The 57,293-nt window shown below is 32.1% G+C and overlaps 1 protein-coding gene across 1 annotated transcript; it reads right to left on the minus strand.

Annotated features, from left to right (window-relative positions):
* Positions 1–1,287: 1,287 nt before the first annotated feature.
* LOC129947835 (glutamate decarboxylase) lies at positions 1,288–50,937 on the minus strand. Its single transcript, XM_056058562.1, has 8 exons — positions 50,705–50,937; positions 48,891–48,959; positions 31,294–31,530; positions 18,780–19,348; positions 17,796–17,863; positions 7,296–7,374; positions 5,664–6,008; positions 1,288–3,228 (listed from the first exon to the last, which is right to left on the minus strand). The coding sequence occupies exons 2-8, from the start codon at positions 48,949–48,951 to the stop codon at positions 3,055–3,057; spliced, it is 1,533 nt and encodes a 510-aa protein (XP_055914537.1). The 5' UTR covers positions 48,952–48,959; positions 50,705–50,937; the 3' UTR covers positions 1,288–3,054.
* Between the last annotated feature and the right edge of the window lie 6,356 nt (positions 50,938–57,293).

Genomic DNA, 57,293 nt, shown 5'->3' on the forward strand with positions numbered 1-57,293 from the left:
AATATCAAAATTATGTTTGGCATTTAATGCAAAATATTTAACCAGAAAAGCATTAAATATAATTTCAAAAATGTATAAACCACTCCAATTGAGCAAAACTACTATACATACAAACATATTAACATTTGCGTAATTAAGGGCAATTGTTTTGATAGGACTTTGTAGCAGATGGATTAAATGTTCAGATTATATTTCTAAGGCTTTTAAAAACTGTTCAATGCTCCTGTGGAATGTGTCAAATATAAATAAATAAATTAAGTGGCGTCAACTATCAATCGTTAGTTGATAAATATCGAAATTTAATATTTAATCATTAAATTGACAAGAGTCTTGATAATTGAGAATATTCCACACTGTCAATTCAAGGTTAGTTAATTTATTTATAAAAGTTTTAAAAAGTCGGCTTTTAATATTTTTCAACTCAAAGCTTACATTTGACACTCATTATAAGGACATCAGTCCATCTTGGCAACGCAGGAGACTTAAAAATAAACCGAATTTTTCAATGTTAAAAGTCTTCTAATGTACATATGTGAATTATCGAATCATAAGAATTCTATTCTCTGATTTTTGAGGAATGTTTATTTTTTTTTATAATTTACAGGCACTCAAGGGGTTATTAGTACTCTTTATATGTTTATATTTAATCACAATGCGATCATTAGGAAAATAGGAGATGATTTAAAAGGAGATACCGGTGCACATTGGTCTTAAAGTTCTGAACAACGAAATGGGAGGGACAAACAGAGTTGGCTAAAGCATTCCACATTCTCGATGGGCGATTTAAGAAAGAATCTCTATACTAACTTGACAGTACGCCCGAAATTGAGCTCAAGGGTAAACTGATGAGTATTCCTGGAAGTGCGAGTATTACGGCTGAATCGTTTAAGGGGTGGAATGCAACTGGCTGGTTTGACAGAATATTGCTCTTAAAAATATCGATAAAACAACGAAAGGCATGAAACATTGCGGCGTTGATCTAGCGATGTAAATGTTTCGATTATAGTTCTATCGCCTATCATTTTTAAAGCCCTTTTTTGTAGTACATCCAAGAGATTGAAACTTGTTATAGAAAGTTAGAATAAAAAAAGTTCTGATCTTAGAATTATAAATTTGAGAAATGACGACAAATCCATTACAAAATACAAGCAATTTCAAATCATCCACCCATGGGACTCAAAGAAAAGCACTATCAATCTGGTTTTACACGGAAAACGAAGGCAAAAAAAACAACATGTTTTTTACATTAAAATTATTTTAATCAATATTTTTTTACAAGTTAATAATCATAGAATATAAGGATAATAATATAACCAACACATAACATTTATTGCAGCATTTAATTTATTGTATTTGATTATATTTTAAAATGCTCAAAACACTTATCCCACGAATTAAAACATCAAGACAATCATTGACGAAAAATTAAAAAAAAATACTTTAAAAGACATCAATTTTCTATACAGACATAAATAACTGTATATAGAATAAAATGTTTTCCAAACTTAAATCAAAAATAAAAATAAATTTATATTTTATTCTTAAATATTCTTTTTTTTTTAATTTTCGTGGCATTTATATGAGGCTCACATTTATTCTTCGTTTATAGGTTACCAAGTCTACTCTCATTGCTTAATATGGCATTTTTATTTTTATTTAATAATATATAATTATAATTGATACATAAGCATCCTGCATTGAGGAGCGCATTGTTTTATTTTGTTTATGTTTAATTTTTAATTGACCCTAGGTAATACATTTCTTATAATACATATGCATATATTTTTTTATTAATATTTGGAGCATATATATGTATAAAATATGGTGAATGTTTAAACTGAAAAAAGATTGTACTAAATCAGACATTTTCAAGCGTATAATATAGTAGGCAGCGTACATTGTGTGTTGTACAAAAAATAATAATAATAAAAACACAATTTTTTATTTTGGTATTTTATTTTTTGTTTAAATTAGCTTTTAAGCAGGTTTTATATTATGAATGATGGTTAAAGGTTCTTTAACTATTTATTATATTTGCGATCAGCTTTTTACTAAACAGTTTATTATTTTAACCTATTATAGGTAATGGATGCCTTACTGAACACCTGAAACTTGGTCAAGTGTTCTGTAATACATCTTGTTAAAATTAGTTAATTGCACGTTTCCCGACTTAATATGAAATAGTGTAGATACATAATTTCACAATTTAAAATATACATTTTTTTTAAAAGTTTTAATAGCACAACATAAAATAAATTAGATTTATAATTTTCAATTTATTTCAACATTTCCAGCGATATGTTCCGATGTAGATTTTTGCTTGATTTTAAGTTTAAATATATTGAGTTATTTTTTCCATTTATAATATAATAATAATAATTATAATCATTTATAACACTAACGATAGGTTTTGATTTTGTATGATACATTTCCAAACCCTTTTCTCTATCATTCCATCTTCAAATATTGTCAACAGTCACATAAGTATAGTTGATATTTTAAATATACAACAAATTCAAAATACATTTACATTTATAATAATAATAATAATAGTTTTTTTTTGGTATTTGTTTAAGATAAATATATATATATATGATTTGTATGAGTAAATAAATGCAATTTTTCATTTATACGGTTTTTTTCTTTAACTATATTTTCTTCCAACATATATTTATATATAATTTTTTGTTTGTGTATTTTATAATAATGATAATAATATATTATTTCATTGAACAACTTAACAAAAACATAAAAATATTTTATTTAGTTTTCATTTTAATGAATAAGCAACAATATGGTTGGATTATTATGATATGCCTTTACCTTAAAGATACTCCTTGGTTGTGGTTTTGAATTTCGATAATAATTTAATTATAATAATAATAATATTTTTTGTTTCTTCTATTTTTAAAACATTTAATTATTTTAACAGTTTGTTTTATTTTTTTTTGGTTGATTTTTCTATTAATTTACACTAAACATATTCAATGCTATATTTTTGTTTGTATTCTTATTTTTTGTATTTATTTTGATGAACTAAATTATTTAATTAATTTACAAGTCATCGCCAAGACGATGGATTTCATCTAACATGAAATCAACATCTTGTTCGGTAACAGCTGATGATGAAATAATTGACCGGAAGAAATTTGGTCGACGATCATCTGGCTGGTAGCCAACCATGAGACTGCCCTTTTGCATCATTCGTCCCTTGATAATTGGGCAAATCTGAAAAATACAAATAAGTTATGTTTTATTAATATCAATAAATGTGATTCTTTATTAAATGCAGGTAAGAAACATTGTTCTGATTTTAGAAAATCGAAAGCGTTCTTTTTATAACGTCAAAAAATCGTCAAACTTCAGATGTTAAAAAAAAGAACACACAATTAAATTCGGCACAATAAAATTGAAGGAATAGTAAAAAATACAATTTAAGAAAAGCTATTAAATTATTGGATTACTTTAATTTACTTTAGTGAATCACAAGGGGCCTGCTTATTAGGTTCGCAGGGAATTGTTTTCGACCTTTCAAATTCGATTCGCATCGTATTTCCTTATTTACGAATTCGCGGTGAAGCGAAAATAGTTCTCCCTATATTCCAGTGATTTGACACTTTTGGTTTGAATTGTTCTTCCTATATTATAGTGATTTGGCAGCTTTCCACAAATTTTGTTTTGTTTTGATTGAATTTGTGAAATTTGCAGTGATTTAATGAAAATTTTATATTTTTTTGTGGATTACAATCAAGAATAAATCCACGCAATCGAACAGTGAATAATAATGAACACTCTTTCGTCTGTGAATCCACCAAAAAAAGCTGTCGAATTTCAACTCGCCAACAAACATTATGACATTTCAAATTCGCCTTCGAATTCTATAATTGGTCGAAATTGGAAGCAATAATTCATTCCAATCATTCATTCTATCGTCTTGGCGATGAAAAATCGCTATCAAAACAATCCGCCGGGAATCTCATAATCTGGTCCCAGAGATTTACCTTTACCAGGACAAAAATAATGTAAAAGAATATAATCTTCTGGGAAAGCAATTATTATAAATCCTTTATTGGATTCAACTTAAGGATTGCATTCATGGATTCTTACTAAAGATTTTGGCTTAAAAGTTTTCATTTTGATTGCAATCATTTGGGACTTGAATGCATTATTTGCATTCATTTAAAGACTTAGCAGTCTTTTAAAGTCTTTTCATTCACTTGAAGTATATAAGCCTTTGTATTCACTTGACTACTTTCAATCTTTTCAAGTCTTTGCATTTATTTGAAGTCTTTGCATTCACTTGTAGTCTTTGCGTTTTAAAATGAAATTTCACAACACAAAATATTTTGAAACTTTAATTGTCGTCATAATAACATAAATTAAATAAATTACCAATCACGTTCATAAAAATGACAGATGAAAATTATATTGGTGTTAAAGCATTACTTTGTACAGTTTACAAATGCAAGTTTCCAACGAAACATTTTTACTGACAGATAACTGTCATTGGAATTGTCTGAAATTGGAACACAAATCAGTGAAACCAATCGTTTCACTTCTGAAAATAAAAGTATCACTTGTTTACGAAAATGAAAAGAACCGAAAAAAAGAAAAAATAATTTTCAAAGACAAATAATTGCGTAATTACACTTTTTTTTTTCTTAAAATATTATTTGTGTGATTTCCGATCGATTAGTATATATAATTTTTATTTCTAATCAAAGGGAAACAACGTCAAATATCGATTCAAAATTTTTTTTCCGGATCGATTTAAACGATGGATATAACTGGTCCCTGAAATCAAATCAATTTTAAAAATGTGTAGTGAAATTTCACTTAAGAATGGAAAGACTTTAAGTCAATGCAAAATCTTCAAAGAGGTATTTTCCATTGGAACAAATGTCAAGCTTTTAAAATTTGACCTAGAAATTGTATTGGTGTTAAAGCAGAAAGGGTACAGTTTGCATCTGCAAATTTGATCTTAGATCAAAAATTAATCAATCTTTTTGGCAAATTGATGGAATAAATTTAAAGTATGGGCAATTTGAATTAAAAAATAAATTGATTTATTTTATCAATGGAAAACTTGATACAATAATGTATGCTTCTAATATGTGTACTGTATTTTAGGTACGTGGGGAAAACTTTATCTAAGGCGCCAGTTATAGCTATCATTAGTTTTCATCAATGAAACCAAACATTGCAATTTTTTTGACAGGTCGTTTATAGTTATCATTACACATTTCTGTCATTAAAACAAATTCCTGATTGAAATCTGACAGATATCTGTCATTGGAATTGGAAAACACCTTCAAATATCGGTTCAAAAAATTTTTCGGATCGATTTAAATGATAGCTAAGACTGGCCCCTAACGAAATACCAATGAAACATCAATTTCGCTTAAATATTGGGTGTTTTTGCACCCTTTTTTCTTGGTTATGTCAAAACTGTATCCAATCAAATATTTTAATTTTAAACAAGTCTTATTGGATGCAAGACATTTGTTAAACCGTGTGTGACTTCACTGTTAAGTTTGAGATTTCCTATGAAAACTTTTGTGACAGTCTATGCTGACGAAAAAACTTGAACAACTTAAACATTTTTGTATGTCTCACTTAAGAAAACTGCTCTATTTGTAAACATTTTGAAATTAAAAATTTACCTTTGCAAGCTCCTGTTCCTTTTTGCTGTCATGTGGAACTCCCCTCAATCGTTTTGGGACATACCAAAACGAAACATTAACACACTCTGGCTCCATGATCAAATGGAAGCGATCTGATTGCTCATGAATGCGCTTCACTTGATACTTTGTCAAATCCATAAGACGATCCTGTTGTCTTTCGAAACCTTCGGTACCCTTTGAACGCCATTGCAGCCACAGCTTGAAGATGTCATTGTGACGTCCGCATTGTATCACTTTGTCACCTGTGTCATAGCTGATGTCATATTGTTTGTCAGTCATGAACAAGTATTCAGCAGACATTTGATTGCAGCTGATTAAAAGACCCTGTGGATATAAAAACAAACAAACAAAAATCAAAATAAAATTAGGGTGATGTTAAGGATTAATATTCGCGCACTTTAAAATACATCAAAATTTGTTTCCTACGTTTGTTGCTTCAGGGATAATCCCCTTGTAACACTTGATGGGACCTATAATAAGACGGTGAGCATCAGGCCGCGTTTTTGTGTCTCAACTTCTGTGGAGTTTCTCATGACCTTTTTAACATTGTTTTGTACTTACGGAAGTAAAACTTTGGCAATGCTTTGACGGCGACGATTGTATCGCAACAGAGCACTCAATACCACCATCATCGCTCACGAAAAACAATTCCGGTTCGATATTTTTAAATTTTATTTTAAAGCAAAGTGCTTCTAACGCTGGCTGTTGATGTTTAAGATTGCGTTGGGTTGAGTTTCCTCTCCACTCTGTCTTGATGGTATATGGATGGTGAGTAAGATTGATAGGTTTCAGATGGTTAGCTGTTTTTTAAATTTTTTTACAATGTTAATTCATTCTTGAACACATTCATCTCTCCGCAGTATTTTAAGCAAAAGACTTTAGCTAGAGTATAGTAAGTATAAGTATATGGCGTTCATTTCCCTACATTTTATGGGCTTTGGCATTTTCTCGGAAATCCACCCTTAAAAAACACAACAAACAACGTTCCACCACCATCGCCGCACCGCCATCCATGCCACTGACTTCACCCGCGCTGCCCTTTATTCTTGGAAGAGGAGCTTCTGCTTCACGCTGAACCACACCATCAACTTCATACTCTTGAAAGCAATAACTCAGGGGAATTTTAATTAAAAATTCCTTGAATAACATTCTCTCTTTTCAAAGGAAGGCAAAAATGTCGAACACAACTGTGGCCAATGGTAACATATTGCAAATATGTTGTCATGGAACTGAAACCGAAGCAGCAAGAAAACTGCTGAGAAATGCTTTTCGGTCGGCCATTAAAGCCCCCTTGGCATTGTAGATTTTATACGTAGTGGCAACTGATGTACAGCGAAAGTCAGTCATCTATTGCTTTGTCTCTGCCTGTGCCTGCTGCCTACTGCTTGCTACTTTCTGCCCGCTGCCTGCCCCGAGATGGGCAGAGATTGGCATTTTCAAAAAGGATATTTTGAATGCCAAGACTATAGAACCTTGCCTTGACTAGGCTGGCTGTGTAACTCTTTCTCATTCGCAACCTTGTCAAGGGGGTTTTATACACAAACAAAGTCCCAACCCAAGCTCCCAAGAAATAACAAGTTTTAGATTTTTCTTCCTTTTTATATTACTTACATCTTCCTTGAAGTGGATAGTTGAACACTGGAGAAGGGCACCCATCAGCTTGTGTGGATTCCATGTAACCGAATCGGCTCTAAAAGGACAAAAGACAGAAAAAAAATATGAACAACATGCAAAGCAGAATATAGGTATAATTTTTGCCCTTAAGCACCCGCAGGTGCTAATTGATTAAATAAAAACCAGATGAGGGTTGAATAAATTGATTTCTAAATATCTAAGGGGCGACTGATGTGCTATATCAATTGAGCAAAAAACCACCCACCCACCTTAACTCAAGTCAACTCACCCATATCCCACCTTTTAAATCAGAATCATCAGGGAAAAACCTATGTGATGATGCTGAAGAGGGTTTAAAATTGAAGAGATGGAACGCCCGCCCGGTGAAGATACATTCTTCCATAAATATGAACTGAACATCCCTCTGGGAGCTATTTATGGTTTAGTGATTGTTTGCCGAGAATCATGAACAGATATAATATTGAAAAGAGGGTAAGTTGTCTATTTTCTACCCTCCAGCTTGTGCGTTATCTATGTTTGTTCAGTGAGTGTCACTGTTTTTATATGCTTGATTTTAAGGAAAGCCTGTTCCTGTTTCCTAAACTCCTATAAACCTATGATTCCAAATGACAAACGAGACAGACGTTGTTCGTTGTTCGTTCAAAACGATGTCGGGTTGGTGTAGATGTCACTGACAGTTTAGATCGCATAACTAAATGAAATAAAAATATGTTTTGTCGGTTTGACAAGCCAGAAGAGAATAGAAAGCAGTAAGGTATTAATGTCTATTTATGTCCTTAATGAAATCTTAATTTCTTGTTTCGTGAGATAAGATGTGTTATCTCGCACAGAAGAGCTGTACATAGAGGGGGCGGAGGGAGTGATGTCTTAGGACATTTTGTCCTTTTAATGAATTTAAGTAGCTTATGGAAAAAACAATCATGAACCTAATCCGATATCAAACTGACAAAATACATAGCAATAAGGAGTTATTAAGCCTGTCCATGTTTCTGAGATTATCTCAAAAAGTTTCCTTAGCAAAAATAAAGTTCCTAAAGCCTTAAACCATACATGAATTGTGATTGCTTTCATTTCAACCAGCTTTAAGGACTGTCAAAATTTAAGTCATGTTTAAGTTGAAAAAGCAGATAAAATTAGGATAAATGTCCAATTCTTCTTTTTTTGGCGTTTGTATTTATTGTTTTCGTTTTCGTCTGACAGGATATCACTGAAATTCATAATGTCCATGCTTGCGAGTATGTTCAATGTTCATATTGTGCATCACAATGTATACACATAGTTCTGCAATATATGTCTGGGTACGCTTCTTTTTTTTATAATCCTCAACCATTCATAAACCAAAAAAAATAATATTCCATAAATCATTTTTATCATGTTTTTTTTTTTAATTTAGTGTTCGTTATGGTTTAACCATAAATCAAGGATGTGTTATCGTGTCACCACCATAGTTAAAAATATATAATATTGTGACAGTACAAATATAGGTCTTGAAAAGAGTCGACTTCAAAATCTTTTAATAATCTTTTTATTTTAATAATCATACAGAAAAACTATGGCTTGACTTAAATGCAAGGATATTTTTTTTGTTCTCAAGATATTAAAGTGGAAATTAATTTTTTTTAGCATTTTAAAGTATTTTTTCGTTTAGGGTTTTAATTTTACCGTCGATAGAATATTTCTAAAATTTTAATAGTAACATTTTTTATAAGATGCAAAAAGTTTGAAGGACAGAAACTTGAGTCGAAAATCAGTCTTTATCGGTTTTTGGTAGTTTGGCTCTAGTTTTTTTTATATAAAGGGTAATTTTGTTGGTTTTATTTTTTTGGCAACACTGTTTTAAACAGCTAACTCACGTTTCGTGTTTTGTTTCACTGTCAAACATCTTCAGTTTGGTCTATAATTTAACCATGAATCGTCTTACAAACAAACAACACTTGCAAATTATTGAATTTTAGTATCAAAATGTGTGCTCTGTTAAGAAAGTTCATCGCTCGTTTCTTCAATTTTATGGTCAGTTTGATCGACCCACTGAAGCGTCTTTTCCGGCTATTGTGACTAAATTTCGCACCAAATTTACATTTCTGGATTTTGAGCTTACGTTGAGTGCGTGTGTTAAGTGCCAGTGTTAATGATGACTTTCAATTATCGATTCGTCGCCGTTTGCAGCAATTGGTCCTCTGTTAAGTTCCAGTTAACTTCACTTACAAGAACCTTTCGTTAGATAAAACTTTTGATATCTGTAACGCTTTCGCAACGAATTTTCGTGAGTCATTTGTTAATAGCCCTCAAGAAGTTGATGAAGTATATTTTCATAATCTTCATATTTTTTCGCAAACTAGCTGTAGTCACATACCTGTGCTACAGAGTACGGTCCTTGATCTTTTATCTGCGTTGAATAATGACTGCTCTGCCGGTCCTGATGGTATTCTCCCGATAGTACTAAAAAAGTGTAGTAATGCTTTAGTTGAACCCCTTACGTTTTTATTCAAACTTTCTCTGAAAACAGGCAAATTTTCCAGTATAGGGAAGAAGTCATTTCTAACACCAATTTTCAAGAAAGGTAACAAGTCGGATATAAGCAACTACAGGCCCATTGCAAAGCTTTCTTGCATTCCTAAAGTATTTAAACAAGTTGTTTGTGAAAGCGTGGCATATTTGAAAAAAAGATCAACCGTTACTAATTTCCTTACATTCTCAAACATATGTTCAAACGCTTTAGAACAAGGTTTTGAAGTTGACTGTGTATACACTGACTTTTCTAAAGCTTTTGACCAACTAAGCCACGGAATTATTTTATTTAAACTTAGGGCTCTTGGTTTTCCACCATTTTTCTTAGCTTGGATTAAGTCATACCTTGAAAACAGACCCTACGAGGTAAGATTTAGAAATTGTCATTCTGAACCTTTTGTTGCTCAATCTGGTGTTCCCCAGGGAAGCCATCTTGGCCCTTTTGTGTTCATCCTGTCTATTAACGATGTATCGTCATGTCTACGCTCAAGTGAACTTCTCATTTTTGCTGTCGATATGAAGATTTTCAAAATAATAAAGTCCAACCATGATCGTATTCTTTTTCAAGCCGACATTGATATTTTCACATTTTGGTGTGGGCAAAAAAGGCCTTTCACTCAACCCTTTAAAATGCCAGACTATATCTTTCACTAAAAAACTAATCAGTAACGTATTTGACTACTGTATATCACAGCAAAAACTCTGTCGTGTCTCCACATTTAAAGATTTAGGTGTACATTTCTGTTCCAACTTAGAGTTTACACATCACATTAATTCTATTGTTAATAAGGCAAGTTCTATGCTTGGTTTTATAAAACGCTGGGCAAAGGAGTTCAATGATCCCTATGTTACCCTTTCTTTGTATAGTTGCCATGTTCGTCCTCATCTTGATAATGCTTCGCAGGTATGAACTCCCTATTACGAAATTCGGACAATTTTATGGAAGGATTTAGGTGTGATGCCTGTCAGCTGTATGGTGCAAAAATTGAAGCCGAACGACCTACAGCAACATAAAATTTTTGGTGAATGGTGAATTGGTTCTTGGAAAGTTGGACGAAGATCCACTTTTTTACCGAAAAACTGTGTTCAGCGACGAAGCTCATTTTTGGCCCAATGGGTACGTAAATAAGCAGAATTTTCGATTTTGGAGTGAATATCAGCTTGAGCATTGCAAGAGCTACCAATACATCTAGAAAGAGTCAAAGTTTGGTGCGGTTTATGGGCTGGTGGCATCATTGGACCGTACTTCTTCAATGGTGAGCGCTTCCAATTTGATATATCCAATTTTTGTTTGTGCCCAAAATGCAAGAGCTTGACTTGCATGACTTGTATTTTCAACAAGACGGTGCCACACAGCACGCGCAACAATGGAATTATTGAGAGGCGAGTTCGGTGAACATTTTATTTCACGTTCGGGACCGGGCAATTGGCCACCTAGATCGTGCGATTTAACGACTTTAGACTATTTTCTGTGGGGCTATGTTAAAAATTATGTCTATACAGGTAAGCCCGCTTCAATTGCCGCATTGAAGCATTTATTCGTGAAATACCGGCCGAAATGTTGGAAAGAGTTTGCCAAAATTAGACTAACTAGGGATGGACCATTTGAACCAATAATTAAATTATATGGACCGAAATGAAAAGAAATAAATATTTCATGCATTTTTTTAAAATTTTCTTATATCTTTTAAAAAATCATTCTTTATTAAATTATTCGAGGACTTTTATTTTTATAAACAAGAAGTGTCGAATGGGCTTTTTGAACAAAAAAATCACCTTACGTTAACGGCAATATCTGGTATAGAATACAAAAATTTAAAAATCGATCACGTTTTTCATTCTTACGATATTTAAGACAAATATAATTTTGTACCAGTTATCAGCAGAATTGGTTTAATTGTTTAAAAAATGTTATTTCTAAGACAAAATGTGTTTGAAGGCAATATCGCTAATTTTTACCAATTAATAATTTTTACCAATCTATTTTTTTGAGCATTTTGTTCTTTGGTAAAAAGACGTCAATTCGATTTTACTAAGCATTCGTTTAATTTTTTAATTTAATTTAATTTTCGATCCGCCATAAACATATTTTTTAGTTTTGAATTTTGTTGATTCTTTATTCTAATGTATACTAATTTAATATAACTTAACAATGTATTATACACAATTTAACTAAAATCGGTCACGTTATTGGTTCGAGAGATATTTTTGGTGATTCAAATTTGTGCTTTTAAAATTGCTGTAGTGCAAAGAAACACCCTCTCAATTTTATTGAAAGTACTTTTTGCATGTTTTGATTTTACTATGTATACAAATAAATATTTGAAGTAGATATCTTTGCGGGATCTCGAGCTATGGGTGACCAAGAAGTGTAATATAAACCCTTCGATTTAGATTTTAGAGCTATTAAACGGTCGAGAAATGTCAAAATCTTTAAATTGACAAATGAAAACAGTTAAAATTTCTTTCATTGAGAACTTAATAAAAACTTTGAATTGTTTCGGTTTCTTATTTTAATAATTTAAAAAAAATGTCTAATAATTAATTTTTATTCTGTAAACAGTCTTTTATATTAATTGCATTTTTGTACTGATTTAATAAGTTGTCTCTTAACAGCTCGAAGTCATTAATGTTCTTAAGTTTGCAAGTAAATTCAAAAACATATTCTACCTATCTTTGCGGGTTCTCGAGATTTGGCTGACGAAGAAGTGTAATGTAAATTCTCCAATTTAGATTTTAGAGCCATTGAATGGCCGAGAAATTTCAAAATCTTCAATTTGATAAATGGAATCAATTAGAATAACTTTCAATGAGACTTTGAATTGTTTCGGTACTTTATTTTAATCATTTTAAAAATATAAAGAAATATAATATAATTAAAATTATAAAAAATATAATATACTAGAAACTATTCATTTGAATTTCTTAAACAGTCTTTTATAATAATTGATTTTTTGTAATTCTTTAACAAGCTAGAAGACTTGTCTCTTAACAGCTCAACAGTCTTTTATGTTCTTTAGTATTTTTTTAAGGTTTTTAATAAATCTAAAAACATATTTAATATTTTAATAACTTTCTGAAATACTGCCACTTTTTTGAAAAATTCTTTACACAAAATATATTTTACTTTCCTGAGAAAAAAGTTAGAACCTTATAAAGCAATGAAGAGCTTTTTATAAAATGTGTGGGACAAATATTAGTTTAATAAAATAAGTTTTGAATATAGACAAAAATATTTGCATACTAATTTGAGAACCAAAGCCTAATTTTTCTTTTGGTTGTTTTTCGATCCTTGTTTAGGATAATTTCCCACATTCAAATCTATTTAAATATTGCAACCAATCTTTTGTATGTTAAAGCACTGAAAAATTGTTTAGTTGTTTATTTAAACAATACTTATATGAAGTTATCCTTTTGGGTTTCAAAATTCTGAAAACTGAAAACGGTTGTGTTGGATATTTTATTAGATTTTCCTTCTACGTCATCTTAATTAAAAACATTTCCAGAAATCTTATAAATAACTAACAGGTTATTGTATTGGACAAAATATTACTCATACCTGCATATTAAGTCTCAAGCAAAATTGACCTATTGATTTTAGACGAACTTAATATTAACTTCTCATAGAAAGTTATTGTAATGGGTTCGATTTGTCAAATTGAACATTTTCACATTTCTCGCCGTTTGAAGGTCCCTAGAGTCGAAAGAAAAGATTTTTAGAAAGATGTCTGTGCGTGCGTATGTACGTGCGTTCGTACGTCCGTACGTGCTCTACGTTTTTTTTTTGTCTTCCATAGCTTAAGAACCAGAAAAGATATCGACTTCAAATACAGATAATAATGCAGAAATATGCAGAAAGGGCTCTCAAGAAAATTGGACTGGTGGACATTTTGGTTAACCCTAAATATCTCACGAACCAATGACGCTAGAGACTTGAATTTAATTTTATATGATATGCTGTGACGTGATACCAAGCAAGTATATTTTTTGAAAAAATATCCAATAAACGGTTTTTTTATAAATCAAAAAAACTGAAACCAAAATTTTCACCTCAAAAATTTTACGAATAAAATATGATTATATCTCCAAAATAATTTTGTGCAACGAAAATATTAAAGATCTAGTAAAATTTTGAGAAAAATCAAATTGATAGTTTTATTTTTTATAAAAAATAAAAACCTAAAAAAAAACATTACTCAAAGTTGGTAAAAATTGAATTTCGACTGAAATATCTTTTCAATACTTTGAGATTATCGCTTCCAACTAATTTTAACTTTGAGGAATAACTGTTTTCGTCATTCAGTTTAATGTTGAGAAAAATCGAATTGACAATTGTTTTTCAAAAAATAAAAACTTAATGGAAAATTAAATAAAAGTTGGTAAAAATTGATTTTCGAATCATATATCTTTTCAATACTTTAAAATTATGGCTTCCAAATAATCTTAACTTATAAGGAGTATTGTTTTCAACATTCGGATAAATTTTGAGAAAACTCGAATATACACTTTAAAAAAAAATAAAAACCTTACAAAAATACATACATTACAAAAACTTGGTAAAAATTTACTTTCTACTTAAATAGCTTTTCAAACATTAAAAATATTGTCTTTAAACTTTTTCATTTTACAGAAAATATTGTTTTCGATATTCAGAAGTTTTTTTTTATAAAAATCCAACTGTCCGTTTTTTCATACAAAAATAAAATCTACAAGAAATAGTACTCAAAATTTGGTAAAAATTAATGTTCGGTTCTTGATGTCTCTCAAATAATTTCTTTCATCCAATTTGTAAAAATTAAAGAAATGCTACTAAAATTGGTAAAAATTTGTTTTCGAATAAAAATCTATTTTAAAAAAACTAGATTTTCAAACTTAACTATTCCTTTATGCTTTTGAGTATTATATACGTGTCTTCCCTGAATTAGGATAAAAAGTCGTTAAAAATATTTTGCATTTTTCTTTTTAAATCCTTTTGTTTTAATTAATAATTCAAGATATGTCATTTAAACAAATATAAAGGGTGATTTTTTTGAGATTAGGATTTTCATGCATTAGTATTTGACAGATCACGCGGGATTTCAGACATGGTGTCAAAGAGAAAAATGCTCAGTATGCTTTGACATTTCATCATGAATAGACTTACTAACGAGCAACGCTTGCAAAACATTGAATTTTATTACCAAAATCAGTGTTCGGTTCGAAATGTGTTTCGCGCTTTACGTCCGATTTATGGTCTACATAATCGACCAAGTGAGCAAACAATTAATGCGATTGTGACCAAGTTTCGCACTCAGTTTACTTTATTGGACATTAAACCAACCACACGAATGCGTACAGTGCGTACAGAAGAGAATATTGCGTCTGTTTCTGAGAGTGTTGCTGAAGACCGTGAAATGTCGATTCGTCGCCGTTCGCAGCAATTGGGTTTGTGTTATTCGACCACATGGAAGATTTTACGCAAAGATCTTGGTGTAAAACCGTATAAAATACAGCTCGTGCAAGAACTGAAGCTAAACGATCTGCCACAACGTCGAATATTTTCAATGAATGGGCCCTAGAAAAGTTGGCAGAAAATCCGCTTTTTTATCGACAAATTTTGTTCAGCGATGAGGCTCATTTCTGGTTGAATGGCTTCGTAAATAAGCAAAATTGACGCATTTGGAGTGAAGAGCAACCAGAAGCCGTTCAAGAACTGCCCATGCATCCCAAAAAATGCACTGTTTGGTGTGGTTTGTACGCTGGTGGAATCATTGGACCGTATTTTTTCAAAGATGCTGTTGGACGCAACGTTACGGTGAATGGCGATCGCTATCGTTCAATGCTAACAAATTTTTTGTTGCCAAAAATGGAAGAACTGAACTTGATTGACATGTGGTTTCAACAAGATGGCGCTACATGCCACACAGCTCGCGATTCTATGGCCATATTGAGGGAAACTTCGGAGAACAATTCATCTCAAGGAATGGACCGGTAAGTTGGCCACCAAGATCATGCGATTTGACGCCTTTAGACTATTTTTTGTGGGGCTACGTCAAGTCTAAAGTCTACACAAATAAGCCAGCAACTATTCCAGCTTTGGAAGACAACATTTCCGAAGAAACTCGGGCTATTCCGGCCGAAATGCTCAAAAAAGTTACCCAAAATTGTACTTTCCGAATGGACCACCTAAGACGCAGCCGCGGTCAACATTTAAATGAAATTATCTTCAAAAAGTAAATGTCATGGACCAATCTAACGTTTCAAATAAAGAATCGATGAGATTTTGCAAATTTAATGCGTTTTTTTTTTTTAAAAAAAGTTCTCAAGCTCTGAAAAAATCACCGTTTACATATAAGCTTTAAAAAGTTTAAATCTATTTGTTCTGTTTTTCAAATCAAATGTCTTTAAAAAACCTTTTGCCAAAAAGATGTTCAATTATTTTTTTTTAAATCACTTAAAATAAAATTAAACGATTTTTCACACACTCAGGTGTTTAAAATACACAATGGATTAAATAAGTCAATATTATTTAATATACACAAAGAGAGCAGAAATGCAAGCATTTATTATGCCCAAATAAACGTCTGAAATAAGTGGGTAATTTATTTCATTACAAATTCCTTAATCCTTATTGCAAACACTAGAACTCACTAGAATGAGTGAAATAATGCCTCTCGTACTCTACATGTACAAGTATAAGGGTGCAAAATTAAAAGCACCCCTTGGCCTCATCATACTATCGTATCATCAATTTAATAAGGGTTGTTTTTTTGTGTTTCTTTGTCGTGTTGTGTACTCTGGTTGAGAACTTGCCGGGAGGAAGTAAAACTGAAAATACAATTAGCGGTGAAGCAGTGCGTATACAAAGTGTACATCATACTTTCAACCCTCATCTATAAGTTTTTCAGTTTAAAACTGCACTTTAATTTAATTTATGTTTAACCTTCATCTTCTTGTCTTTAGCCCGAAAATAAAAAGAAACAAACAAAAAAACTTTAGAAATCCTTTAATGGAATTGCTTTGCGGCCACAGCACAAAATAGGACCAATATGCCTATGCTAACTTAAGGGGGATTTCTAAACGCATTACGTAAATCCCTCTTAGTGAAAATGTATTGGCATATTGCGGTTAACGCACTTTAAACCATCATCAAATAAGTGCCTTTTTCAAGAAAGCTCAACATCATCGCGCCCTGCCACATCCACACCGATATTAGCATATCCATCAACTTAACGCAAAAGGGCGTCATAGCCGTTGCCCGCCTTCTCTACTTCTAATGTCTAATGCATCTAAACCACTAATCTATGAATTCCACACTATTTTGTAGCCTTCACAGAGAAAGGCATGTTATTCGTTTATACTCATTCCATCTAAGCTCTGGGCATCCGGGGACCATTGTTTCAAAATCGATTTTGAAAATCATTAGTCCCGCAAGGATGCACATTTCAAGTTCGTTCGAATAATATAATAGCAACGAGAAGTTCTGTGTTGAATGGGGCCAGAAAATTTGAGTTATACTCGCATATGAACAAAACAATGCAACGGAACTATAGGACTCGTATATATGACAAATCATCCGTCAGAAACAGCGACACTATGGATGCCGTTTTGTAGGTTTAATATTTAACAGCACCCCTTCGTCTATCATTTATATTTATATACATAGATTCAAAGACTATAGCCTAGTTGTTGGATACTGTGTTTTTGATTAGATGGCAATTACTTGCAGACTTTGCTATGATTTATGAGAATACTCATTCTTGTGGACAGACACATTGTTCCAGAGTTGTGCAAACCCAACCTCAGCTCAATTTGGCTTCGGGCTATTGACCATCTGTGGTCGCAATTTTCAATGATTTTTTTTTCTATATTCGGATTTATTTCATACAAATGGTTGCCCTTGATGTTTGGAATTTCTATTTTTTATACTTTTCCAAGGACTAAAGAAAATTTGTTTGTGTTTTCTTTTTCTTTTTATCAATCACTTACCTTTCAACTCCTGACAATCTTGGGTGACGATATTTGCGTGATAAAAGTAAGCCACCACCCCAAGCAGCCTGTGGTAAAATAAAAAGAGGAAAAAATCAAATTTTATTTTATTAAATTTCAAAAGGAAATTGTGCAGTTGGAAAAATGAAATTTTATTTTTTGTATCTAGGATTCATCAAAAATTTACTTATTTTGGATCTGACCATTAAACTCTTACGAATGCATTGTTACTCGTTATTTCTTTTGTAATGGCAAAATTTTAAAGTTTCTTTTCAATAGGTGGCGCTTTAAATCATGTCTAACGTCAATGTTTGTCTTCGAGTGACTTAAACTTTAAATTAAGAGGAATTTTTTGTTTCAGCTTTCGTTTATATTTAATCTAGTTTTTTGCCGACATTTAAAATCTGAATTTCGTAAGAAAATTTTCTGTTAAAATGAGCGTATTACCAAGCCCTATTTTCAGATTTGAGTGTTTTTTGATTATTTTTGGAAGTTTTTATTTTATTACAATAATTTTTTTTACAAATGTAAAAGTATTTTTTCAAATTTTCTTACTTGAAAGTTTTTAATCTTTAAACGCGATATTTTCAAACCCTGAAGAAGGTAGAAATTCATATACTTCTACATAAGAATTTTAAAGAATTGCTAGTCCTAGGTATTTTACTCACTGTACACTCTTAACAAAAGAAAAAAAGTATCATGCCTCAAGCCTTAAATCCTTCAAAGTAAATTTAAAGAAATGTTAAGTATGTTCTGAAGAAGATGGGTGTATAAAAGGACTCCAAAAAGGTTCAAGGAGTAGAAAAGAACTTAAATTGTCTTTAGGTCAGGTTTTTCTTTTACCATAGTTTTATTCAATTAAGCTGAAGCCTTCACTTGGGCGTATGCGCACTTTTTTTAGTTTTTCACACTTTAATACTAACACGTTAACTAGCTTATTCAAGAGCTACTGCAAACTTAGATTTTCAAAACATTTATACTTACATCAACATGCATCCAGCAATTGTGACGCTGGCAAATGTCAGCAACTTCATTCAAAGGATCAAAAGCTCCCAATACTGTTGTTCCAGCTGTGGCATTAACAAAGAATGGAACATGTCCCTTTTGTTTTCGCTCAACAATAAGTCGCTCCAGTTCTTTGGTAATCATGCGTCCATTTTCATCTGATGGCACCATAACGCAGTTATCTGTACCAAGACCGCAAACTGACGAACACGATTTAATAGAATAATGGCATTGGTCTGATGTGAACATGACAAGTTGTCCAGGCAAAGCACTAGCTCCACGCTCTTTGTAGCCTGGGAACATCTTGTGTCGAGCAGCCAAGAAAGCATACAAATTTGAAATTGATCCGCCTGGAGCCAAAATCGAATCACCACCAGTCCAGCCGATGATCTCACGCATCTTGGTCAAGACAACATTCTCCATCAAAATGAACACTGGAGCAATTTCATAAGTAAACATATTCGTATTAGCTGTCGCAGTCAGCCATTCTCCAGCCATTGAAACCAAATCCAATCCGCACGACAGTTGATTGAAGAAATGTGGATGTCCTGTCAAAGACAAAAGCACATATATATAGATTAATGCATGCAAGAAAGAACAATGAACAATAAAAAAGGAAACAATTTCTCGCCATATTAGCTACGATACGATGAATGGAATGAAAATATCGTTTATAGAAGGAACAAAAATCAAGGAGGGTTGAGATTGGGATTGGGATTGGGATTGGCATCTAGCAATTCAGCATCAAGAATCAAGCATCACACAATTCACATTCAGTTTTTGTAGCAAATGTCCCGGAATAATCCTTCGAAATTTCGTTCATCATTTGTTCTGAAGAAAAACGAACTAATCTCAAATTGAAGGATATCCTAAGTCGTTCGTCCTTAGACTCCAACTCATCTCATCTCTTTTTTCCCTATACATCTATACTTTATTATATTATATACAACACATTATCCTATAGAAGGGGGATAATTATTGTAGCAAAAAGACAAGAGATTGGCAGTAATCCTTGGCGTTGGATAAAACTAAGCTTGACAGACGGGTCCTCTGTTAGAAATTATTTTTAATGGAGCTATGTGGTGTAATTTAATAGTTTGGCTCTTAAGCTCCTTAATAGATGGGATTATGTGTTACGCGAAAGTTCTTTCAACTATAGTTTTTATCTCTGAAGATGCACTACCCTATAACTCTCTCTCTCTCTTTCTCTCTTACTTCTCTCTATATTTATCTATTTCTTTAGGTAATCGTACATCTTTTGATTTTCTATTATACACAGATGGTGATTTATTCTGGAAATGAGTTTCTATAAATGTAAACCATAAAGTTTTAAATTTATTATGATTTGTTAAACCTCTTTAATGAAATTCTGTGGGAGCTTGATGGATTTCAAAACAGAGAAGTGTAAGAATTCATCATAAAAATGTAGTGAAATTGAAAAAAATAAAATAGAAAAATGCGAGTTTAACAATTAATATTGCTAAAGAAAACGCTATAAATAAATTACTTAAATTACTTAAAATTGTCACAGAAAAAAACCGTTCTAATACGATTTATGGGAAAAAAGAGATCAGGTAAATCCTGAGAAATTATACGCTACGTCAACCTGTTATTCACTTTTTAACAGATTAAGGTTTGAAATTGGTAATTTTAACCTCTTAATAATTATTGATCTCAATCTTGGAGCAATCAAGGATATTTTTTGCCTTTTCAAATCCTTTAGTGAGAACTATCGTCTAATTTAACCTTTTCAAAAAACTGTTTGTTGGTTTTTAGAGGAAAATAAAAAATCATTAATAAGTCCTATGGGTGCTGTAAAGTAATATTAAAACGGCTTATAGCAAACAGAGCTTAACAAATCTACAGCTAGAAGCCCTGGTAGCTATTCATTTTTAAATATTTACCATTTTTAGATGTAAATTGATAACACAGTTACATTTCCTTCTTGTTTTATTAGGGTTTTATGGAAACATCTATCTTAAGAATCTATCTTATGAGAAACTATAGTTCTTATAGTTCCTTTAAAAGAACAGGTTTCGAAAGGTTTTATTCACAATAGTCAAAAAGTTTTAATCAAAATATTTTTAGGGAAAATTGAAATTTTCTGATTTCTGCTATGAAAAAACAAGTTTCTGAAAACTCTTAATCTCAATTCGTAAAACGTATAAAAACGTCTTATGATATCAAACGTCTTTCGATAATCTTAGAGTCATTTTCTGCACTAAAATTTTTACAACTTGAGGTGTTTTTATTCTCAACTTTTAATTTTGCTTGTCTTCCTCAAAGTTGACAGTTTCAACTCAAAAGTTGTTAAAGTTGAAAGAGCAAACTAGAGAGTTCTCTGTCAAATTAAAATTTGTATAGCATTTTGCTGCCTCTTTTGACAAAAATTGTTCTTAGTATTTTAAAATAATTGTTATTATTAGGGAAATTATCCGTAGTCTGATTCTGGAAGCTAAGGTGAAAAAGAAGAAAAGTGAAGAAAATGACTCTTATAGTCTTAAGCAAACTAAATAGCAAAACTGGTAATTTGTTGTTCTTCAGCATTTATTAATAAACAAGAATAGTTATTTTGATTGATAATAACGATTTGAGATTTCAAGTTTATTTATTTATTGAATTCATTAAACACACTAAGAACTTAAGACTAATATTACATTTATTCTAAGATTTATAGATTTACAATGCTTTAAGCAATTGGCAAAAAAAAGCTGAAATGAAGTTTTGAAAAAATGTACTTTAAATGTTTTACTTTTAAAATCATCGCTTACGGAATATACCAAAAAGCAATACTTGTTGTAAACTAAAATAAATTGGTTAAGGGGACTGTTTTTACCATAGATCGATCAGCTTGATATAAACGTAAAGGAACTTGTCTTTTAATACTTGAACAACATAAATAAATTTTAATTGTTCCAAAATTGATGGTTATATGACTGACTACTTGATTAATTTTATAATAAAGCACAGCTGAATGTACTCTCTGTGATTGGAAGATTTATGAGCGTGAGCCTATGATTGTACATTGGGAGTTCGAGCCTATTGGACTATGGAAAGAAACGGAGGCAGAAGTTCATATTATGCAGCCATATTCCAATATTGGTCTTACAAATGATATGTAAAGAAGTTTAACCGTTTTATAAATCCGAGTGTCTTATTTGCTTTTTTATTAATATTGTCATAATGATTTGTAAAAGTTAATTTTGAGTCAGGAATAATACTAAGGTCAGAGAAAGTAGATATTTTAGTCAAATAAACATGTAAAACACTTTGTCTATGTTTAGTAAAAGCTTATTTATAAAACACCATTCGCGAAAACTATTTAGATAATCTTGTAGGAGTAAATGTCATCAGCGTAAATTATATCAGACGAGTGTTTTAAAATAGAAGGTTAGTCGTTAACGTACAAAATAAACAGTAAAGGTCCTAAGTGGCTACCTTGTGGTACGCCAGAGTTGGTATAAAAATATGATGATAGCTCATTCCTTACAACTTCGCTGTATGATCTATTATATACATTAGTACGACGAAACCCAAATAACAAATGTATCGTTAAAGCCTTGGGATAAGTTTGAAAGTTAACGTTTCATGGCACAATTTTTCAAAGGCCTTACTAAAGTCTGTAAAGACACAGTCAACTTGTTTCCGTTTTTCAAACGAATCTAAACAAAAAGAACTGAAATAAAAGATGTTAGTAATTGTTGACTTATTTTGAACAAAACCATCTTGACTGTCACAAATTATAGACTTACAATTAAACGATATGACTTTACAAATAATGGACTCAAATAACTTATTGATGACGGACAGTTTTGAAATGGGACGATAATTTTGTATATATCGGTGTTATGAAGGAACTCTTCCAAATTTCAGGAAAAATTGAAGATTTGAGCGATTCATTAAAAAGAATATGAAGAGGATAGGATAAATTGGATGTGTAATTTTTTTAAATATATGAAGGTACACCATCTCGACCAGTGCTATAACTAACGTCAAGTTCAGAAGCTTTGCGAACGATTTCATCTTCAGAGATACAAAGACTAATTGAATTCAAATTAGGGAAATTTTGTGAGAGGACCAATGACTCAGGCGTTTGTCAGGAGTTCGCTACTTCGAAAGCATATTTGAAAAATAAAAATATAAGTTCGTTGTTGAAAAACATGCAGTTTGGATTCCCGTCAGTATTTCTCATACTATTAACATAGCTCCAACAGTTTTTTGGGTTGTTTTTTATGTCGGTTTCAGTATTTAAAATAAAGTCATTATAAAGAATAACTGAATAGTCAATAAACATATTTCTTAGCTCATTGTATTATTTTCAAGTCATTATCAGCTTTTGTTTTATTATATTTGATCCAGGCCTTGTTTCTTTTATGTCTTAAGTTTTTTAGCAAGAGTCAAACCATGGAGGAGTTTTAGAAATATTGCGCTGTTTTTGCAATGGTGTGGTCTCATAAAAAAAAGTCAGAGAGAACACAGTGGAATTTATAGCTCATAAGTTTAATGTCACAGTTCTCAAAGAAATTATTCCATTTAACATTACATAGCAGGTTGAAAAGTTCATTAAGTCTGCATTTTTTAAAATTAAATTCAAGATTTTAATTGGAGAATGTTTTCGCGAACGTTATTCATTTTAAATAGATAACTCATTTTTGTATTGCGGAAAGTTTCGAAAAACTTTATCTACTTACAATAATATAGTTTTTTTTTAATTTCAAATCAGGTTACCTTTTATTATAAAGCTTCATTTCATATTTGTTTTTATATTTAATCGTATGAACTGCCACACAATTTATTTTTAGCCATTGTAAGGTGGCTTTTAAAATTGTCAAACGTCGTCGGTGTAAGTTGTCAGAAGATTTGAAGTCCAAAGTGGAGATGGATAGGGCAGTATATAGTCAACAATTCTATTTTTATTGCTTATCATGTGCTGCAGGCAGCCTTTACAGGAAACGGAGAAACAAGAGGAACTCTGACAACATACGTAAAACATCTAACATATAGACTATGCAAATAATAGATTTGATCTTGATCAAATGACAACAAAGGCGGAGAGAGAACGGAAATCATAGGGCTGAAAATCAACACGGGAAAAACTAAGATGGTCAGCTTTAGAAACTTCTAATTATCCTCTCTGACAAATATCGGTTAACAACCAGTAGACAAATTAGAGAGTTTTCAACATCTTTTGGAAGTATTGTGTCTATTGAAGGGTTCCGCCAACAAGATATTGCTAGCAGTATCGGGAAATCTAAGGCTGCGTTCAGCTTGATGTCAGCTCTACATTTATTTGGCTCTAACATCGAATCAGTACTGCTATACGGGTGAAGCAAAGCACCTATAAAATAATGGCAACGATTACGAGAAATCTGCAAACCCTTACTAATAACCGTCTACGAAAAATCTTACGGGTTTCTCACCCTAATGGTATAAACCAAAGAGTCAGGAGATGGAGAAGCAAAATACGATTAAGAATCAAATTATCTCACAGAACTTCAGTGAATTTAAAAGAAACTACGTTTGGCAGAAAGACATGATGTTTTCAACGGTTTATATGTTCTTGAAAATTTTAATTTTGAACAAGCCAAAGAAGAGGAACAGTACTTGAATGTTGTTTTTTTTTTCATATTGGTAATAATATGTGTTCTATCTAAAAGATGTAAGTCCTTCTCAGTGAAGCAAATGTTTTTTTTTGTCTTTGAATGCTTGACTTTATTTTTGTTCCTCAATTTTAATTCACACTTGAATAATTTCTGAAAGCCCTTTAACAAATACCCAGCTATCTAAAAAGTGTTCTAAAGCTTTAAATAAAAACACAAAAAACACATTCTTGTGAAAATCAAAACATTCTTTCACAACAATCGCAGAATTTCAATGAAATATCTTTGAATATTAAGGGGACCCCAGAGCGACGCGCACGGCGGTGGACGATGATGTCGGCAGCGAGTGAACGCAAAAATCCTTGTATCTAAAAGAATGAAACCATTTATGATCCATAATCTCTCATAAAATTCAATCCTATACAGCCCCCCGAACACACATATTGCAGAAGCTGGTTTCGAACCCTCGCTCTCTAGTTGCTATTTTTTTTTCCTGTCATTCCTCATCTCCTGCGTTTTAGGAAGAACTCTATAAAGGGAGCTTTAATCAAAATCCGTTGTTATTTTCTGACTCGCTGCACTGATCCCCTTCAACATGGGAGAAGAACTTAGCAAACAAACAAAAAATACAACAACAACAAAAAACAAAAAAAGGATGTATAGGATAAGGCTATGCTGTATGTAGAGAAGGTTGGTCGACTCGACTCGACATTCTCCATCTGTGGCAACATTTCAATTTGGCAAAATGTTTCTCAACGGATGATACTGCGTTAACGTTAACGTTAGTCTAGCTATAGCTGTCTGGGAAAAGCAACACACAGGCATATAAACTCTCACCAGAGACCCCAAATGGCTTCCATCAGAAAGGATTCGAATTCGTTTTCGGAAGTGTGCATTGTACGTAGTAACCCCACCCCAGCACCTGCTAGAGCAGAAGCACCAAACACTAGAAGGGAGATTTTCCTCTTCAATGGGATTTTAATCACACGACTTATGGCACCCAAAATGCGAATTGACATTGCTGCTGCCTTACGGTTTGGGAGGGCAAATCTTTTATTTGTTTGTCCATTTATATCCCAAAAGAGGAAAACATGTCAGTAGTTGGTAAGAGAAGGGTAGGTGGAGTGGGATTTGTGTTTTTCTTTTCTATTAGCTTCAATAAATGAGCATTTGATTATCTGTTATACCTTTTTTTAGTTCTTGCGTTGTTGGTATTGTGTATTATTATTAAAAATTTGACTACTGATCAATAAAGTAAAAGTTTTTTTGAAAACGGATAGCCAGGAGCAGGAGTGATGACAGATTGACAGAGATGTCCCGGATGGAACATATGGGTATTGCGATTTACGCAGGGATGCGTTTTACGTAAAAAGGGGTTGTATTTCTATACATATGAATTCTAATTTCCATCGATGCGAGAAGCTATTGTATCTTTGTTTCTATTGTGTTGCAGGTGTCTTTTGTTTTAGCCGCTTGTTTGTAAGCAATTTTTTCCGCTAAAACAGTTAAGGGCTTTTTTTTAGAAGATTTTCGGACATATCAGTCAATAATGCATCACTGGATTTCTTTCGAGGAATTGGTTTGAAGACTTAAGGCCAGATTTAATACTTTTGAAAACGGTAAAGATATTCATCCAAGTAAAAACCTTAATGTGAAAAGTTTTGAAGCAACGGAGATTTCGTCACTGAAATACTAGAAATATCGGATTTTAGAAATTTTTATCAACGAAAAAATAGTTAAGTTTTGATAAATAATTAAAGGAGGTTGTTGTGGAGGCCTTAACTTCGATAAAACAAAATGATAATGATGTTGACTTGATTAACCTTGAATTTATCACACTTTAGCTTCCTTTCATTGTGCGATTTGTAACAATATTTGGAAAAATTCTGAGTTTCAGAATGAAAGAAAGCAAAAACCATTGTACATGTAAAGTAAAAGATTTTCGACCAGTTGTCATTTCGACGTTTATATCTTAAGTATTTTAATAAGCAAGCTCTAAAAATATACAAAACAATCTTATTTCTAACAACCTTCTCAGTATCAGTGTGGATTACCCTAACAACGTAAATGCAAGTCAGCATTGGTTGTGACCCACACTGTTAATTTTCCGTCTGTCGGTTTGTCTTGCTTAAAAGGTTTGTAGATTTCAGTGTTATGTTGAAAAAGTTGTCAGTTGAATTATAAAAAAAAAATAACAATATTTTGCATGTTTAAGTTAAGAAGATTTTTAGTCGAAAACCATTTTTTACCAATTTTAGTAGCATTTCTTTTAAAAGGTTTTATTTGTTTTATAAACTAATACAAATTGGATGAATGAAAATAATTTGAAGTCAATGTCTTCTGTTATTCACGAGATATCGAAAACCGAACATCAATTTTTACCACTTTGGCGTACTATTTTTTGTAATTTTTTATAAAAATAGTTACGGTTGGATTTTTATATAAAAACTACTGAATGTCAAAAACAATTTTAGTTTTTATAAAAAAAAACTGTCAATTCGAATTTTTTCAAAGTCTTACGGAATGTTAAACAACCGCATTTTTTTTTATAATTCACAAGCACTCAAGGGGGTTATTAGTACCCTTTATATGTTTATATTTAAACATAGTGCGAGCGTTGGGAAAAAAGGGATGGATTTAAAGAGAGATACCGATGCACATTGGTCTTAAAGTTCTGAACTTCAAAATGGGAGGGAAAAATAGAGTTGGCCAAAGCATTCCACATTCTCGATGTGCGATTTTAGAAAGAATCTCTATACTTTACAGTACGCCCGAAATTGAGCTCAAGGGTAAACTGATGAGCATTCCTGGAAGTGCGAGTATTACGGCTGAATCGTTTAAGGGGTGGAATGCAACTGGCTGGTTCGACAGAATATTGCTCGTTAAAATATCGATAAAACAACGAAAGGCATGAAACGTTGAGGCGGTTTTCTAGCGATGTAAATGTTTCGATTATAGTTCTGTCGCCTATCATTTTTAAAGCCCTGTTTTGAATTCTATCCAAGAGATTTAAACTTGTTTTAGGGGCACCTGCCCAGATATGCGAATTATATTCCAGCTTTGGACGGATGAAAGCTTTGTAGATTATAGCCAGATCAGAAGGGGTGAAAAAGTCTTGCATCGTCGGAGAAATCCTAAGCACCTGGCAGCATTTTTAGCGCTATTGAATATGTGATCATTACATAAGAGGTTATCTGTAATACACATACCGAGTACTGATAGTTGATAGTTTCCTGGATGCAAGTGCCACTCATAGATAGTGGCATCGGGGGTGCATTACACTTGAAAGACAGGAGACAGCATTGAGTTTTCGAAGCATCAAATTATACACGGTTTTTGATGCTGTCAAGATCAGAATTTAATGAGATTACAATAAGGCACTATCGTCGGCGAGACAGTTTAATGGATTAGTTTAATGGATTAGAAGTGACAGAGTTTAATGGATTAGAAGTGACAGAGAAGAGATAATTTGTGAATAAAAGGAAGAGAGTCGGAGACGAAACGGAGCCCTGGGGTACACCAACATTTATTTTATGAATTTCAGACTTGCTATGGTAAAAAAAAAACAACCACTCTATTTTTTTGAGAGTCCTTTTTTCGTCTTTCTGCATTATTATCTCTATAACATAATCTATTTGAAGTCGATGTCTCTACTGGTTCTTGAGCTTTGGACTACGAAAAAAACTTCGCAAACATACGGACGTACGAACACATCTCAGACATCTCTTTAAAAATCTTTTATTTATACTCTTAGGACCTTCAAACGTCGAGAAATTCCAAAATTTTCAATGTGACACTACTTGACTCCAAATCTTTTTAAACCCTAAATCACTGGATACTTTTTAGAAGAATGTGACAGAGTTTTGAATGTACGACCAAGTCGTGGAAAAAGATCCGCTTATATCTAAAAAGCAGATAGAAATGTGTTGTTAGCAAAAGGGTAGATTGTCTTATTTTGCCAATATACTTCCGACGTTCAACAAGCATCTATACTTTGGCCACTTTGTGCCTCTATTTTTATGAACTGTTATAATAAACAAATAGTTAAAGATTGTTTTTTAATAATCTTTACCTTAATCCTACCAATTTAAAGCCCTTTTGCAGATAGATAATCAAATGTGTTAACTCTACCCTTAATATAAGTATGATTTTTAATCGAAGTCCTATACATTAAATTACCATTTCAACAGCTCTATAAGAAAGGTTTATTTAATACTTAGAGCTTTTGGTATAATTCGGGTCTTTATTAGATAAATTGATAAATAAAAGTACATGCTATCGTCAAGAAAGCACTTACATACCGACGTCTCGAACAAAACGTCACCTTCAACAGTCCTTACTTTAAGGTAGTCAAGGACTTCGTCTACCTAGGCTTCGCTGTAAACGCAAAACAACACCAGCGTTTAGATCGAACGAAGAATAACTCTTGCTAACCGCTGTTTCTTTGGCTAAGAAAGCAGTTGAGTACCAAAGCCCTCTCACGAGGGACCAATGTTTCGCTATTTAAGACCCTTATCAACCCCGTCCTGCTATACGGTGCAGAAGCGTGGACTATGACAAAAGCGGCCGATGATAGCACCTTAGGTCGTTTCGAAAGAAAAGTTCTTCGTGCGACGTACGATCCCGTATGCATAAAAGGTGAGTGGAGGAGAAGATGGAAAGACGAGCGGTACGGGCTGTACAGCGAAGTAGACTTATCCGGAAAGGTGAAAGTCCAACGACTAAGATGGTTGGGTCACGTAGAGCGCATGGAAGCCAATGCTCCGGCCCGGAAAGTCTTCGAATCCACACCCACAGGACAGCGCAGTAGAAGAGGACCACGGATCAGGTGGCGCGCACAAGTGGAAAGTGACCTCTAGCTAGGAACCGAGCTGGGTGAAAAAGTTTGCTAGTTCACACAGGACTGCGCCCCCTTAAGTAAGTAAGGTAAAGAAAAGTATGGGACTCTTACCGCATTTTAAAAAATCAACATATTATTGGTATTTCTCAAATTATAAATTACTGTAGTTGATGTAAAGAAGTAAATAATTCTTTTCCATAGCTCTTAGACAAATAGCTCATAAGGTTTGGCTCTTCTCAATTTTCGAACATTTTGTAACACTTTAAATATGAAGAGGATATTATGGCTAAAGCCACGGTGTACAAACAAATTTTGAAATTTTTAATAGCTATACAAAAACCAGTACACAAGGAGGTGACCAGTTTATTTTAAAATGCAGCATGCAGTTTTAGATAAAGGAATTATTCAACCTGTCAATTATAAATCATAAAAATAAAAATAATCGCAATGAATGTTATTAGGGACTTATGAAGTTAATTTTTAGTTATTTATGCACCATCATGTCATATTCCCTATCATTTTGTTACCAATTGTGTTTTTCGAGCAAACAAATAATAATTTGCATGCCGCGTGGCTTCTACTTTTACATCGAACATTTTTCAATTCTGAAGCATTTTTATCACAACCACCTTGTTTATTCAGCCAAAGTATCATATATCTGGTTATAACTATGTACATTTCAAAAACAATACCATAAGCTCTATTCCCAAACGTCCTACCCAACCCATCTGCATCATAAAAAAAACCACACAATAAGGAAGTGTCCTTAAAATATATAGGCTTATCTTCTCTTTTGACGCCGAAGAATTAGGGTTAGGATTAAATTGAAAATCCTAACAAAATGTGCATCCAAGAAGATAACGACATTAACAACACCATTTTATGGCCCATTGAATACTGAATAACAATCACTGATCCTTTTCACCTTTCATTTGCAGCGATTCTGGGACGCCCGACGACCGCCGCCCGACTCCAACGACAACGACGACGGTAATCCTATTTATGATTTGCCTCTGGTGGTCTTCATAGTCATCGCACCACTGTTGTCCTTTGATTTTTAATATCACAGGGGATCTATAGTTACATGATATTTATGTTCAGGTCTCTTCAAAAATATATAGAAAAGGGTGAACATGAACGTATAGAAAAAAAAGACAACCGTATTGCTTTGAGAGTCTTCGAACTTACTACACTCAAAATTGAAAAGTCAAGCCATCAATCAAAACGTGCAGCGTATGTTTCACCACAATCTTTCCCTCAACCCAAGTTTTTTGAGATTTGATGCTATTCAATAATAATGTAACATCAACAACAACAAAAAATAACCACCAGAAGATAAAAAAAACTCAAGCATATTGTCAAAGTTTCCCGTCCCGTGCCGTGCCATTGCAAACTTTTGAATTATGGTTCGCCTCGAAAATTAAGGACCACTTCTCTTACTTTTAATCTAATAGCGCACGTGACCACAATATTGTTATCAACACTTCTTCTTCCTCGGGGGAGCGTTCTTCTTTCTTCCGTTCTGCCCCGAAATTCCCTTTTGCTTAGGTATACGTAGAATAGAACGGATGTTACTACCAGTGTCACTACCCAGGATATACTTTGACGTTATCGCTAGAAAATAAGGATATGTGTGCTATGAAACATTCACGAGCGGTGCGGTGGCGGAAATTAAGCTCACAAAAGGAGTGAGAATGAGTTTCAATTGATTATTTCAATAAACATCGTTTGTGGTGAAGCACATTTTGATTGATTGATTAGATTAAGTTGTTCCAAATGATGAAGGATATTATATAGAGCGGGAAGCTGAAAGAGAGAGAGAGACTTTCAACACAAAAGCGTGTGGTTGCTGTTGTTATTGTCATCATCATCATCGTCGTAGTCGTCGTCATCAGTTTGAATGGGAGCTAATCAAGAACTAATTAGTTTTAGATGTTTACACACATAACTTTGGGAATAATTTAACTCAATAAAATGGGCGAAAACATATCAGGACGATATATGAATCCTTAAAAAATAAGGAAGAATTGTATATAATTTAATTTAAACTTACCGGTCTTGACTTGATACTTCAACGTGGTAGCACAATCCTCGATGAGTTGTTGAAGAGTAACAGCCCGATCGGGAATTTCCAAATCCAGGAGACGTTTCATGTCTTCTGGATGATGGAAATCCAAAACTTTTTCATTTCGATCGTTGGTACTCTTCACGAAATCGAGAAGAACATCGATAACTTTGAGAAGAAATTCTCGGGTCTCTGAACCAGCAGTGACTGTTGTAGGCAGCAGGTCTGAAATTAAAATACAAAGTTGAACAACAAATTAGTATAGCACTACATATTTTAACTCTTGTTAAATCTAGAAAAATATAAGTTACACAGAAGGAAGAAAAACGTCAAAATAATATTTCGGGTAAGCCCTGAAAATCTACTTCGTTTCAATAGACACAAAAGCCTTTTTATGTAAGTTTAATCATTTTCATAACATTTTTTCTTTATAAATAATTTTCGCATACTTTGGGAAAGTTCTGTTATCAAAAAATAGAAAACACACGTTTAAGCCATAATTATAAAGAAATGACGACGTAGTTAATAAAGCTATTTGTTTGTCAAAAATTCCGGATTTCAGCTCCTAAAGCTGTTGAACCATAAATTAAAATAAAAACCGTTTCAACTACGTTGATGTTGAGGTGTAGCATACATTAACTTCAGGAACTTTTCCCCTTTCCGAAAACTTTTTAAATCGACAGCCGTTTTAATAGAGAAAAATATTGAAACAAATATTTTTCAAATATTGGGCCTAGATGGTCTTTTAACGGTATAGAACTTTAAGTAAAAAACACTTTATTAGCTGGTGGCCACTTTGTCAACTGTCAAGTGATTTATTTTTAGTTTGGTTTGACATTTCAAAATAATTACACTGTTACCTGAGCGTCTCTTCCAAATTGTACTAATTTATTTTGAAATTGTATTGATAATTTATACATATAAATAAATTTTACTTAGTCATTAAAGCTCACTTTTAGTTGAATGGATAGGTTAATTAACAAAACTTCTGCTGTGGTTTCAACAAAGTTGCACAACATGTCACAAAGTTTATGAAACATTTGATTTATTAAACGTAAAATTTGGTGACAACATAGTTTTAGGTTACGGACCAATGAATTGGTCGAAGATCGTGCGATTTAACACTGCTTGATTATTTTGTGTGGGGATATGTAAATCGTTACGCCGATAAATCCGAATCGATTAACCACTTGAAGGGCGGAAACTCTCGTTGCGTTATTGCAGATATACTGTGGAACAAATGTTGGAAAAAGTCATTCAAAATTGGACCTCCGTATTAGACAACGTCCCAGCCAGCCAATCATAAGATTATCCTTCAAATTAAATAAATTTTGTGTCTATTAAAAAAATCGTCTTTGCCTGATTCCATTTTAATTTTCTATACCTCTAAAGAAGACACTTTATAAAAAAAAGAAATAATTATTAGAACCGCTATAATTGTATTAAAAGTTTTTGATTTCTCAAATGAGAAAAATATGGGCCAATATTTTTAAATATTAGTGTCGGATGCATTCAAAGTCCTCGTATCACATGAAAAAGAAAGAGGTTCACCGCAATGTGCCCTGCAACAAGCGTAACTATGTACATCAACGCATTGGCGTCAGAAGATGCTGCAAACAGGTGCTACAGCAGGACCCTTTACAGAATAACCAAAGAGGTGACCGGTGCAAACAGCTCAAAACAACACATGGAGAAAGAAGTATACTGTACTGTGATAAGTTTGGTGGATGAGGAAGTCAGAAGGTGGAAAGAACACTTTTCCGCGGTTTAAACTGAGTGTCTGCAAACAACGTGCAGCCGATACCTCCTGAAACTCTTGAAGAAACTAATTCCTGAACCCGCACCGCACATCCCAGTAAAGATGAGATCGTTGCCGCAATTAAAGCACTTAAGAACAACAAAGCGGTAGGACTTGATGGAATTCGCGCAAAGCTTTTACAAGCAGCCCCAACATCATCAAGCGACTGCTTCATCCGCTTATAAAAAAAAGCCTGGACCACCGATAACTTCCTCCATGAGTGGAAGAAGGGAATTATCGTCAAGCTTCCAAAAAAAGGAGATCTTACAAAGTGCGAAAACTGGAGAGGAATTTGCGTTCTACCAGCCGTTGCCAAAATAGTATCAAAAGTTATACTGGAACCCGATGCCGAACAAGCAGGATTCAACCCTGGATCATCTTGTATTGATCATATTAACACCCTGCGTATCATTATTGAACAGTGCATTGAATATCGATCACCACTTCACCTGCTGTTCATCAACTTCGAGAAGGCCTTTGATAGCGTTAACAGGGAGTATATCTGGTTAGCTTTGCGGAGGAAAGGCGTCCCAGAAAAACTAATTGCTATTATTCAAGCACGATGGTAGGTTGTTAGATGATTTTGAAATCCGAAACGGAGTCAGAAACGGCTCTATTCTGTCGCCAATATTGTTTTTGTTGGTGATAAGGGATGTACTGCACTTAGCTCTTTCAGGTAGCGGTGGGATATAATGGATTTTGACATCTTATTTATAGCACTTAGATTACGCGGACGATGTATGCTTATTGCTTTCTCTCTCATAGGATCCTTGATCTCCATCAAATGACAACAAGTGTGGAGGAAGAAGCAAAAGTTGTGGGGTTGAAAATTAATTCCGGTCAAACAAAAATGATCAGCCTCGACCGACCATCCTCTCAAATAAAGATTTTCTCGCAAACGGTGGAAAAAGTGGAAAGCTTTCAATACCTTTTAAGCATCGTTTCTATCGAAGGCGGAACCAAACAAGACGTCATCTGCTGCATCGGCAAAGCAAAAGCGGCGTTCGGTATGCTGTCAAAAATTTGGAGTCATTACCCTATCAGCTTAAGAACAAAGCTACGACAGTTTCGCACAAATGTCGAATGTGTTATTATTAAAGGGTGCAGCACTTGGAAGGTTACTTCAGCCATAAAAAGAAAGCTGCAAACCTTTGTAAATAGATGTCTTAATAACATCCTAAGGATTTTCTGGCCAAACCGTATTTCAAATGAGGTCCTTCATAGAAGGACAGGACAGGAACCTATAGAATCTATAGTACGAAGACTTAAGTGGCAATGGATTGGACATACGCTTCGAAAAGGTGACGACTGCATTGCAGGCCAATCAATACAGTGGAATCCGCTCACACAAGAAGGAAGAAGAGGTAGACGACCGAGAAGCACATGCCGACAGTCGAGTCGGAATCAGAGACACTAGACAAGAGTTGAAGGGAGCAGAAACACATCTCTGAAAACCGTACACGATGGCGCGTAGGCGTAGTAGAGGCCCTATGCCCCTTAAGGGGTTCCCAACTTACTTAGCAGGTCTGTGGACCTAAGTAATTGAGGAAGTAATCAAAATTGCGAGGTAAAAACGACAACATTAGAGTCAAGTAGGTGGTAGGTCTATATGAAATTTGATTTAAAAAAGGTATTTTAAAAGCCACACAATTATTGTAAAAGTCAACTTATAAAGAATTCCATTCAATGAGCGTATCAGAGTATATGGCTGATTTAACATCTTTAGACATTTTTTAAGGAACAATGTTTAATCAATGATCTCTTCCGAAAAAGTGAGTATTCCAAAACTGTGTTCAATAAATTGAATTCTGCATACGTGTCCACAGTGGATTTATTTAAAATTTTTGCAAACAGAAACGACATTTCCCTCTATACTTCATATTACCGGAAACATGTTTAGGTTTCAACTTTACAAAATCTTAAATATTAATAACTTGAATAGGCCTTGAGGTACTTATAATTCGAACAATTTAACTTTGAAACATTTCACTGTTCAGCTTATTGTTAGCTGACATTCTAAAGGATCGTACTGCTTTAAAATTAAGATTTTTGGTAATCAAATAACTATAAGTAAAAAGTGTCAAAGACAAAATTAACTAACTCAGTTTCGTCCACATTATTTTCATACATTTAATAATTATGTAGATAATGTTGTGATAAAACTGGCACGCAAAAATGTTGACAACTAAAACATTTCCTATCTACCAAATCATAAACTTTAGTCATTAAAATGTCTCGAAATTCCAAACAAAATCCTGAAAGTACGTATTTATGTAACTTAATTAATATCAATGCCTTTTGAAATTTCTATAACCCAATAATTATTGAAATCACAGCACAGAAACAAACTTTTTCTCTTCTTACGTATTCATACTTATTTTCTTTGATTCCGAAAATAATTATTTAACACATTTATCAAGAGTACCGCACATTTTAGCTCCAGGAAAAACTCGATAAAATCTTAACTTTTCGCTGATTGTGTATAAATGATATTTTGTATTTTATAGAATTTTGAGAATTTTTAGTTTTAATTTACAAAACTTTTCTCAATTAACGGCTGTAATTAAAACTATATATACTCTGGTGGTGTTGTCATCAACATCTTGGCAGTACCGAAGTCGGCGTTCATTGTCGTCATGGTGAACTGGTTATGAAATGAAATAACAATTAACCATCAAGAAGAAATCTTTTACATATATTCTTGATTCTGAAATTCTGCTCTGACGATTAAGTTTTACACTTGTTTCGTATATTATGCGACTTTTCAAACAATCCAAATCCAGTTTTCTTTTTTCTGTTTTTCTTGTGTTGGATAACTTTTTCCACCCCATAAACAACAACGGCATTGCTGACGTTTTACTAGTAGTAGCAGTAGTAGGAACTCTTTTTAAATTTCTACATCCCAACAACCACCCCCCGTGCCACAAACACAAACACAAACCACCTCAACCTCTTTTCCTTAGCAAGCAAATTACGATCAGATCCTGCGTCGAGGATTACTTTATGTAGCTTTCGTTTCGTTACAAGCCCAAGCCGGTGTGTGGCGCTTTACTGCCTGGCAAAATGGAGTAGATTGTAAGTACCGCATTTATTTCATTTCGGTCTGCGCCACTTTTCTGCACCCCATCTTACCTAACAACACCCTCAGCTCCAGCTCCAGCTCCAATGCTTTGGATGGAGGATGAATGTAATCTAGTGGTGGTGGTGGCGGTAGTAGGAAGTAGGTATATACAACGTACGCCACTGGAGCTACTTGAATAATTGCTAATTGAGGATTTGGATTGCCCGCAGTGGGATTAAATTGTCGTAGTTAATGGCTCAGAAAGAGCAACTATTCCAGGCTGTGTCCTATGGGCTAGGATACGAGTCTGTTGTTGGTGTATACAGAGAGGATGCAAATAACTGAAGAAATTCAAATTTATAGCCTGCTGCAGGATTACGCGTTGGTTTATTGAATTGAATCGGTGTTTAAGTGCGGAATATTGGATCATCCAAAAACGAGGCTTTTTCCGATGATGATGTTGATGTTGATGCCAATGTTGGTCTGATGTGAAACCGGATACAATTGCTATATATGCTACCATATAAGCTACAGCACGTTTTTGAACAATTTTGTATTTCGCAACAACATATGCTCCATATTTGGGGGCGGATATGCTAGCGGCAATTCAAACCGGAAGCTGCAATTATTGTGTTTCGTTTAATTTAACCAGTTCTGCTATTAATTGCACAGAAAGGCGTGAAAATCATCCAAATTAGTACCGGAAATTTTAAAATTTAATTAAAAAAAAAAAACTCTACAGAAAAGGAAAACACAAACAACAACTGCCAGAACTATAATAACATAGGGAGAACGGAAGCAGGGAAAAATTGTAGGCATAGCATCATAAAAATGGCTGCCGTTTCCGAACGATTCGCTGGTAATTAAATTCAACCGGCCGTAAAGTATATCAAATTGATTGTACGAATATAGTACAGTTAAAAACAAACGTGCTGTGTGATGCGAGAAAATCGTATAAACAAATTAATACAAAAAATAAACGAACACATTTGTTTTATAAATGATTTTATTGCAATTTTATTTTTAAGGGCTAATGGATAATGGAATTTTCAAGAATTTTCAAAATTACTTCAATAAATCAGCGGCACATTTTCAATTTTGGAAAAAATACCCATCTAGCAAATTCCACTTCACTAAAACGTATTTAATATGATGCCGAGTTGACACACGATAGAGTGCAGTCATTTCATACATACATACGTATATAGGAAAAGCCACCCCTTTTTGTGGCTGATGGGTTGATGGGCTGAGTTGAGTTTCACTCGAAACATCGCATATCGCATACATACCTACTGAAGGACACCAAGAACTTACCCTTCAGCAGAAATTCCAGAACAAATATAAAATTCCAACCGACATGTAATCGAATGTAATATCCTGTGACTAAACGGTTTATATTTGTACCATTCGCTGGGTTTGTCCCGGCTGCTGGCTACCGTATATACCATGTACCCTATGTAGCATGCCAGAGCACACGTTAAAGGCTGAAAAATGTTGTGTGAGTTCGGCCGACACGAACGCCACGAGGGTAAGGTATATTTTTGTAATCTTCAATATGACGTGGGGTGACTTTAGTACCTTATGACTGAGCGCATTATATTTGTACAGCATCATCAGCAGTACAGGAGTTGTAACAGGGGGTTGTAGAAGTGGTACGGTACCTATGGTGTGTGCTGAATCTGATGCTGAAATCTGTTCCATCACATGGTCGACTTAAGACAATTTATCACAGACAGAAGTAAATGTGTCGGACATACGAAATGTTTGTCTTTTTATTTGTTTTGTACTTAAACATTAAGGACTTGGGTTGACGCTTGGTCTTGATTTTTTGTGTTTTATTGTTTAGTAAGTGCAAAAAGTGTTTTCTTATACAAAATGGTACATATTTGCTATTTCTGCTTTTGCTGTACCTTTATAAACTAACTTTTCTTGTGAAGTGACATTTGGACTTTTTCCAAGTTAATGGATTGATCTGGTGAAGAACGAACGACGAGAGCTTTCTAGTTTGAAATTAGAAAAACAAGTTATATTTGTTGTTATCTTTTTCTTTCTTCTTATTATTGAAATCAATATTTAAAAAATGATTTTTGTTCCACTTGATAGCATTTTTACGAAGTGGACACAACCAAAGTGGAATGAAGGAGAAAATTGGTGCTCACCAAGAAATAACAGACTAATGGTCGTAGTTTGGTAAATGTTTTCAAAGTGATTTGTCACCAAAATGAAGAAAACAAAAACTCAACATAGCTATACACAAAAGTTTGACAATTTTTGTATGAGTTTCTAACAATTAACAATGTTCGGTAGTTTCTAGAATAGCATCAATATTAAGGACACAGATGAGTTACATAAGTTAAATTGATAAATGATTGAGTTTTAACGTTCAAACAGACTTGAATTCACTGTTATAATCTCTTTAAAAGGTTTTAACTTTAAAATTGATTTGAAAGATCTCTTTTCCAATGTGTTCAAGGGGATAGGCTATCCTAGAATTTTTGAAAACAAATATTGTTTTGAATCTGAAATTGTTTCCTAAAATCTTAAAAATGTTGTGAAAAAAGATTTTGGCCGGGAAAGCTTTTTAGCCCTCGGTTTTCTTATTTTCAAAACTTTAAACACGTTTATCTAAATACTGCCTTTTTTAAGTTTACCCACAATTTGGACAATTTTCAACGGATTGAATTAAAATTTCAAATATATTTTTAAAAACACACTTTTGATATCAACAATTTTATTACGATTTGTTGGAAAAATTTGCAGTTGTTGGGTACAATCAAAAACAAATTAATAGACTCATTATGTTAGATAAAACCCCATTTCTGTAATTCCATTTATTGTGTACTAGCTAATTTTGAAAGCATTCTGTTGGTTGAAACATGAGGTAAGTGCAACTTTCATCCGTAGAATAAAATCAATAAATTGGGAGACACAACAGCCCGTAGACCAGGGCTCTTGACATACAACTCTTAACGAATCCTGTGAGCGAGTCATGTCAGGGATGGAGGGGACCTGCATTTTTATGCCGAATCCAAACGGCTAATTTGAGAAAGCACTTTTTATGATGAAAATAATATTACTCTTGGAGAATTTTTCAATTTCTAGCAAAAGGCAGTACCCGGAAAAAAACTTTAGGTAAGGATTAAACCTAAGTCATCTATTATTACAGTTCTACACACTCAGGCCTTTAACATGTTAGTCATATGCACATATTAATACCCCATTATGCTTCTACACTGTCTGACGTAAAAGTTTTTAAAAAGCACTTAAAAGCATGTAAAAATAGTGGATAGAATGCAATTTTGATGGAGTAACAAAATGTCAGCTTTCAAAACTTATTTAGAAACCTGTTAAAAATTTGCGATTGGCTTTTACAATTAACTCTGCTTAAAAATAAGTAAATTAGGTGGCGCAACAACTCTCAGCCATTTCTGCGTGCGAGTAATGTTTTCAGGGATAAAGGGGGCCTACAGTTTAATGCCGAATCCGAGCGTCAAATTTGAGAAAGAACTTTTTCATGACAAGAATTACTCTTGGAGAATTTGTCAATTCCTCGCAAGAGGAAGTAGCCGTGAAAAAAACTTCAGATGACATATAGGCAGGGATCGAACCCAATACCTGTTGGATGACATGCCACGGGTACTGCAGAAACAAACTTAAGGTAGGGATTAAACTTTAGACTCCTATTATGCCAGTCCTACACAAATCAAGCCACGGGTTAGTCATATGCACTTATTAATACCCCATTATGCTTCTACACTCTCTGACGTAAGATTTTTTAAAATGCATTTAAAAGCATGTAAAAGAAAAGTGGATAGAATGCAATTTTGATGGAGTGACAAAATGTCAGCTTTTTAAAATGGGTTTATAAGAACCTTTCAAAAGTTTGAAATTGGCTTTAACAATTTACTTCTTAAAAATAAATAAATTAGGAGGCGTAACAGTCCGTTGAGAAGTAGGGTCTAGTGACTTACAACATTTGCGAGTAATGTTCATAAAAATGGAGTTTTAAGCCGAATTCGAACGGTTAATTTGAGAAAGCACTTTTCATGATACGAATTATTACTCTTGGAGGATTTGCCAGTTTCTCATATAGCACAGGTTTAGATGGCACAGGCAGGGATTGAATCCAAGACCTCTGGCGTGACAATCAATCACTAACCATCACGCCACGGGTACTGCTTTACTTGAAAAACTATAAGTGCAATTTTGGAATCATGTCAACATAAGAGCTTATTAATTGAAAGCACTATAGCTAAAGCAAACCAATTAGAGCTGTTTGAAATTTTGCCGTGGTACTTTCCAATGAAAAACAGAAAAGTAAAAGAAATGGGTATCTAAAAGAAATAATCTTCAGAAAAGTCGTGAAACTTGTTCTGGAAGATTCTCGACTATATGAGAAACTACTTGCAGAAATGGTTGAAGTATCACCTACAACCATTTTGAAAATTCTGCATGACCATCTTGGCATGTCTTAGGTCAGTGCAAGATGGAAAAAGCTGAAAATGCTTTCAGCTGTTGAAAAGCGACAGCGAGTAAAGTCTTCTCGTGAACTTTTGAATCTCTCTAATGGAAAGAGAGATGAATTTATTGCCCAAATCGTAACTGAGGATAAAACTTAGGTTCATCATTTTGAGCCTTAGTCAAAACAGGAGTCGATGTAGTGGCGCAAAAGAGAGAACCCCCTTAGAAGTTGAAGAAAAGCTGGAAAAATCATGGGTACAGTCCTTTGGGATTCGCATATTGGTTATTGATTACAATAAGAAAAGGATCCTACGCTAGCATTCTACATAATTTAAAAGAAGCCATCGTAGAAAAAAGGAGACTAAATGGACAAAAGGCGTTCTGTTTTTGCATAAGACAATGAACCAGTTCACAAGAGTCACGTTGCTATGACTGCCTTGCAGAAATGTGGGTTCAGTTTATTAAATCACCTTCCTTATAGCCCGGATTTAGCCCTTTGATTATTTTGTATTTCCAAATCTGAAGAAAGAACTTCTTGTAAAAAGATTTAATGATATTGGACAGGTGAGGTCGGTAATTTCTTTATATTTTCAAGGACTTGACAAATTATTTATAAATATAAACTTTTCGGAAGATCTGAAGTACATTAGGCTTAAGGGAGAATATATTGAAACGAACAAATAAAAATGTTGTAAATTTCATACCCCTTTCTTTCTATTCCGCGAACTTTTTGACCCACCCTTGTATTTTAATTTCTTTAAAATTATTCGTTTTTTTTTTAAATCAACAGTTCCTTTTTTTTAATTAATAAAACTGAGAAAACAAGATACAAAATAAATGAATGTAAGTTATTTTCATTGTTTTTTACTGATTTGAAGAGGGGCCTGAATACTTTTTGTTTTATTAAGAACCACCCCTATACAACGTACCCCATCCAAACTTGTTACCCTTGCTTTTCATTTTTTACATTTTTTATAATTGTAGGTTCGAAATGAACAGAGTTTTATGTTCATAGCTTTAGATATTTGCATTCCTTATCCTTATGTAAATATGAATTCTCAGCACAGTCATCGTTCGTTTCCATATGAATTTTTGTTTTGTTTTAGCATCTTTTCAATTAAAATTGTTTTCGAAACTGCAAATAATTGTTTGTTACCTTAGGCGAAATATGTATTATCTCGACTCGGCGCGATCCAAATAGTAATAATTACTTGTGAAAGAGACCCTCATGTTGTAAAGTGAACAAAGATATCAATTTATTTTCATTTGTAGGGTTTGTTCTTTTGTTTTGATTTTTTTATGAAAAATATGAACACACATGTTTTGTTTTGTTAACACTTTACATTGAAAGCATCATGCAAGCTGTTATCCAAAACAAATGAAGAGTTTTAAAAAAAATACTAACAAAGAAATGGAAATTCCATTTTCTAGGACATTGTTTTTTATAACTTCGATTGTCGTACATGTGACGTTTTCAAATGTGTTTTTAATGACAAAATTGAAATTCAATAGATACTTTTTTTTCTAGGAAGAAAGAGTTCTCAATTTCTATTTAGACTATTTTTGTATACAGATTATGCTACTTTTGTAGATATTTAGCAATAAGTTTAGTTAAAGATGATAGCATTTGAAAAACGTTACGTACCATTTGTTTAGCTTGAAACAAATTCTAACTTCTGCAGATCTATAAATAAGATTTGAATTTCTTACACCAAATTTAACTTGGATGAATTTATTTTGAAACTATTTTCCTTTCAGTTTAATATGAACACACAAATTTTTCTTCCAATGAAGTTTCTGTGACAAAAATATATTTTTTATTGTTGCAAAAGTGAAAAACAAAAACAAAAGATTATTTCGGTTAAACTAAAACTTAAAGGTAACCATATATTCTGTAAACTTTTAAGAATTGAAAGTTTTCAAAAAAACATTGTATTTGTGGATACTTCTGGAAGAAAAACAATACTTTTCGATTCTATTTGGAGCATTATTTGAATTTTCTTTTGTTGTTTGTTTTTGGAAGTTTGTTGTGCAATGTTTATTGTTTCCAAGTTAAATACTACAATTCAAATGATTCAAGTCTCTGAATCCAATGTTGATCTCCTTAATTTCCATTTTTTTAAACCATTTCTCATCTAGAAACTTAACTCATTTTACTAGATGCTAAAAATGTCAACTCACAGTAAATATTTTGACAGATAGATATATGAGTATATTTATTTTCTAAGGTGGTGCTTACATTGGATTGTTTTCGACTGTTTCGGGGTCACGCAAAAAAAACACGATTAAAAGAATAAAACCTAAGTTTTTATCACCTTCCAAAACCCATTTGCTTTTACATTTTTGTATTTGTTATGTCGATAAATACAAATCTTTGGATTGTTTTTATTTTCACCCATACATAGAATTAACGCCTGAGTTTCGCGCGCACACATAGAATGAAGTCATACATCAGCTGTTCGTTGTGGCTTGTAAGCAAACTAAAATAGCTACCGACAATTTATATGTTCATAAAGATTGGTTTTAGCCACGCATTTTGACGTCTCATATCTGTTAAACATTTCTTTAAACGAGTGGTTTCCAAAAATAAATAAAACTCACATAATTTATTTGTATAGCCAATCGTTTAGCTTTATTATGAATATAATGTTTTGCTACGTTTTGAAAGTTATTTCCAGTAAAGGTAGACGCGCCTGGCTTTAATAAATTTCAGCCGGGTGGTAAAATTTTCGACCACTTTGTGCGTAAAAAAAACGCACATAATATTTTCGTAAACAAGCGGCTTTACATTGCTCTACAACTAATAGTTAAGCATAATATAATGTTTTGCTACGTTTCGAAAGTTATTTCGAGTAAGGGTAGACGCGCCTGGCTTTAATAAATTTCAGCCGGGTGGCAAAATTTTCGACCACTTTGTGCGTAAAAAAAACGCACATAATATTTTCGTAAACAAGCGGCTTTACATTGCTCTACAACTAATAGTTAAGCAGCGTTAAATCGCTTGATCTTGGAAGCAGGCCTACGACGCACGCACGATAATATGCTCATGAAAAGTTTGCTTTAATAAATTGATTGTTTCGTTGGCTTTTGGCATATTAACATTATTTTGGTAATATCTTTGCAAAACTTGCAAACTTTGTTCAGAAATAAGTCTATTATGAAATGACAAACTAAACTTAGCACAAATCAAGTGAGAGCTGTCAAAAGGACCAACTCTATGAAAGTATTTGAAAACCATACGTCAGCTATCTCTTTACTTCGTCTCAAATTCGTGCAATTTCAAAGGGTAAATATAAAGGCCCTAGACGCTTAATATTATTGTACAGACTTTGATATTGCACAATATTATTCAGCGTCTAGAAATAATATTGCAAGGCTGTGCAATATTAATGAAGTAAATCAAAACCATTTTGATAAAATTTTAATATTTTTTTAAAAATCAAAAATAGAAACAATGATATTTTTGTTCATCAAATATTATTGAGGTAGCTTGTGCAGCAAAAAGAATGTTTGAAATCTGTTCATTGGTTCATCAATCAGTTTGTTTTTGAGAAGATTCGAATCTTCTATTTTGGCCAAAAATTTTGTATGGGGAATACTGTTATCTGTAGTATTAAAAAAAAGCGTCCAACGTGAATCGTCTCAAAAACTCAAAAATTCTCAATTTTGAAGTCAATCGACCGAATGGTTTGGGCTGTAGGGGAGAAGACAGAAAGACAAATGGAAGGAATCGGGGACCCAATTTTTCGACTTCTCTACCGTCGTAATGCCATGTTTGATTTAAATCTCGAAATCCTGAAACTGATAAACAGCGAATAATAAAGTGGTGCAGTTGGAATAGTTTTATTTTGAAGCAATGCAGTTTCTTAGAAACTTGGAGGAACCATTCACTTTGCAAAGCAGCATCCATAAAGAAAGCATCAGTTTCTGTGTCGAATTTTTTATTTTTGTCGCAAAAGTGAAAAATAAAAACAACACATTATTTTGGTTAAACTAAAACTAAAAGGTAAACTTTTTGAATTGAAAGTTTTAAAAATAAATTACATATATTTGTTGACACTGCTGGAAGAGAACACAATACTTTTCGATTCACGTTGCAAGGCAGCATCCATTAAGAAAGCATCACTCAGCATGGTGTCTGAATTACACAAGTGACAGCTTTCAACTAAATTATTGTGAAAAATATTGGATCGTCTGGGGTAGCCTAGCCAATATTGAGCATCTAGGGAAGCTTAAGATATCTAAGAAGATTGATTTACGGAAATCAAATAATGTTTTCTTTGTTATTTACTTAATAAGTTTAATACAAAACATTCTCTTTTTAATGTTTAGACAGAAATAGTGAACAATTCTTTGAAACCTTTTGATTCAGGGATTAGGGAGAAAACACAAATTCATGATAAATTGTTTTTTTAAATTTTAAAATAAAGCTTTGCTAAATTATATTTCTGATTGTGAAATTATGCCATTGTAAATAATTAAGTATTATATATTTTTTGTGTGACAACAGAAGTATCTTGCCATCGACTATTGTTACTTAAAAAAATTATTTGGTTTTCGTTTTTTAAATCATAAGGATTCTTCTTGTTCTGTATCGTCAAATTAGCTTAAATTTAATTACAAACCAAGAGGACTGTTTTTTTAAGTGTGGTTTTTATAAACTAACAGATTTTAATAAAATTATTTTAAAATAAACTTCATTTGCATTTTAATATCAGTCTAATGATGATATCGAAGTTGAAAATAACAAAGATCCTTGCTAACGAAAGTGATTGGGCTGTTATTTTTATTGTAATTATTCCTAAAAGGGGTGATTAAATTAAAAGGACCTTTTTTAAATGTTTCTTTTGCATTTCATTTGACATTTATCAATTTCAGACTCAATTCGAGGAATGAAAAGATGTACAATCGAACAGAGCGTTAAAGTTAGTCAGGCTTATTTTTAAAATATGCGTTCAAATCAAAATGCATTTCATGCACTTCACGATTTGTTTGGCCAATTTAATCGTGCAAGCTGGGCCTATAGGAGATGTGAAAGTACCAGTGCATGCTCGTACAGTTATTTTATTTATTTATTACATATTATTTAGTCTTGCACAGTAAGATACAATTGGTTTACATGAAATGAATGAATACTAAATTTTAAACAAGATGACTTGAAAAAAACCATTAATATAAACAAAACTTTTTTATACTATTTAATTAATGAAAAAGATTTGATCAATGGACTTTATTATAATACCTGTTAAAACACCTTTAAAGTATATAAAAAAAAACTAAAGTTAAAATCATCGCAATGCCAGCCGAGTAGTGCAGCGTATCATCCTTATAGTTTGATATAGGGAATTCCACAACCGAAACGCGTGAAAGAAAAATTGACGGCTCGAAACAAGATAGGAGAAGCGTATTGGTATCAGATCGGTGCTTCGATTAGAGCGTGGGAAAAGGATTCTGTTGTAAAGGTAGGTCTTAAACGAGAAAAGATTATCAAGAGTAAAACCATATATTAATCTTGCGTATGAGGAATTGTGAACATATTTCCGTAGTCCAAAAAAATATCTTGTCAAACTACTTTAGACAACATTAAGTTTCCTTTTCTGCTTCGAATCGCAACTACTAAAGAGTTCACACCTAAATATTAAAAGCGGAATAAGCAGCGACTTAGCAAGAATCATTCTTGTTTTTATTGGAGTGATTCTTTGGGTGGTCCATAACATAGGTAAGCCTCCGTAATCTCTACCTATGATACGTGGTATATGCTTTGTCCAAGTGAGTGTCTTATTGAATACTACTCCAAGATTCTTGGATGAGTCAACAAACTGAATAGGGTTATCATTGAGTAATACTGGACAAAATCAAGATGTGTCTGTAGGGTCTTTTGAAATGATTAAGCATTTTGACTTAGTAGGATTTAAACAAAGTCTGTTTCATCAAGACCAGAGCAGTATCTTATTTAGATATTCCTTTATCTCCCAAATACCAATTTAAACAACCCTAGTGGACAACTGTACCTAAGCTGTACATCATCGGCATACATATGTATAGATGAGTTAAAGGTAAAGCTTATTAACATACATGGTAAAAAGTAATGGACTCAAAATAGACCCTTGGGGAACACCTCGTGTTAGAGGAAGAAAACTTGAAGTTTGGTTGTTAGCAACTACTGCTTGGTGTCTAGAACTAGGATATGAGAAAATGAGTCTCACTGATTATAACGTAAATTGAAACTCATTCCTTAATTTGATGCATAAATTACGGTGGTTAACAGTGTCAAAGGCTTTGGAAGAAAGAAAGAAAAAAGAGTGAGGAAAGACACAAAATTCTTATCTACACTTTTTCTTATTTCTTCGACCACTTTTATAAGGGCAGTAGTGGAACTGTGTTTGATACGGAAATCGGATTGATTGGCACATAACACATCGTTACGTTTTAGATATTCCCGCATTTGTATGTTCATAATTTTTTCAAAAACTTTGGATAAATATTGCAATATGGCTACTGGCCGATACTCATTTGGGTTTTCGCGATAGTGTTGCTGAAGAGTCGTCCACCTGTACTCGTAGTCGTGCCCAACCATAACACGCAATTGACTTAATAACTTAAGCCTCTTGACCGTTTTAAGCATCGTCAATGGTCAAAATGGTGGCAAGAAATGGCAACAATGGAATATCAATTTTTGAAAAAAAATCAACTTCAGAAAATCAACCTCAGTGGATTCGTCAATAAGCAATGAATGACAATCCAAGAATGATTGTCGAAAAACCAATGCATCCACCCTTTGATAAGTATTCAATAACAAATAGAAACTTTAAATAATGATACGGTTAAGAAAGGCCGTTTTTAATTAGTTTCCTATGTTTTTTAATAGAATTGTTTAATTTGATTGTTTATAAATAAAATTTTTTTCTATTTGAATTATTAGAAATGTATTTTACAGCTTTTATTTTATGCTTATTTATAATGCAATATATGAATTCAAATTTTTTGGGATATGATTTGAAAGTCTAAAATTCTAATAAATAAACTTTTTTGCCATTCTTCGATTGTTGTATCATATTTGGTAATGTCGAATTCTATAAGTTTATAAAAGTGAAAAATATAGAAATTTTCTTTGCCTTTTAAATTTTTTTATTATAATTAATCAATGTTCGAAGAAATTTGAATTATCATTCTTTATAATTGACTTTTCTTTTAATTGAAAAAAAAACTTCAATTATTTTCTTGATTCAATTTAAAATTGTCTTTTGTAAGAATATAAGCATCTTTTCTTCCATGCACGTCTGAAATTTCAACATAAATACATATATTATAAGAAGAAAATCTTTTTTTAAGCTTTCACTAAAATAAAAAGTTTTAATAATTACTCTGTCACTTTCATTTAAAATCGATGACATTATGTACCCTACTCAAAAGTTAATCCTCTAGTAACTTAAATAAAATACAACTTTGCAGTATATTTATATTTATATATTTAAACAAATATAAGGGGAAACCCCCTTGAAAGTAGGAGAATATTAAATGTATTTACTGGTTCTATATTGAAGAAGACTTTAGAGTATTTTATAAAAAAGATTCATATACCTTTTATGTACAGTGAGTATGTATTATAGAGCCCCTCTTTCGATAGGTTCTATGTAGCTATATCAAACTTAATATCTGAAGAAGTTTACAAAAATGGCGCCCAACGAATGTTGCTTACGTCATTGAATCAACATTCAACAATATATACATAAATGCTTGCATTCGTTAAGTTTGTACCTATGTATATATGCTTACATATTCTACGTCAAGAAGGTTAAGTTGTGATTTAAGTCAGATTGCATTAGTTTGTAAAGTTTGATATACAACCATTTTATTTTTCTATAAGTATAATATATTTGTTCTGTTTTCTTAGTTTTTACGAAGATTTTCATTATTATTCAATGAACGAATTCTTAGGGACGATGCCCCTACACAGTGAAGGTTGACGCCATCTTTGAATCAGATCGTGCGCAGAGCATAAAATGGCAGACAAATTTTAATACCAACTCTCTAAAAATATGGTGGATATGGTATTTTTTGAAACAAAAAGAAAAAAACAACAGCAACAAAAAGAGAGAAAATCAATTGATTTTGAGAATGACCTTTGAACTTTTCAATGGACATCGTTGCCAACAGTGTCGGCCATATTTGGAAAAATGGTCTTCAAATTTAGATGGCATCTGTCTTTAATCATTTAAACAGTTTATTTTATGAATTTCGTATAAAGTATTTTTAAAAACTTACCGTAAGCTGTAAGCCTCCCAGTTCTGTCAGACAGTTTATAGTTATTTGGATTGATCGACATTTTCTCCTCTGAAATTAAAAATATAATAGATATAAATTAATAAGAAAAACATTCAAGCGGATTGTACATTCACGTATAGAACAAAAGAAACAGGGATGTTATATAAAAAAAACTAAAAAAATAGAAATTAATGAATGAAACTTGGTTAAACATAAAACTTTAAAGCTTGTGAAAAATGGCCGTCACTCTAAGAGTCTCACACAAAAATTTAGTGAAAACATGGTGTACTGATTATATCACATATTAAATGATTCAATGAGCAGGATTTTCAAATATGATGAAATTAAAAAGCGCAAGAGCATATTAGAACCAAGTCCTAGTGAAAATTTTTGTTTCTATTGTATTTTGGTTGGAAATGTTAGGGACCTACAATTTAATGTCAATCTATTACGCAATTTCATGAAAAATTAGGCTACTTGTCAATTATTTGCGAATGACTCATGTGATGTAATTTTTTTTTTATAAAACAAACAGGTGCAAATAAAATTTAACAAAAAAAGAATGAAATATTGATTTTTGTATTTGATAATGCTCGAAATGTTTTCGAATATAGTGCCAAAGTTCATTAAAAATCAAAAAAGTATGAACAAAGAAAAAGTGTGGAAGGCAGCAACACAACACGGTTAAAATGATTACGTAAACTTCACATTAGTTAACAAAGTACACAGGGATGTTACAAATAATTTACTTGATTAATAATTACTTTATTTTTTAGTTTTTTATTCTTTAAAATTTAAAATTTTCGCTTATTAACACGAGAGAAGTGTGGCACAGTGAACCTACAACTGAATCGATAGTTTATCTTTTCTTTGAGAATAGGTAGGGACCTAGATGCATATACGTATACATATAAAATACTGTCCTAAGGATTTATATAAAACTCATGTTTATATATTACATGCAATCACTGTAGGTAGGTAGATGATTTAGATACATATCACATGACCTACTTTCGTGCGCGCAAGGAAACCTGAAGGTTATGATCATGTCCTTTTGTGAGAACACTAAAAATTATGTTAATTTGAAAATTTTTCACTGCGCAATCGCATACAAATTTTTCTTTCATCAACCTACGTTGTAGAAGGACTAAAAAACGGAAATTTAAAACCAAAGCGTAGCCAATTAATTTACGTAACACGTACAAAATGGCGTCATTGCGTTTCCTTTTGAAAGAAAGACGTAAAGACGCAAAAAACGGAGGTTGGCAAAAGGTTAAAGGTTTAAAAGATTCAAACAAATTAGTGAGTTGAAAAATAAAAAAATTATGCATAATTAAAATAAAAAATCTTACCAATAATCTTTCGGAGATCGTCGATGTATTGCTTTAGGAAAATCAGTTTGACTGATTTGATTTTATGTGGGGGGCAAGTTTAAAAATTCAAAATGTCTACCCTCTTGCTCTTAAGGGTGATGGTGATATTTGAAGTATTAACAGAAAATAAAATCAATAAGCTTTCACACTAAAAATTATAAAATAGCGATTTTAAAAGTTTTTTATTCTACAACTAAGCACACAATTAAAATGGCAAAAATGACGGTATATAATATTTGAAACAGGAAACAACTATTTGAGTATGTGAGGATTTTTGTATTTTGCTGATATATATATATTTCTCTGATGGAATGCGTGACCTTAATATGTGAGGGAAGAAGAAGAAGAAGAGTACAATAGGAAAATGTATATGTATCTATTGATAACTTTTTCTCTAGCGATTTTGTTTTATTTAACTCTTTTGTTTATTCAAAATCTCACTTTTGTTTTTCAATTAACAGCCCCAATCAAGCTTTCTGTATTCGAATGCAGTAGCACTTTTTTTTTTAAATTTAAATTTCAATTAAAAAACACAACTTTAACACACTGTCTGGATATAATGATGAATGGTATTACTTTAAAGGTATAAGCTTTAACAACTTTTCTGTATCTCTAGGACGGACAGAACAGAAGCAGCTTCACTGTCTGACGACCTGCGGAGCTATGCAGGAGTAGATTTGCTGGAATGCTAGTCCAAGCATTTTTGGTGGAGGTTATATTCACTGATGTTGGGGGCGGATGACACCCTCGTAAAAGTGTCCTTAAAGCATACATACACACATATACTCACACAAAAGAACGAAAAATGCAAAGAGGGTGATATAATATTGGGTATGTTTTTTTTATGTATTTTCTTTTTGGGGATGAATGACGTCACGGATGACATTTAAGTATAGTCAGCCATGTTCCTAAAAAGGATCCCCTTGAGAAAAAGGCGGAGCTTATAATTGGATTTTGTTATGTTTTGTTTGCGAGAAAGCAGCGAGGAAGACTTATAGACGAAGGCGAAGAGAAAGAGGACTCACAGGAGTTGGGGGGACTCTCCATCCAACAATAAAGGTTAATGCAATCATAGTTATGCTTAGACAAAATGAAGTTAGTGTGAAGGGTAGTATGCCATGAGGTTGCCATTGCCATAGTATACCGTATAGCGTATAGCTAGAGCCCCCATTTTACGGTAGGTGTATAGTAAGTGCATATACCTATAGAGTATAGACCATATACATACTACCCCATAATGCATTTCTTTTGCTCAAGACTTGTGTTTACATGGCAAAAAACACGACTTAATAAACATTTTTAAATAAACCACAATCTCAAATCTAGAAAATGGAAGAAAGGGTAAAAAAAAGATGAAAACAAAAATAACAGAAACAAAAGAGTTGAAAATACCAAAAAGAATTTGCGTTGGAAAGTATTCCAAGAATGTCGTATAAGGGTTTGGAATGTGTTCTTTTAGTCAGCAGAAAAGTCTATGAATAGAATATAGGATAGCATAACAGAAGGTGGATATTAGATACCTAATAATGTAAGTAGGATTTTTGCTTCTTTTTTTTTTGTTACTGTGCTTTTCTATAGAAAGGTATGACAGGATAGGTAATGGATAATCAAAACCAAAAAGTATAGAAGAAAACTGCCTTATCAGTTTTATATCTTGACATGCTTCTTGAAATTCTTGGGTTTTTTTTTTGTTCATACATTTAAACGAACGAACGAACGACTGACTGACATGACAACTTGACTCTTTTTGGCATATCTTTTTCGCACTCTCATACATACAGTCGGTGTATGTCGTATGTGTTAAATTTGACAGCTGGTTAAAGGATAAAATTGATAAAATAAATGCATGTCATCGTTTTTACACATAGCTATACATAAAATAAATTGCTTCAAATGACAAAGAAGTAGCTACAAAAGCTATACACATACATTGCCTTGACTGGTATATTTTCGTAGTTATATTACTCGTATACAATTTGAGACAATTTTGAGATCATCCATGAGGGAATAAAAAGAATAAACTTACGATGTACATTTTTGATGTTCGTAAAATATAATGTCGGACATATCCCCATGATGGCATAAGGATTTCTTCTACATGGTTTTATTATATTAGAGATGGCGTCAGATAATTTTAACTGTGTATATTGTAGTGTAGTGTATACAATGTTAATTTAACAGATGTAGTTCATTTTGTTAATCTTTTCGAATATTAAGTTGAATTTATCTAAAGCTTGAGGACAAGTTATGTAGAGCATAAGGTTTTGTTTTCTTTTACGAATATATTTGTAGTTACGAACGTTTAAACATACAATCTAGAAAGGTAAAAGGATTTTTTTGTTAAGAACTAAAATATTGGTTGGAACTGTTATACTATTTTGTAAGCTAATTTAATAAAAAAAAAAGAGGCTGGAATGCGACCCACACTGATGACTTCCCATCCCGTGTGTCTATTTGCCTTGCTTAAAAGCTTGTAGGTCTTCACATTTTGTAAAAATAGTTGGCAGTTGAATTGTTCTTTAAAATTTAAAAACTTCCAACAAAATTTTGCATAATGAAAAAGTTTGACTTCAAAATCTATTTTTGCTAACGAGATTTTTAGTCGAAAAACTATTTTTAACCAATTTTAGTAGCATTTCTTAAAAGTTTTTATTTCTTATATAAACAAATACAAATTGGATGAATTAAATTAATTTGAATTTAATATCTTCAATTGTTCACGAGACATCGAGGACCGAACATCAATTTTTTACCAAATTTGCGTAATATTTTTTTTTGATTTAATTTTTTTTTATGAAAAAAAAACGGACTGTTGGATTTTTATAAAATCTTACTGAATGTCAAAAACAATATTTTCTGTGAGATAAAATTAATTTGAAGCGAATACTTTTTGTTTTTGAAAAGAAATTTAAGTCGAAAGTAAATTTTTAAAAAGTTCTGGTATTATTTTTTTAAGCTTTTTATTTTTTGTAAGAAAACTATCAAATCGGTTTTTCTCAAAATTTTGCCCAATGTTGACAACAATATTTTTTAAAAGATAAAATTAGTTGAAAACCTATATTTCAAAGTTTCAAAAAGATATTCGAGCCGAAAATCCGTTTCTACCAAATTCTTTATTTTTTTTAAAGGTTTTTATTTTTTGTGAAAAATCAGTTGATTCGGTTTTTCTCAAAATTTGTTCAAATGCTAAAAATAATATTTCTTATAAGTTAAAATTAGTTAAAAGCCAAAATCTCAAATTTATGAATCGAAAATGAATTTTGATCTATAAAAACCCCGTTTATTGGATTTTTTTCCAAAAATATGTTAGTTTACGTTACAATTATAATATACAATTTATTTCAAGTCTTAAGCGCTATTGGTTTGCGAGATATTTGGTTAAAACTAAAATGTTCACCTTTTTTATGGTAAAAAAACCATCCACGCAATTTTTTGAGAGTCCTTGCTGCGTCTTACTGCATTATTTTTTATATATTATTTGAAGTCTCTACTGTTTCTTGGCATATGAACGGACGTACGCACGTACGTACACACGCACACACAGACATCTCTCTAAAAATCTTTTATTTCTGCTCAAGGGACCTTGAAACGTCGAGAAATGTTAAAATTTTGATTACCCTGTTTTTTGGTTGTTCAGTTTTAGCAATTTTATAGGTAAAATTTAAAAAATTTAATTTTTTAAAACTATTTATGAAATTTTATCTCAATTTTCTTTAAGTTGTCTTCTTTCAAAATACCAATAAAATTTTTTAATGCACCAAAAGGGTACTCTTCATAGAGCCATTATTTTGGGTTTAAACTTTCTCAAATTAATAATGGATTTATAAAAACATCGTTGCCGATTTTAAACGATTTGTAAAGTTTTAAAGACATTTTTAGCAATTTGTTAAGCTAAAACATGATTTACATAATTTTAAAAGATTTTATCATTATACTATTTCTTAACTTTTTACTAAAGATAAAATTACAGAATGGCTACTTGAACCTTTAGCAATTTGCTTAATCTATAAAAGATCTGCGCAATTAATTTTATAAAAGCAGTGGTCCCTAGACATAGTTGGGAGCAAAACTAAACTAGTAAATTGCTGTTTGGTAAAATGTATAAGGCCTTAGCAAAAGGTTGTTTAAAATTTTCAAAATTTAACATCTTAAGAACATTTTTAACGAAATTCCACTGTTAAATATATATTTATAAGTACCAATTAACTACATACCCAAATATTTCTAAAAAACAATTAAATATTTTGTATACAACAAAAAGGTCTGAGAATGTTTGTATACAAAAATTTATAGAGGTAGTTTTTGACTTCTCATAGGAATTTATTTCAATCGGTTCAATTTGACGAATTGAAAATTTTGACATTTCTCGACGTTTCAAAGCCCCTACAATTAAAATAAAAGATTTTTAAAGGCATGTCTATGTATGTGTGCGTGTGTACGTACGTTCGGAAAAAAATTTAAATATTGGCTTCAAACTAATTTTATATTTAAAACAATATCGTTGTCAATATTCAGTAAAATTTTGAAAAAATCGGAACAATACTAAAACTTGGTCAAAATTTACTTTCGACTCAAACATCTTTTCTAAAATTTAAGGTATCAAACTTATTTCACTTTATAAAAAATATTGTTGTCGATCAAGTCAGGTTTGTCCATAAAAATTAAAGTCTTCAAGAAAAATTGGTAAAAATTGATGTTCGGTTCTTGATATCTCGTGAATAAATGAAGGCATTGAATTCAAAATGCTTTCATTCTGAAGTGTTTTTAGAAAAATCCAATCTGTATTTGTTTATAAAAGAACCAAAAACGTGAAAAAAATGCTACTAAAATTGGTGAAAATCGGTTTTCGACTAAAAATTTTGTCAATAAACAAAGATTTTGAAATCAAACTGTTTCATCATATGCAAAATATTTTTGGAAATTTTTTCCCCATAGGAAGTTATTGTAATGGGCCCTATTTGTCAAATTGAAAACTTTGACATTTCTCCACGTTTCAAGTTCCCTAGAGTCGAAATAAAAGATTTTTAGAAAGATGTCTGTGCGTGTACGTTGGCGACGCACGTGCTTTTCGTCGTCCATAGCTCAAGAACCAGAAGAGATATCGTCTTTACTTTAAAAAAATGTTGTTATACAGATAATAAGCAGAAATATGCAGAAAGGGCTCTTACAAAAATTGCGTGGATGGTTTTTTTTTAACCATAGCAGTTTAAAAAAAGATGAACATTTTGGTTAACCCTAAATACCTTACGAACCAAAAACGCTGGAGACTTGAATAAAATTTTATATAATATATACAACGTGATACCAAACAAGTATATTTTTTCAAAAAAAAAAAACAATTAACCGTTTTTTATAAATAAAAAAAAAAACTGAACAAAATTGTGTAACCTCGAAAATTTTACGAATACAAAATGATTTTATCACCAAAACAATTTTGTGCAAAGAAAATAACGGTCATATCTTGAGAAAATTCGAATTGACAGTTTTCTTACAAAAAAATAAAAACCTTAACAAAAAAAAATTAATAAAAATTGGTAAAATTTGATTTTCCTCTCAAAAATCTTTTCGAAACTTTGAGATATTGGCAAAGCTACTTTTTCTTTTAAAAAATATTGTTGTCAACATTCAGTAAAATTTTAAGACAAATTGAATTGAAGTTTTTTTTACAAAAAAATAAAAACCGAACAAAAAAAAAACAATACTAAAACGTGGTCATATTTTACTTACGATTTAAAGAGCTTTTCAAAAATTAAATATATTGTCTTCAAACTATTTTTTTTTTATTACACAGAAAATATTATATTTGATATTTAGTATTTTTTTTTTTATAAAAATCCATCAATCCGCTTTTTATACAAAAATACAATCTACAAGAAATAGTACGCAAATTTGGTAAAAATTGATGTTCGGTTCTTGATATTTTTCAAATTAATTTCATTCATCCAATTTGCAAAAATTTAAGAAAAAATTTGTTTTCGACTAAAAATCAATTTAATAAAACTAGATTTTCAAACTAAACTATTTCTAAAGGAAATATTGTTGGTAATTTTAAAATTTTAAGAGTAATTCAACTAACAACTTTTTTAACCCAACACAAAAACCTACAAACTCTTAAGCAAGACAAATCGACAGACATCTTAGGAAGTTATCAGTGTGGGTCGCATCCCAGTCTGTTTTTAAAAATATATAAACCTTCAACTTTTTTAACATAACACCAAAACGAACAAACCTTTTTAACCAAGGTAAGATGACAGATGGCATGGATAGTTATCAGTTTGGGGGCATCCCAGACTCTTTTTTCTTGGGGATTTACATGGTATTCAAAATTTTGGAGATTTACTTTGCATTTATATTTTTAAACTTTAAAACATTGGTGCCATTTTTCAACAGACTATTTTCCTATATAACTATAATTATTACTTTTATTTTTTGTTATTCCGCATTTTTGTTTTTAAAATCGGTTAAAGATTTCCTACAAAATTAAAAAACTATGATTACTTTCGAAGTGAAGTTTATGGGAATGGAAACATTTTGTAAACTTTCAAGTTTGAACAATTTAATTTTTTTAAATATTGATCGGATTTTAAAATTTCATATTAAATAGAAAAATTCGTTTTTAAGCATTCTTAAGAATTTTTTTGTTCAATTGCATAAACAACGTTTTGAAATTTGTTTGTGAGTTTTTTTTAATTCAGGAATTCTTTTATAATTTAATTATATTGAATTTCTTGAGTGATCTTTTCATGCTAAAACTTTAGAATTTTAAAATGATAAATTTTTTTTTAGGGTCTCCTATATTTTTATAATATTAATTTTAATTTTAAGGAAAAGTAAAAGTTGGAAAAATCAGTTTTGTGAATCTTCATTAAATTATTAAAACAGTCACATCTAAAACTTCTTCTGAGTTATTTTAATATCAAGTACGTTTACACTGCCAAATCTTTAACCTCAAAACAAAATCCCTCTATTTCTAAATATAATTCAGTCATTCCTTAAAATTCCAAAAAAAATTAATTAAGATGCAACCTTT

This window comes from Eupeodes corollae, chromosome 2 (assembly GCF_945859685.1).
Source record: "Eupeodes corollae chromosome 2, idEupCoro1.1, whole genome shotgun sequence".
Classification (NCBI taxonomy): domain Eukaryota; kingdom Metazoa; phylum Arthropoda; class Insecta; order Diptera; family Syrphidae; genus Eupeodes; species Eupeodes corollae.

Coding starts and splice junctions, on each gene's coding strand:
- LOC129947835 (XM_056058562.1), bottom strand. CDS start 48,951: ATGTCGATCAATCCAAATAACTATAAACTGTCTGACAGAACTGGGAGG. Junction 19,349..31,293: donor GAAGTATCAAGTCAAGACCG/GTAAGTTTAAAT, acceptor TGTCTTTGACAG/GACATCCACATTTCTTCAAT. Junction 6,009..7,295: donor CTATCCACTTCAAGGAAGAT/GTAAGTAATATA, acceptor TTATATCCACAG/GGTCTTTTAATCAGCTGCAA.